This window comes from Crocuta crocuta, unplaced genomic scaffold (genome assembly GCF_008692635.1).
Source record: "Crocuta crocuta isolate KB4526 unplaced genomic scaffold, BGI_CrCroc_1.0 scaffold25, whole genome shotgun sequence".
Taxonomy (NCBI): domain Eukaryota; kingdom Metazoa; phylum Chordata; class Mammalia; order Carnivora; family Hyaenidae; genus Crocuta; species Crocuta crocuta.
Genome location: NW_027532015.1, coordinates 11157933 through 11230021, shown reverse-complemented (window position 1 = coordinate 11230021; position 72089 = coordinate 11157933).

Genomic DNA, 72089 nt, shown 5'->3' with positions numbered 1-72089 from the left:
TTATTAATATAAATTATTTAAGGAGCATTAGTCACACAAATTGATAAAGTGCTATTAGAGTACATTCATATCAGTCAAATTAATTTTATGCCCTTTTCAACCATTTGAAAAAGACATCTTCAATTTCTGTTCTATTTCTAAGGTTTAAAATTAGCATGCATCTTTCATATATTTTAGAATAAATAAAGACTCTCTAAATTGTTGCGAAAACACTGAGGTCATAGTGAGATGATGATCTCAAGGGTATTAAAAGGAAGTAGACAATTCTGTTAAACATTTTTTTTCTGTCTTCTGTGACCTGCTAATTACTTAACACAAAAAGAATGATACACTAACTGAATAAATTAGCTGATAAGCAAAAAAAAATGTGATTGCTAAAAAGGATAGATATAATTCCTCAGTTTATTTTTCAGTCTTTTAAAGTTTTAACTAGTTATGATCCAATTTCAGGTATTTCTCACTTTAGTGAGTTAGAGTATTTAGGATGTCAGAATTTTGATTCTCGAGTGATAACAATTTATGACTATATTCACATTTTCCTACTAAATTTATTTTCATTTGAAATGTATATTAAATTATTGGCATTCGTTTTCTAGACTACATAAGGGGAAAACAATGGTATTTCAAATATATTTATCAATATAAGATATTGAACCATGAACCAAAACATATTGTTGCAAATATGTATAGATATTTAGAAAATATCTAAATAGTGTGAGGGACATCCAGACAATGGAATTTATTCAGCTCTAAGAAACTACCAAGCCATGTAATGGTTATATCCCATATAATTCCAACTGTATGAGATTCTGGAAAAGGCAAAACTTATGGAAAACCAGTACTGGTTACCCTAATGATGGATAAAAGTCATTATACATTTGTCCAAACCCATGCAATGTACAACACTAAGAGTGAATACTAAGGTATAGAAAGAGATATTTTATGTAAGTTCCTTAAAAAAAGTTCTTTAAGGCAACAGGAATAAAAATGCATAGGAATTAAAGTAATACATAAAAACCTTGTTCACAGGTTATAGGATTCCGATGTAAAGAATTAAAAAAACAACAACACATACATTATTAGAATTAGTTGATGCATTTAGCAAAATCACAGGCTACAAAATCAATATACAAAAGCAATTATGGCTTTGTATACCAGCAAAAAAATTAATAGAAAGTTGATATTTTCGATTGTTTAAATTACTTAATTTAAAATGGTATCAAGTACTTCAAATACATATTACAAATCTAAGAAAACATGTGCAAGGTCTCTACAAATAAATCTGCAAAATATTATTGATAGAAAAATGTGAAGAGATATGCTCTATTTATGGATTTGAGAACCTAATAATGTAACGATGTCGATTTTTCTTAAAGTATTCTGTATGTTTACAGTCTTTTAAAAATAAGCTTATTTATTTTTGAGAGAGAGAGAGAAGGCATGAGTGGGGGAGGGCAGAGAGAGAGGGAGACACAGAATCCCAAGAAGGCTCCAGGCTCTGAGCTGTCAGCACAGAGCCCAAAGTGGGGCTGGAACCCATGAACCATGAGATCATGATTTGAGCCAAAGTCAGATGTTTATCCAATGGAACCACCTAGGCGCCCCTTAACTACAGTCTTAATGAGTTTACAATAGGACTTTGTGTGCAGGTGTGTGTGTGTGTGTGTGTTAATACAAAGGTCTACACATAATCAAGCTGATCTTGAAAAGGAACAGAATGGAAAGACTTATTTTTATAGCTATCATAAGTAATTTTAGAACTCTTTTGCCTGCAGTCTTATCTCAAAATGGCACCTCACTGAGGCATTCACATAGAAAATATGCTGCTTTGTGTAACTCAAATTTACATTTGTGACAGAACTTTGATGCTCTGGCCTATTAGAGGGTTAAACGACTTTTTGTAGTTTATCCTAGATGATTTTTTTCCATTCAAATAGCTCTCTAAAATATAACTGTAGTTTCCTTTAGGAAATAAAATAAATTTGTGCCTGATTTTTTCATCAATTTTGAAATTACCTTCACCTAAACTTTCTCAGCTTTATAAATAAATACAAATTTAATATACCTGACATTTAGTTATTAATATAAAGATCAAAATAGTTCAGTATTGGCATAGAGATGGAAAAATATACTAATAGAATTAGAAAAACTAATGCGTATATGGACAGTTTATTTACAACAACATTGGATTGCACAGAAGAAAATAATATTTTCAATAAAACCATCCTGCATTAATTGGATATACCCATTAAAAATATCTTGACCCCTACTTTATCCTCTATTAACATGGATATTTCTAGTCTAAAAAGATAATATTAGGGGCACATGGGTGGCTCAGTCAGTTAAGCGTCTGACTTCTGCTCAGGTCATGATCTCACGGTTCGTGGGTTCGAGCCCCGCGTCTGACTCTGTGCTGACAGCTAGCTCAGAGCCTGGAGCTTGCTTCTGATTCTGTGTCTCCCTCTCTCTCTGACCCTCCCCTGCTCATGATGCCACTCTCTCTCTCTCTCAGAAATAAATAAAACATTTTTTAAAAATTTAAAAAAGATAACATTAAGAGAGCATGATGTTAAGTAATTTATTAAGCAATAATATTTGTAACTTGACAAAGTGCAAGTTTTCAGAATATTTAAAGGACTCCTAAAAATCAACAAGAATGGTGGAGAAATCAACAAACTACCAGTCAAACAAATCATCAACCCAATAATAAAATGGACAAAAGATAGAAAGTGGCAATTTCCAAAGGATTATCGACTCCAAAATATTCCTGGTGGAAGTACAAATTGAAAAACTACTAGGAAAAGTAGATCAGCTGGTGTCTACTAATGTTGGACATTTCTTATCATTTGATGCAGCAATTTGACTATCCAGTTTATACACAACAGAATTTCATGCATATGTGCAGCAAGACATAGTTGCAAAAATATTAATAGTAGAATTATTTTAATAGCCCCAAACTGGCAGCAGAATTTGAATGGATAAACCGTGGTAGTTTCATCCAATATGTACTATACAGTAATGAAAATAATTTAACTGTCTTTATCCACAATAGCATAAATGAAATGACAAGTATTTTTGAGTCAAATCAAATTGGCCATATACAAATTGAGTGCAAAATTGTATTTATATAAATTTATAAAACAGGAAGGACTAATATGAAATTTGAAATCACAGTAAGGGAATCTTTTGGATGTAGGGTCGGCTAATCATTAAAAGAAGGGAGACATGGAGCTGCTAGGATGTTACTGGTCTCTCTCTCTCTTTGTCTCTTTCTCTTACCTTTATTGGGGTACACACTTCATCTAGCTATATACATTTTCTATTTGTAAATTTTTTTCTATGAATGATATTTTTTAAAATTTAGGTCAAATACATTTGAAAATTACTTTTGGTAAATGTGTTAAAATTTAATATGTTCTAGAAATTTTGTAAACCATTAATATATTAATTTGTATTTTCTCTCTAAAATTGTAGTGCATTAGGTACCATCTCTCAAGTTTACTTCTAGAAAATACATATTGCAAAATATTTATTTGTGTGCAAAATTATTTAGCACGGCATATCAAGTTTTTTATGATCTCATTTTTACTAACTTCCTCAAGCTCTGTTTTCCCTGTTACTTGGTTATTCCCTATTTGTAAACCACACTGGATTGCATGCTGTCTTCATTGTTTTAAATGTTTTACTTTATTTATTTATTTATTTATTTATTTATTTATTTATTTATTTATTTATTTATTTTGAGAGAGAGAGAGAGCAGGAAACGGTCAGAGAAAGAGGGAGACACAGAACGTGAAAACAGGCTCCAGACTCTGAGCTAGCTGTCAGCGCATGGCCCGATGCGGATCTGAAACCCACGATCCGCAAGATCATGACCTGAGCCAAAGTCGGATGCTTAACCGACTGAGCCAACCAGGCGCCCTACATGCTGTCCTCACATAAACCCAGCTATGTCTTTCCTCCATACCTTGCATAGAGATGATTCCTCTGAAATATTTTTCTATCTATAACATACGTAAGCCCTAAGTAATTGCAAGGCTCAAATTGATATCTCCTTCAGAAAGACTGTCATAATTCAATTGGTCTGTGCTAAATGCTCTCCTTTTGCTTCTCAGAGTAACCTGAATTTATTCTATCATAACACTTATGATATTGTTTGGAAGCTAGAATATGAACACCATAAAATTATTTCATACTTCTTTGTATTTGAGGCTTCTCTCACAGTTTGCACACAACAACATCAAATTAGTGAATTTATTTATTTTTTTAAAATCAAAGTTATTTTAACCTTTCTTGGAATTTGTGCAGTAGGAAAACAGAGGTCCGTCCAAAGTGCTATGACTTTTCCATTAGGTATACATGGAACTAGAGAGCCTCAGAGCCAGAGTCAAAAGCCAGATACTCAGATACGAACACACCGCTAGTTCATGTTCACCACTTTTATAGAAAGCAACACAGTGGATTTGATCATATGGAGAAATTCACTTTTTTTCTACACTGATGCAGCATTTCTTTGGCAATGGTAGAAAATATCCCCAGCTGCAGATTTCCTTACAGATAAGGAATGGCATATTTTCTATGAGTCTGTGTTTTTGTTGAGTTGTTCGGTCAGCACACCAACGCATGCAAAACAAGCTTAGGTAAAGCAGCGCACCAATGAGAGTTCAGATGGCTGGTTTTCTGCTCTGTGTTTGTGATGCTTTCAGGATTATTAAGAGGATTAATTGATTTAATACACATAAGGAGCTTAGAACAGTGCCTGGCATATAATAAAGACTGGAGAAATGTTAACTATTGTCATCATTTTCTTTCTTGCGCGGTTAGAAATTTGTGTTTTTCTATTATGAGAACAACTTTGAAGTGGCATGAAAGCACACATCGTATGTCTATGCAAGTGGATGTTATATTGAAATGAAGAATAGTTAGGTAATAAATTGAGCTTCAACACTAAAAATTCTCCAATGAAAATTTAACAATGAACCTTATATTAACACCAGTCTCTTCCTATTGCCATTGTATTTATATGCCCAAGAGTATATGTGTGCCTGGCAAACTGGAATGGATACAACTTAGCCTACAGTGCCTCCTCCCTTGCCTCCTCTTACCTTCTCTGCTATGGTTGTAATGAAACTTTATTCCAGTGCACAGTGTTCATTGATTGCTGGTAAATTTGAGTGAGAATAATAAATCCTACAGTTCTAAGGTTGAAATGGCACTATTTTAAAATGAAAGATTAAAAAGTGCCAATATCTCTGAAAACTTGGAAATATGTAGCTTTCATCATAGCCTCAGGCTCATCCTAAAGAGTGCAAATTAGTGGGGAAGTATTATATGCCTGCAAACAAGTTTCTACAAAAACATAGGGAGTCTGATATTATCTGATATTATCTTAAGAACTCTCAATAGGGGCCTTTCTATTCTTCTGTAATGATCCATAGACCCTTTGAACATAGCATACATTAAGAATCTTTAATTCAGAAAAATTGGTTATGAACTGTACAAGCTATAGCAACACAAATTCTACTTAAGCATGATATTGGGGCTTATTGGAGAACTAGCTAATTTTAATTCAGTTTCTGGTAAAATGATATTTACTCTACCAAATAAAATGGATAAGCTTAATGACACATGGACATGTATTATGGATTAGATAAAATATGTTTTTATTAAAAATAGTCTCAGATGATCTATATTCATTAGTACTCTCCTATTACAAAAATTATGTTTTAGACAATCTGTTTCTTTTATACCACACACTGCAATTAATTATCTATGTCTTTTTTCCTCTAGTAGTTAATTTATGTTTCTCTTATTGATAGAATTAATTATATGATTATATGATTCACTTTTAAAGCTGAAAGGTGTGCTATAATTTTATTCATTGGTAAATGTTATTTTTTAATAAAGGTGTTTTAGTTTCCTACGGCTGCTGCAACATAGTGCCAAAAACTAAAAATTACAGAAATACATTACCTTGCAGTTCCGAAGGCTAGAGGAGTCAGTAATCTATAGGGCAGAACCATGTCCCTCTGAGAATCTGGGTAGAATTTTGTTTGCCTCCTTCTGGCTTCTGGTGGTCATGGCCATCCTGAACATTTCTTGGCTTACAGTTGCGTCTTCAAAAGGCATTCTCCCTGTGTGTCTTTTCATGGCTTTTGAAGTCTGTCTCTGTATCCAAAATTCCCCTTTTTGTAAGGACACCAATTAACATTGGATTAGGGTTTACACTAATGAATTTATTTTCACTTGATTAGCTCTGTGTAAAACTTCTTTCCCAATAATATCACATTTTTGGGTACCAGGGGTTTATCTTTTTGGGGGAGACACAATCCAACCCACAACAATGAGTGCCAATGCCATTTGAAGATGTAGATGTTAATAGAGTTGTTTCCATTTAAAAGAAATTGGGGTGAGAAACGTTAATACAGTAAAACCTTGATAAGTGGGCATAATTTGTTCTGGAAACATGCTTTCAATCCAAAGCATGGGTATATCAAAGCAAATTTCCACATAAGAAATAATGGAAACTCAGATGATGCATTCCACAACCCAAAAATATTCATATAAAAATGATTACAATGCTGAAATATAATACAAAATAATAAAGATAATACAAAATAATACAAAGAAAAATAAACAAATTAACCTGCACTTACCTTTAAAAACCTTCATGACTGATGTGAGGGAGACAAGAGAGAGGAGAGTTATTGTGTAGGACGACTTTCATGATTACTGCTATCTATTGGCTCAATGGAATCTTTATCTGCATAGGGGCCATTGTATACACTCACACAGATGTTGACTACAGTACAATATTAATAAACTCTTGTCATCTACTGTATTTAATGCAATTGGCAATAAGTCAGCAGATGAAATGGCTACTATATCTGCAGGCAGCCTGACCTAGAATGAAGCCAAGCATTTCTAAGCTTACTTTTGTATGGAAAAGCAAAGAAATGTCCATTGGTGCTTTGAAATGACAAACAATACACTAATGCCAGTTATGGGCACCTTCCGATATTCTGAAAAATCACTGATTTCTGCCATACACAGTGGTCTAAAACTGAGCATCTGAGCATGAGAGATGATCACCACAATCCCGCAGCAAGAGAGAAGAACCATTGGCACGGTTGTGATCATGTGACATTTGGCATCACGTACTACTTGTATTGCAAGATGTCACTCATTTATCAAGTTAAAATTTACTGGAAATGTTCGTTAACCTTGCACAACACTGGCAGTGCAAGTTACTCACAATCCAAGGTTTTACTGTACAATATGTCAAATATACTTGTTCTAGATTCTAAATGGACAGTAACAAATTCCAAATTTAAGAAAGTTTCCATGTTCTCATGCATTTTTTTAACTGTTAGGAAGAAAAGCAAAACCTACTCTCTCCCATGTAATATAATTCCTCTGCAGACACAGGGGCATGAATAAGCTTGCTAGGTTTTCTTGAATATACATGTTAAATGACATCAAAATGTACATACATCAAGAAAAGATTATAATTCAATTTCCAAAAGAATATCCAAATTTTGGGTGAATGTCAGTGTTTTTGATACAGGAATGCAGGTATTTTATTCTTTGAGATCTGTATGATTTTATCCAAAATATTTATATTTCATTATTTTATTGTAAAAACTACTGTAATATAAAGTATATTACAATTTGTAATATAATCTTACTTAATCTGTTGGCTTAAATTTACATGCATTTCTGTCAAAAGTCATTTGGAACACAACCATCTATTCCCAAGCATTAGCATAGGAAATGAGTGTTAGAAGATACTGAATAAAGTTTTTCAGGACAATAGTTCTGTTGAGGCTTACAACAACCTTAATACATGTCATTTGCATAGATTTGTTGGTATTGCCTACAAAATAAGTCAACTTCACTCTACTTCACAGAAATGGATGGCGTTATCTACAACTTGGGAACTCTCCTATAAAAGCATGTTGTTACTACAGCAAGACTAAGAAAGGGTCAGATGAGTACAAATGTATTATTCTTAAAAGAAAATGCCTATCATAAAATTATACAAATGTTTCTTAGAGACATTTATGTGACTATATATGGATTTCCCTGAATATGACTGATCAGAGAGTCTGAGAAGGCCTGTTTCTAGCTGGCATTAAATTCAATGGAAATAAAAAATAGGATTTTGCCATCTAAAAATTTCCAAATGAGCTGTATTAGTAATAATTTAATTTCTAAATTTGCTCTGATGAGTGCTCATGTGCAATATTTCTTTTTAGTACAGTACCTATTGTGTAAGAAATATACTGATAAACATGGCCATATTTAGGAGAGTTAATCTATGTTAAAAAGGTGGAGTATCCTACCATTTGGGGAATGTCAAAGAAAGAATTGAGGATTGCATACCTAGCAAGATGTATTTGGGTTATCTGATAAGGAATGTCGAGGGGAATAGTAACTATATTTATCATAATAATTCCGGTAGATGTAAAAGCTGAATTATGTTTTTTAATGACACGAATGGATATACAAGTTCAATGGAAGGAAACTATGTGAAGTTTCTTTCTCCATCTCAACCAACTTGGATTAATTGTTAATATTTTAATATTAAATTCCCTCAATTCTAATGTCCAGGCTTCTTCATTTGTTCAACTCCCTCACCCCCAAAATCTCTGCCCTTGTGAATTTGCTCTGATTTGTATTTATGTGGCATGGCCTGTTCCAGGAAAAAACGTTTTCTATGTGAGTAAATGGAAAAAGTAAAGGAACTCCTGATAAGAATGCTTTAGAAGTGATTCAAACATAAGAGGAAACAGGGAAACAGTGTTTCTGAAGGGAATATTATGGTTCTCACCCAGGTTGCATGCTCTTAACCTACATTTTTGGAACTGAAGTCTTCATTTTCTAAAGTTTTCCAGAAAATCCTCACTTACATGAACATTTAGGTGCACAGCTTGATTACCACAGATATTAAAGCATAAGATCCTATCATTTTAATGGATTTATCATCATATATAGGATGAAGCATCACCAGAAATAAATGCATAAATTCTCAATCTGAGGGTGATATCAAAAATGAGTAATAAGAAGCACCTGGGTGGCTCAGTCAGTTAAGCGTCTGACTTCAGCTCAGGTCACGATCTCACAGTTCGTGGGTTTGAGCCCCACGTTGAGCTCTGTGCTGCTAGCTAGCTCAGAGCCTGGAGCTTGTCTTCAGATTCTGTATCTCCTTTTCTCTCTGATCCTACCCTCATCTCTCTCTCTCTCCCTCTCTCTCTCAAAAATAAATTTAAAACATTTAAAAATTTTTAAAAATGAGTAATAAAACAGAACTTAAGCCAAATGGTGGGTTGATTACAATGTTAAGACTATAAGAACCCCAAATTCTGGATACACAAGAAAGAAATATAGCGACAGAAAGTATCATGTTTCCAACACATTATGTTTATTGCATCATTTAATTATCACAAAAAAACTTTTAATGTGGGTTCAATTACCTTTAGGCACAATTACCTTTATAATTTTATGGATACACAAAACTGAAATCTGAAGACTAAGCTAGCATACAGTTTTTAAGTGGCAGAATGTTGGTTCAAAATCAGCTCTATTTTCATAAACTTTAGGGAACTCCATAATTTCTGTCACCATCTTAATGAAAACTGTATGCCAGGGGTGCCTGTGTGTCTTAGCTGGTTAAGCATCTGACACTTGATTTCAGCTCAGGTCATGACCTCATAGTTCAGTTCATAAGATCAAGTCCAGTATTGGGCTCTGCACCGACAGCGCTGTGCCTGCTTGGGAATCTCTCTCTCCCTCTTTCTTTGCCACTCCCCCACTCATTCTCATACTCATTCTCTCTCTCTCTCTCTCTTTCAATAAATAGCAAAAAATTTTTAAAAAATTAAAGCAAAAACAAAACCAAACAAAGCACTGTATGCCAAAAACTGAGTGTCTGTGGATAAAAGACCTAAGTGTATTTCCCTAGAGATATGGACTATAGGTTTTAAAAGATTCTCAAATAGGTCTGTACCAAAAAAAGCTTTTGTGTAATAAATTTCTCAGGCATCAATGAGGAATCTCAGTTGAAACAAATGTTTCTAATTTATGTAAATTAGAGCTTTTCAAATTCCTGCCGATTCCTATGGCTTTACTGAGATGCTGTTTTAGTGATTTTCTTTGAATTTCACTTTGGATATTTATTTTTAACTCTCCGAAAAACTGAAATAACATATAATTGGTGCACAGATGTGTTGCATGCCAAATTTTAATAATTTGCATCAATCAAAACATTAACTTGTAGTGCTGATTAATAAAATTTCTTAAGCTATCACTCATTGAAAATTATTCCAAGATTATAATGCAAGGTATTATCACAATTTACATGTCTGAGTCAGATTCTATGGCTATTATACTACCTCCCACACAAAAAAGGAAAGCTTCTTTAAATAGTTACCTCGTGAGGTAAAATCTCAAAAAATTAACACCACTGCATGTAGCCTCAAAATATAGCTAATCAGCAGTTTACTAGATTGCTAAGTTATTACATTATCCAGTGTATAATACTTTTCTCTTTTACTGAGAGACAGTATTCTAGTTTAATGGAAGAGATGAGGAAATATGGCATCCATAATGTTATGGATTGAATTTGTCCACACGAAACTCATATTTTGAAATCCAACCACCCAGTATCTCAGAATATGACCCTATTTGGAGATACGGACTTCACAGAGATAACTAAGTTAAAATGACCTCATTATGGTGGGCTCTTAATCCAATATAATTGGTGTCCTTACAAAAAGGAGAAATTTGGAGACAGACATGCACCCGGGGAGGATGTCATGTAATACCAAAGAAGAGATCAAGGTGATGCATATCCAAACAGGAGAACATAGGATTGCCAGCAAATCACCAGAAGCTAGGAGAAAGGAATGGAATAGTTCTCCCTCACAGGCAACAGAGGGCTTTTCCTGCTTCCACCTTGATCTCAGACTTGTAGCTTGTAAACTATGATGCAATAAACTCTCCTTGTTTAAACCATTCAGTTTGTGGTATTTTGCGACCACTGCTCTAGCAAACCAATACACAAAACTCTTCCAACAGTCTTTCAATCAGACTTTGTTTGAGGCTCAACTGTATCCTTACATTCTGAGGATTTTGAAGGTTTCATGGCTCGAACTGAATTACTCTTGATTTCTCCAGTGTTAATAGTGCTTTCATGGTACTAATAAATCAATTATAATTTGTCTTTTTTAATGTTTATTTTTGACAGACAGAGCACGAGTGGGGGAAGGGCAGAGAGAGAGAGGGAGACACAGAATCTGAAGCAGGCTCCAGGCTCTGAGCTGTCAGCAGAGAGCCTGATGCGGGGCTTGAACCCATGAACAGTGAGATCATAACCGGAGCCAAAGTTGGATGCTTAACCAACTGAGTCATCCAGGTACCCTTATAAGTTGTCTTTTTGCTTGTCTTTCTCTATTTTCAAATTTTGTGTTTAGTATTCCCTCCCCAATTTTGTAAGCTTTTAGAAAATTTCCTTTCTGACCGTTTTAGTGAGTTCACAGTAAGAGCAGATATAAATTCAAAAGTTCTGTCTTATATCTATAACTGAAATTCTATTAATTAACTTGGGAAATGAAACCATTATAATTTATGCATGCAAAATAAACATCCAATAAAATATTTATATGTATGTTATTTTTTGCTGAAAAGAAGATTCCTCTGACAAAAAAATTAACACTTCTAAGCTGTGGACTTCATGCAAAAACTTTTTGAATCTAATAATGTAGACAGTTATCCTAGTACCCAGTTTCACTCTCAAGTATAACACACATTTATTTTTCTTTTATAACATATTTATATATACACACTCCTGGGTCAAGGGAATCAGTGTGTAGATCTCTCAAATATTATGGTGTCTTTAGTCTTAGCCATAATCTTTAGCTGTTAACATTAACCTTTACCATTTGTGACAACAACTGTTGGAATCAAATCAGAAACGGAAACAGAAAACCTGAAAGTAGTAAATGCATACAGATCAAACATATATTTTTCTTTTTACAAATGCAGTGGTTTTACATTGATAGAATTTGATATTACTGATGATAGTTTGACACTTGTATATGAGAGGCTTGTCTGTAAAATAAATGATAAAAGCATTGTTCATTCATTCATTCATTCATTAATCTTTAGTGATGGACAGAATTACTAAACTTATGATTTTTTATGGGCTGTCCCTCTAATGTTCAACTGCATGCACTTATAAAATGGCTGGCTAACACTGTGTCTATATATTATGGTTGTTGAATAGTTTTCCCCTTCAGTCAGCTTATTTGCTTAATATATGACTTAGTCCTACTACCAAGTTACTAAGATACTAGAACAGACAATCACAAGTTATTATTTTTCAAATGTGTTGCAAACTCTCAAAATAGGGCTCTTTCGCTGCTGAGCTGTACTGTCAGATAGTCTTTCAGATCTATGTAGGGGAGGCTATTTGTTCCTTGGAGACCTTTCCATCTCCCTTCCATCCTTTGATGGAACTAAGGATCCAATAAAACTGTGACTCCCCTTTCAATGGTCCCCTCCCCCATTGTATTAACTTATATAATTTCTGGGCGTCATGCCTTGAAAGTCGACTATTTGTTTTTATTTAAATATCTGAAAACTTCAGTATTTGTGTCAATCTTGGTTCAATCTAGGATAAACCAAAATATTGTTTTCAAAAGATATTTTCATTCTGACTTTTTCTGTGGTTATCAAATTGGATGCAGACTCTGTGTCCCTACTTAGCCACATGTATGTCTTTGGTGAATATCTTTAAATGATTGCTGAGCTTGTAATAAGCATAGTTGTAATGATCCTATTCCAAAAGAATTATGCATAATTAGGTCAGAACAAGGACTAAGTATATGGCATAGGAAAATTACTCAATGGCAGAAGAACCTTCAAGCTAAAGCCAAACCCTTTATTAGTTTTCTTTGTTTATACAATGTGGTCACCATGGCTTTCATGTGAACTCTGTAGAGACTGCTTAAAGCTTAAGAGTTGAGAGCTGCAATGTAAGCTTTCTACCCATGTTTCATATATTTATGCATGCATATATATACATACATATATATACATACATACATATATATATATATCAACCTAACACGCACTATCATCTATCCACTTATTTTTCTGCAATATCCTCTGTTCCAACCATGAACTATAACTATTTCCAATGGGTCATGTTTAACAAGGCTTATGAAGATATCTACAATCTGTGATTTATTTTAAAGGCATTTTCTTTATGTTGTAGAAGTTAGAATTGTATCTTTGCATCATGTCCCTCAGGCATTATGAAGTTTTATAGTTGATATTTATGAATTGGAAATTGGAGGAAAAATAAAATGAAACAATACTTATTTCTCATCCTCACATACCCCAAATTACCAGTCTTGACCTCTCTTTATGACTGATTTTTTCTTGAACATTTAGAATTTTATTTTCTCAGGAATTTCCTTTATATAGGTTATTTTCTTTTTCTGTTGCATAAAGTTGATTCCTTTATCTTCTTTATAACTATTATATAGAGTGGAATTCTATTCACTTACTCAATTAAATGATAATTACTGATTCGCTTTTAAAAATCTTAAACCACATCATGAGCTACTGGCAAACAGTGACAGTTTTAATGATTCACTATGTCTAGTACCTTGAAAAGTGCTACAGGTGGGTAGACAATAAATGAATATTTGTTGAATACTGTTTCTGTATGTATGATTAGTCTATCTGGTTTTCATTGTAAGAGTAACAAAAACCATCCAAATCTTTTCTCATTTTTTAAAACAAAACATTGGTTGGCTAGTCTGCAGATTTCATAAAATGAAAAGAGATAATGCAATGTCTTAACTTCTTAATGCATAGGTACATTTTTGAAGATAAAAAAATATCATCACGTAATTAAAACAAAGCCATCTAGATTCTATTCGATATTCCCCCAAATATAACACTTTGTATAATGTCTCTTCAATAATTTATATTTATTCATAAAGGCATTTATTTGCAACTTTTCCTTTCTTCTATATTTTCTGAAATTCATTCACATGAAGAGATCACATAAAAAATATCATGAAAAGACCTTTATTGCTTAGAAACCTAATACAGGATTACTAAATTTTAAACTTTTCTTTATGTAATAATTATTAGTATTTTATTATTATTTAAAACCTGTCAAATTTCTTAAAATTTACATTTTATCACATAAAAATAAGAAGGGAAAGTAATTAAAACTTATTAAAAATAAAAATGTAGAAAATTTTCCCTCATTCTGAATCTGCATAAATCAAATCTCCTTTTAAGTTTTATGAATTTCCTATCTTGCTTCCCCTATTTTTGCATATTAAAACATCTTGTAGTTTTAGAATGTCTTTTTATTTTTTTATTAAAAAAATTTTTTTAATGTTTTATTTCTGAGAGAGAGAGAGAGACAGCTTGAGCAGGGGAGGGTCAGAGAGAGAGGGAGACACAGAATCCGAAGCAGGCTCCAGGCACTGAGCTAGCTGTCAGCACAGAGCCCGATGCGGGACTCGAACCCATGAACTGTGAGATCATGACCTGAGCCAAAGTCGGACACTTAACCAACTGAGCCACCCAGGCACCCCTATAATGTCTTTTTAAATGATTTTTTATGACACCATATCTTATAATCTTTAAGATGTGTGTGTGTGTGTGTATGTTGGATTTATTTGCTCTTTTCTTCATTTGCCACTGCTTTTATGTGATACTCTGTGTAAGCAAAAATGTACGTAGCTACTATTCCTGTTATTCTATTAAAGCATCTCAAACATTGCCAATAATCAGCTTTATAAAATCCCATATACTTTCAAGAGCTTTAAAAAATATTTTCTGAGAAATCAAAATTTACTTTCATGTAAATTATTAAAAATGTCACTAATATGGGTCAGATAGATAACATTTTTAAACTTAAAATGTGTACATATTTGAAGTATTATGAATAACTGAAGTTATATCATGAATAGTTGTGAAGAATCTGCACGTCAGTCCCAAAATGACTCTGTTTGGAAATCTCATACCTTCAGTAACAATCTATTTTTGGAGTTAAAAACCAGTTTGGTCATAACACAAGTGGGATGACTGAAGGCTTCAGTAATGGGCTATAAAATCTTTCCCATCTAGGTCACTGATTGATTTGAGACTGTCACCAAGGTAGGTAGAAAAACAGTGATTGCTGCCATATAAGGACTGTCAAATCATGTGAAATAAAAATATGGTCTCAATTCTAGCAGACATATTTCCCATTTGCCTATCTCACACAGGCATTCACATGTGCATGGATGGACACATACATGCATGTTTGTGCACATGCACACACGTGCACAGAGACTTCTTGAGTTGCTTTAGAAGAGAATGAAACTATAAAATTATTCTATGGTGATTCTGTTTTCTTGAAACTGTGGGACAGAATAGAAAAAAAAAAAATGTGCTTAATTTGTCCAAGCCGTATCGTCAGGCAGTCTCTGTTCTAGAATTAAAGTGATGCACTTTACCAAGGGAAATCTTAGCTTCGCTTTTTAATCCCTTTGCAGGGTATAGTTGAAGTGAAGTAAGTTTCTTTGTTCTTTTACTCTAGCATTCTCCAATGCTATTAAATATTTGGAAGAGGCAACATTTTATCCAAATGATTCTACCAAATAAAAACAAAAAAAGAATTTAGTTTGATCAGCAAAGAATGTAGAAATTTACTTAAGTAGTAAAGAATGTGGCCGTCTGACTTCGGTATTATGTTACACCTCATGGTTCAGGCATCTTGTTTGCCTTAAATGGTTTCACAAGCAGGAGGGTTGACCCAGAGCAGATTTCGCAGTGGCTGCACAGAGCGCAACCAAACAGCAGATTTAATGAGGTTGGAATTTCACACAATGCCTTATTCAAAGAATCCAGGCGGCAGGGAGAGCAGTTGTGGGGAACTACAGTTGCCCATAACTTTGCATCGAGAGGCAAAACCTTTCTCCACAGTTTATAAAAGATTAAAAATAGATGCCAATTACATTTAGCTTTAAGATTCAGACGTGGGGGAGACTTGCTTTTCCTTTGTTAGAATCAAGGGATTCAGTTCATGAATCAAAAATACAGAAGTCTATTTACTCCTCCAAAGTCAGGAAAGAACAAAATGTTTCCTATGCGGACATGCTGGAAATCTTCCTTTTTTTTTTTTTTTTCTTTTTTTTCTCACTTGGTGTCTTTGTAGCACCTAACACCTTTATTGCCTTGCTTGTCTATTTGTGTGTCTCCTACTTAACTTAGAGCTCCTTAAAGACAGGCATTGGAGCACCTGTAAACACCTAAGAAATGTAGAATGAATGTTGAATGAAAATAAGTACAACTCCTTCATGTACTCTGTATTAAACTGATACATAAAATCTCAGACATTTTCACTCTGTGATTCCCTTAAAGAGCATCAATGTAAAATTTCAATACACAGCTCATGTTTCTAGGAAGCAAATCACGAGTCTTAATTTTGCGAATGTTATATTCAGTTCTATGAAATTTCTCCTCCTTTCTTCCCATTGAAAAATAGTTCCAGATTGGTCATTTTTATAACTCGTTATTTCAGACGTGGGGATAAAACTACAATCACAAAAGCAGACCATCTCAGGATCTAGGTTATTGTGCTGAAAACGAGGACATCCCCCCTTACATCAGAAGTGTGTAGCTCTGAACACTTGTACATAACTGTCATTTCATCTTGAATCACACTCTCTCAAAAGTCATATGAACTAGAGGGGGCTGGAGTAGGAGTGATCATAAACTTTATCATCAATATTTGGACAGTTTGTCTGCCAAAAAAAATAGGAGAGAAGGAAAAATAGGAAGAAGGAGGGGGGGTGGAGGAGGAGAAGGAGAAGAAAAGGAAGAGAAAGAAAGACAAACTAGGCAGGATGCCAAAACAATAGGTAAACCAACTTTCTCTGGGAACCCAAAGGAGAACATCTTGGGTAGAAGAAATTATCCAGTGAACAACTCTGTCCCCATTCCAGTTGATTTCTTGTTTGGTGTTCCAACGTCTGTCGTTTTAATATTTATGTTAAATATTCAGGCATAACTGGAAGTATTGAGTGCCTATTTCACTTTTCATAGAAGATCCTCCCCACCGTTAGGATCACTGAATGAAGCTACTCAATTTGGGATTAGACAATTTGAATGGAGTCAATTTATAACATCTCATATACTTATAGTAATGCTTTCCTAGCATAACATACATTTTTTTCCTTAAATTCTTTTCCTTAATTTAATAACTGTGTCCAAAACAAAAATACAAAAGCTTTCCACTTATTCATCCCAGGGGACAATATAAATTAGTATTGTATTATGTATGCTTTCATTAAGGCACCTTAATCCCATCTTGGAAACATATGTTTTTCCCTGTTTTCTACATATTTCTGTTAAGAAAGGAGGAGCAAAATGAAACATGGCACTCTTCTTTCCTTGTCGAATGTTCTTAAATCAGATATGTGGTAGATTATTGGTGGTAGGATTGATGACAATTTTCATTTAATGGCCTCATCTCTGCTAAACTCCTACTATTTTCAAAGAATGCATTGCTCTTGGGAAAATATATGGTTAGAGTAAAGCAGTGAGCTTCAGTAGGAAATAATAAACTCTTTAAAATGGGTTTCATCACATATTTAATGTAAGCAATTTTTAAAAGTTATTTCAATCCCTATCCCTAAAATGAATCATTAGGAGGAAAAAAAAGAATCTACAAATATTCAACATAATACAGATTACTTAACTCTAATATTTTTAATGTAATTAGGGTGCTATTTTGGATATCACATTTTTCAAATTTTAAAGAATAAAAGTTGCAAATAAAGAATTATTTGGGACGTGATATTCCTTCTTCAATGATGTAGTTAAATCTTACTAAATGCTATCTTGAAACATTTATTAATTACAAGAAATGACCATTTTACTTATTTTTATTACATGTTAAAATTTGTTCTATTTCTATTAAATAAAATTCTAATGTTAATTTTATTTTTTAATGTATTTTTATCTTTATTTTTTTAATGCTAATTTTAGCCTGACTAGTTTTAGTTAGCATATCATTTACTCTATTAAGTACACAGAAAAATTTTGATCATGAAGTCTAATTAAAATAATATACTTATTATCATGTAATTTTTCCCAGAAGCTGAATATTAGACTTGAACACATGCATCAACATATGTTCTAAAATCATATATTTATTATATCCTTTGTTTCTTTAATCTATATTTCTTATTTTTATTACATTAAGTTATTACAAGTAATGAGATACAGCAGAAAATTCACCTAACTTAAATTAATTATATACATTCACAGCATTTTAATTTTAACTATTTTAAACATTTATTTTATAAGATGGATTCTGTAGTTTGTTTTTGTACATATTTTTAAGTTTCTTTAATGTTTATTTATTCTTGAGAGAGAGAGAGAGAGGGACAGAGCATGAGGAGAGGAGGGGCAGAATGAGAGAGGGATGCAGAATCCCAAGCAGGCTCCAAAGTCTGAGCTGTCAGCACAGAGCCGGATGCAGGGCATGAACCTACAAGCCACAAGATCATGATCTGAGCCGAAGTCAGATGCTGAACCAACTGAGCCACCCAGGCGTCCCTATATATTTTTTAAATGCACGTTAACAGACGCGTTTGAGGTGAAAAGATAAAGTGAATCTTTTTTCCCATATGAAATGTCTAGTTTGGCTGATTGGAATGCCTGTGAGAATAAGCATTCTGTAGTTAAAATGTCAAAGACAAGTCCCTAAAATGAGCTAAATTAGGAAACTCTTATGTTTGACAAAACAAACAAAAAAGTTTAGAGCATATGAAAAATAAAAACATTTTAGCAGAAAAATTGCATTGTCAAAAGTGTGACAGTATTTGCGTGTGCAAACAACCAATTCTGAGAATCTTACATTAATCAAAGTGTCTAAAGAAAAAAGAATACTGAGTTTAATTAATGGTGATGTGATATGTCTTAGAAGTAAGGCTTTAAAGTAGGTGGTGAAACCGTCTACAAAGAAAGTTGGCATTGCCTATATCCTACTAAATTTGAGCATTCATATACCCTATAATTCAGAATTTTACTCCTAGCTATGTACCCCAGAGAAAACTTGCACATGAACTGCCAGAGACCTGTGTGGGAATATCATAACAGCTAAAACCTGGAAATAATCCAAACACCCACTGGGGCAGACTGGATGAATAAACCATGTGTTATTCACACATTGGCATATACTATACAGAAGTCAAAGTAAATAAACTATAACAATGTGCTGTAACATGTATGGATCTTAGCAACAAACAAGTTCTTGGTAAAACTTTTTTGAACAGCTTTACAGAAATTGAGAAAACAAATGGCATTAAGGACTGGATCACCAAAAGATAAAACAGCTTGAAAAATAACCTGGGTACAAGTCAGAGGTTTCAAATTTCTGGCTTTCGATATAAGTGGAAGATTTGCAAATTGAATTATCTGTTGGGATAGATATCTAAAAGTCGTATTTGATTTGGGGACTACATTAGGGGATTTTTATCAGAGATGCTATTAAAGAACTGAGTGTCTTTGCTAAATAACAAAGTACTTTAAATTGTAATGTTCTCAATTTTCTAACATTAAATCTTTTTAAGATCATTGTGGCTGAGTATGATCAATGTGGAAAATATGATTCTATTGATAGTCATGTTTACCAGCTATATGTATACTATTTTAGCCTGGAATCACTTTCAAAGCATTTATTTTGCCCAGATTAGAATACTTTATTTTAATGTATTTGCAAACATTCTAGTTCACATGTGATGCAGTTCATATTACAGAGTAGTAGTTTCTTAATGAGTGAAATTTAAATGTACATATAAACCAACGTACCTTCCCCAAAACACAAATATTGAAATCTTTTTTCATTCAAGTAAGTATGTTTATTAAACATTAGATCTATCTGTCATTAAAAGCAAAAATAATTTAGGCTATTTAAGAACTACTGGAACTCCAGCTACTGGGTCTGAAGCTATATTTAGTGTTCAACAGATGAAAATTAGTAATAAAAATCAGAACAGATTTTAGTTAATAAGCATTTATTTGCACTTGCTGAATATAGAGCAATATGCATTTTAGAAAAGCAAACACATATTCAGTTTGCTGAATTCAGTTCCTCCCTGACTCCTTTTCCCAAAATTTCTTAATTTTTACCAAGGTGTAAAATAAAAAGCTACAGTACTATGAATACACCATAGATGTCATTATCTTTTTAGTCTCAGTGGAACTGGCCCCGGGCAAGATTGTGAAAGGAAAGATTGGCATTGACACCACCAAACCTACTTTAGGCAGTTTTTTCCTCCTCTTCAGGGTACTTTTCTTTGCATCCTTAAGGAACGCCTTAGCTCTATATCTTCCCTGACCCCTGCCAATTAAATCTGGTCTTGGCAAAGGGCTCAGCGTCACTTGTTCATCCCTGTCAATTTAAAGACAGGTGTTACTTTACTAGAGTTCTTGACATTTTAAGCCATCTTTCTAATTGTGGAATCAGTGACTTTGTCCCCTGGAAAGCCCTATCAACTACTTAAGTAGACTTGTCCTCTAACGCAAAAGTCAAATCTGCCCTGGCTTTGTTGGGGTGGCAGAGGGTAGAAAATTTATCAAAGGGTCATTTCTAGAAGCAAACATGGCTGATTGAAAGATTAATGCCCAATTAGTGATTCTAAGGTCACCAATTAAACATCTTGGCCACTCAGTCAAGGATGGCAGTTACTGTATACAGAGCTTGTCATTGTTTGCAAATCTGTCTCTTAGCTTTAAGACCAGTGGAACAATTGTTCAAACTGAGCCCTGTCAACGTTAATTGTTTCACACTAATGTAGCTCGTAGGCTGCTATCATTTCCCAGGTATTGATATAGATTCAACCTCACTTCACTATCTCCTGGCAACCTTTCTTCTGCCCACATTTGATAGGATTATTTGTCTTATTTCACTTTGTTACAGAGCAACTTTTTTAGCATTCAAAAGTTTTCTGTGTCCATCATGTGATCAGAACTACACCTGAGAGCCTGTCTGGCTTGTTGGCATTGGCTACACCAATTCTTTAACTAAAATCCTTTCCTAATTTTGTTAGATTATAAAGGCAAGATTTATATCATGGGTACCACATCATGGGTACCACTATTATTAGTAGTGAAGATTTAGCAGCAGATTATCCTAAAAATAAAAGAAATGGGAGTATATACCTTTTGATTGCTATCAGAGTATTAATTACAAAGTGTGTCTGGAGAAGAAGAAAAGTCCTTTGGTTGCCACCATAACCCATTCTATACATAAATAGGGATGGAGTCTACAGGTTGTAAAGGGTAATCACGAAGCACATTTAGTATGCAAAAAAAAAAAAAAAATCCACAAATAGGGATGCTAACTAAGCTTAGGAGGGATAGATAGAAAAATGTATTTTTTATAATTTCATATTTGTATTATTGATAAAAGAAAAATGTGTGCAAGATAACTAATATATGGGTTTTCCTATATAGAAGTAAAGATCAACTGCTATCATGTGTAACTACCTGTTTCCCACCGACCACCCCCATCTCTATCTCTTCTTTCATTAGGGATTGCAAACTAAAGTACTACTTTGGGGGAATCTTTTCTAAGATGTGAAGATTTGTACTTCCTACTTTGTTTAATTCTTTTAGTAGGCACATGCAAATATAACTATTGACTCACAGCATGAAGTTTAATTACTATAACTACTTATTTCCTTTCTTGATTTATATTGTGAAGTTGGTTTTGAACTTGTGACCTAAAAGCAGAAAATTTTATATTGCATTACTAGTATGCTAAGCCATGCGAGTCTCTGTTTATAATTATTTTTGAAATTATATTAGAATATATGAAAATCTGTTTCCTTGAAATTATTTATTTTAATATACTCTCAAAAATTAAATTAAGTATTGAATGTTCTAGCACATAATCTCCAGATGCACTCAATATAAAGTTAATAAAGGAGGCACATAATTAAATATCCGTTCATTAAGGAGATTACATAGGGCAACAGCAATGTAAAGGATTGTATTAAATAAGGTTACATTAGTAAAAAATAAATAAAAAAATAAAACCTAGTGCAATTATCATTATAAGCACTGGACAGGCAACAAACTTCTTTAACATGTCTGCAGAAATTCACTTAAAGGTTGCTATGCTGATGATGATTATACTCCGCTATTCACCGCCGACCTCCTCCCTTTGGTCAGACTCCAAGATGAAGATTCATGACTGAAGTGTTTGAACTTGTCAGTTTTGAGAGTAAGAAACTTTTTTGTTTTTCCTGAGCCCAGCTTAACTGGATGCAGTAATTATAAACCTGGGCATAATTTAGTGCTTTTTAAATTACGGTAAGTTTTGACTTCCATATTTGTGCAACTTCTGTTTCACCACATCTGTAATCAATATTACTTTTGAGAGTTGCCACCATGTACAAGGGCCAAATGCCAAGTTAGGAATGTGCAAGCTCCCTTCTTATTTAAAGTCCATACATAGAGTAGGCTTGAAGGCATTCTTCTTCTCTCTAGGAAACTGCATGTCTGAAAAACTCACCTTGCAATTTATAGGCATGGGTATGAACCATTGTTCCTGTGTCACAACCTTCTCCCTATACATTTCCCACATCTTTCTTTTAAGGGGTTTTGTAAACATTTGTGGAATACTTAGCATGTGATAGAGCTGATCTCTTCATGGAGAAGATGTAAGATTAGATACATCTGGGTACTTGAATTCAGATTCAGAACACTAACAGTTAAAGGAATATTTAATAATTTAGGTAATACATAAATATGGAGCTTTGGAGAAAAAAACAAAGGTATACCTGGAGAACATCTTCCTGAAGGAAACTATTATGGCACTACAGAGATAATATACTCAAATGTATTGAAACTAAATAGATTAAAAAATGCATTTAATCAAATAGCTTTTCCTTCATTGTATGCATCCATACTTAGATATTATGTTCTGAACCCTCATTGGAATAATTGCATTATTATGGTAATTATTTTAATTTTCAAATTGTGCAAATACAAATACACAACTTTTTGAAAGTCAGGTATATAGAGCTATCATCACAAAGTACCAATAACTGGGTGGCTTAAACAGAAATGTATTGTCTCACAGTTCTACTGAATAGGGGTCCAAAGTCAAGGTGTTGGCAGTGTTGATTTCTCTTCAGGGCTGTGGAGGAAGGATCTGTTCTCTCCTTGACACTTAGATGGCTGGTTTTCCACATATCCCTTCATGGCATCTTCTCTTCAGATATGTCTTTATGTACAAATTTCTCCTTTTTATAAGAACATCTCTGTAAAAATTTTATCTCCAAATAAGGTCACACTCTGAGATACGGGGAATTAGGAATTCAAATTATGAATTTTAAGGAGACATAATTCAACTCATAACTAGTTTGTTGAGGTAGACATTACATAGAGAAAACTGGACTGTTTTTAGGTCAATGAAAAAATAATCAACCGTAGTCAAGATGTAGAATAGTTTCATCACTCCAAAATATTTCCCCAACTCTTGGGGTGCCTGGGTGGCTCAGTCAGCTGGGCATCCAACTTCAGCTTACGTCATGATCTCATGGTTTGCAAGTTAGGGCCTGGCTCTGGACTGTGTGTTGACAGCTCAGAGTCTGAATCCTGCTTCAGAATCTGTGTTTCTGTTTCTCTCTGCCCCTCCCCTGCTCATGCTCTGCCTCTCTCTCTCTCTGTCTCTCTCTCTGTCTCCCTTTCCCTCTCTCAAAAATAAGCATTGAAAAATATATTTGCCTGACTCTTGATAGTCAACTCTTCCCATAATGTCAGTACATCACAACGATTGGCTTGATTTCTCTCATATACTTTGGTCTATGTAAGAGTATTATGAAAATGAAATTAGGTAACTATTAGTATCTGGCTTATTTCACTAAACATAATGTTTTTGAGATTCATCCATATAGTTTCATGAATCAATAGATCACCCGTTTATATTGCTAAGCAGTATCCCGGTATATGGATGTACCACACTTTGTTTACCCATTCATTAATTAGTGAACCTGTGGATAGTTTCCAGTTTTTTTGGCTATTCAAAATAAAGCTTTATAAATATTTGTGTATAGGTCTTTATATGAGAATGTCTATTTTTATTAACCTTTTTGAACAAGATCTCTGAATCATATAGTAAGTATACATTTAATTTCATTAAAAAAATCACCATACTGTTTTCCAAAATGGTGATACCATTTGGCATATTCACCAATAAATATAAATGTAGTAATTGTTTTGCATCCTCAACAGCAATTTATATCTCATGTGTTTTATTTACTTGATAACTTTAGCCACTTTAGTAGGTTTGTTATAAGATACTATGGCTTTAATTTAAATTTCCCAGTGATAAAAAATGTGGAACATTCTTTCATGTGCTTATTTGTGAATTGTATTTCTTCTTTTGCGAAGTATCTTTGCAAATCTTTCACTGAATTTTTATTGTGCTGTTTGTTTTCTTCTTATTGAGCTGTGAGGTTTCTTTATTCCTTTCTGTCCTCAATCATTTACCACATCTAACGTTGGTGAACGTATTTCCAAGTTATTGGCTAATTTTCATTTCCTTTACAGTGCTTTTCAAAGAGAATATTTTAATTTTGATGAATTCAAATTTATTAAAATTTGTCTTTATGGTTTGTGTTTTTGTATCCTGTCTGAAAGAATTGCCATTTTCTTCTACATTTTTACTGGAAATTTGATAATTTAGGTTTTATATTATGATTTTGAATCAATTTTAATTGTACAGGGTGTGGAACAAAGCAATAATGAGAAATAATATTCATTTATTTTTAAATTTAGTTTTGATTATGGATACCCAAATGTTTCAGTAACATTCATTGAAAGTGTTATATTTTTCTGTTAAATTACCTTGGAAACTTTTTTGAAAATAAAGCAATCATATATTTACATGTCTCTTTCTAGAAACACAATTATGTTTTATTGCTATATATGCTTATTGTTAAACAAGCAACACATTGTTTTAATTAGTGTGATTGTAAAATAATTTTGGGGGCGCCTGGGTGGCTCAGTCAGTTCTAGGCTTCTTCTGTGTCTTCCTCTCTCTCTGCCCCTCCCCTACTTGTGGTCTGTCTCTCTCTCTCTCTCTCTGTGTTTCAAAAATAAATGAACATTAAAAAATTAAAAAAATAATTCTTAAAATAAGATACAATGTGTTCTCCATCTTTCTTTAATTGAGATATAAATTCACACACCATGAAAATCACAATTGTAAACTGTTGTAATTCAATTCACATGTTAGTGCAATTATCACCATTATCTAATTCCAGAAAACTTTCATTACTCCAGAATGAAATTACTTAGCAGTTACTTCCCATTCCTTCTCCTCCAGTCTTTGGTCTGAGAGCTGGGTCAATGGGACCACTAATTTGAGGACTCAGAGGGTGAGGTTCCTAACCCCACAGGATGAGAGGATGGGACCGCTACATTATTATGCCCAGAGGACAGAACATCTAGTCACAGAGAATATTCTCAGGCCTTGAAACCTAATGGAATTTGTTTTGATGGATTTCAGAGTTGCTTGTGATTCCTATTTTCCTTCCAGTTTTTCACCTTTTGGAATGTCAATACTATGCTTGTCTCACCATTATATTTTTGAACATGATAACTTGTTTTCTGGGCTTCACAGATCCACAGATGAAGAGGGATTCTGTTTAAGGATGGGCCATACATGAGGTCTCACCCTTCCCTGATTTCAGTGACTTAGAACATGAGGCTTGGCATTTTTTGAACTGATTATATTTAGAAAAGATTTTGGATTTAAAATTGATACTGGAATAGAGTAACACTTCGGGGGATATTGGGATGGGATGAAGGTATTTTGTATGTGGGACACACATGAATATTGGGGGAAGAGTGTGGGCTATTATAAGTTGAACTGTGTCCCCCAAAAAGCTTTGCTGAAGTACTAACATGAAGAACCTGTGAATGTAACCTTAGTTGGAAATATGATCTTTGCAGGTGTAATCAAGTTAAGATGAAGATATATTTAATTAGGATGGGCCCTAATCCAATGATTAGTGTCCTTATAAGACAAGGGAAATTTGGACACAGTCACACAGAAGAGAAGTCCACATGAAGATGGAGGTAAATGTAGAAGAGATGTGAATACAAGCCAAAGAACACCAATGTTGCTGACAACCTTCAGAATCTAGAAGAGGGAAGGAGGATCCTTTTCTAGAGCTTTCAGAGAGAATATGACCCTACCTCCACTTTTATTTTAGGCTTAATGCCTTCCAGAATTTCAAGAGAATAGATTTCTGTTGTTTTAAGTCATTCATTTCATGGAAATTTGCTATAGTAACATCTGGAAACTAATACAGACAGTTAATTATACTTTAAGGTGATTAAAAATAAAAGAACAATTCATTTTTATTCTTATGTTTGTCATTTGTAGTAGCCTTTATTCATTCTTGTAAATACACATTTACATTTGATATTATATTTCTTGTCCTTGAATAACTTACTTAAATATTTCTTACATTGTAAGTCTACTAGCACTGAGTTCCCTCTCCTTTTCTTTAATGTTTTTTTAAATTTATTTTGAGAGAGAGAGCGAGAGGGAGAGAGAGAGAAGTGCATGAGGAGAGGAGGAGCAGAGAGAGAATCCAAAGCAGATTCCATGCTGTCAGTGCAGAGACTGACATAGCGCTTGATCTGATGTACTATGAGATCATGACCTGAGCTGATCATGACCTGATGCTCAACCTTCTCAGCCACCCAGCTGCCCCTACTCTTTGTCTGTTTGTTTGTTTTCTTCTTTGATTTTTTTTCTTTTTTTAGTATTTAAGAAGTATTGCCCCATTTTTTTCTGGATCGTCTCATTTATGATGAAAATTCTGCTATGTTTTATATTTTTTGGTTGTCTTCAAGATTTTATCTTCTATTAAAACTTTGTTGTTATGCCTAAGGAACTTTCTTTTGTCTTTTTTTCCCCTTCTATCTTTCTTGTTTTCTTTTTCTTTTGTATTTATCTTGCATGTAGTTCTATGAGGTTTTGGGTCTGCAGTCTGTGGGCATTTATTAACACGGGAAAGTGAGCACTATCTCTTCAAATATTTTTTTCTCTTCCATTTTCTTCTCTTTTCCTTTAGAGACTTTAATTTATACATAAGTCAATGGTTTGATATTATCATACAGCTCTTAAATATTCTGTTCTTTTTTTACTGATTTTTTTCTTTTGTGTTTCATATTGTATAATTTTATTAGCTTATCTTCAAGTCTATTCACTATTTTCTCAGATGTAATTAGTCTACTGAGGATTCATCAAATAAATTGTTAATCTTTTGATGATTACATTATAAACTGTTAAAATTTTTAGAGAAATTCTTACCCTTGACAGCGTATTTTTTAAGTTTATGTATTTATTTTGAGAGAGAGAACACACATAAGAAGGGCAGAGAGAGAAAGAGAGAGAGAGAGAATACCAAGCAGGCTCTGCACTATTAACATGGAGCCCTATGTAGAGCTCAGACTTACAAACTGTGAGATCATGACCTGAGCTGAAATCAAGAGTCAGAGGCTTAGCTGACTGAGCCACTCAGGTGACCCTTGATAACATATTTTTATATCTAGCATTTCCATACAACATCTTCTATAGTTTCTATAACTATCCTATAATTGAAAATATATGCAGGTTTTATGTATTTTTTATTAAATCCTTTAACATGCTAATCATTGTTATTTTAAGGAATCAGTCTAATAGATACCATATTTGAGTTTTTTATGAGCCTGGTATTTTAATTGCTTTATTTCATGATGAAGATTTGTGGGGTTTTTTTTAATTTTCATTTTTTGTATATCCCATAATTTTGTTGTTTGCTAAAAACATCAAGTGCAGAAAGACAATAGAAACTAAGGTCAAAGTATTTATCCTTAGTAACGGACCCCCGAGTTCTTCTGTCAAGGCTTAATGTGGGAAGTTGGCAATCTAAGATGTGCTTGAGATAGTTTGGGATTTGTTAGAGAAATGTTTATCTTTGGTGTATTAAAGGCTCCAAATCTTCCTGTGACTGGGCTTCTCTTTGTGCTTGTATCCCAGTTTCAGCCTTAAGAAGTTTCTGCACCTTTGTGCCACAGATCAGGTCTTTCTCCACACTCTTAGGGAGCAGTTAGAGTTTACTGACTTTTCCCCAGTGATAGTAGACCCCTGCTGTGCACTGGGGAAGGATAACATATACAGGAATTCTTCCTAGCCATCCATAAATTATAATTGGATTTACTTCCCCCTCCCTCAGGAGTTGCATATCTTTACTTGGGCCCTAAAACAAGAAAGGTTTTACCCTTCCCCTACTGGTTTGAAGATCTTGCTTTATATGTCAAAGGATCCCCAAAGCAGGGAATGTTTTGTAACTAGACCCCATGCTTTCTTTATACCCATGCTTGTAATAGGGACTCCTTCTGGTCTCTAGCCCTACTTCAGTTCTTTCTCATCAACACACAGAAGCCTGTTGAAAGGAATTTGAGTGTCCATGCAAAATATTTTCAGGTCTCCTAATTATTCTAAACTAATGTACTAGTCCACACTCAGCATTTAAGATCTAGCTATAATTTTAGATTATCTAATTATTTAATACCATGAATGTCAAATGTTTTAAAATTAACATATCTCATTCATTTTTAGAGAGGCTTGTCAGTCTTTGGAATTCAGTTATTGTGGTGGCCTTGTAACCTCAACTTTCTAAGAGTTTTAAAATATAGTTTTGTAAATTATGTGTTTCATTATAAAGATTTTCTCTTGTGTCTTTCTATTTCCTGAGTTAGAAAAGTCCAATAATATATAAATTATTTGATATTTACTATAATCTGAAGTATAAACAATAAAAATTCACATCAAATATTAACCAACCAGTTAAAAAGCCATTTCTTTGAATTTGAAAGAGTATTTTATTTATAAGATCCGGATATTCAAACAAGGAAAAACTTCAATTGGAAAGAGATAAGAAGCAGTAGAAATAAGCTACAACTTTCAGCCAATTATCTTAGCTTAGGTCTTAAAGAATTAAAAATTCAGTAAAATTATGATTTATGCATCCAATCTCATAATTGCTATTAATCACATCCTATTCCATTTTCCTATGTGCTGCCAGAATGAAGTTTCTCAAATAAAAATGAAATTTTGTCATCTACTTGCTTCTAATCTTCAGTCACTATTCATTACTCTTAGAACAAAGAGTATCCTCTTGTCATGTTTTTTAAGGCCTTAAGCAGGCACAGGGCCTTCACATCTTTCTGATGTTATAGCTTTCCATTATTCTCATTACATTTCATGCTCCTATCATCTTGACTTTATTTTAGTTCCTAGAATGTACCTCGTTCCTTCTTCTCTTTGAACTTTCACAAATGCATTAAACTAAATTTATCCATCTCCTGCAGCCATCACACCACCCTAACAAGCTAACTCTTTTTATACCGTTATGACTCAGTGCAGAAGTTACTTTTTCCAAGTAGGTTTCCTCAACCCCTAAAAGATTAGGTCTTCTGTCCTATAGTTTCATAGCACCATTCAATTAATCAATTATGACACTTTTTATTATTGTTATTGCTGTTGCCTGTTTGTTTATCCATGTTACTCATGATATAAACAATGGAATGTCAGAGATTCTGTCTTTCCAGTATACTCTTGAGTTTTCAGACCCTGGACAAGTCCTAGAACCATAGTATGCATTGGCTGAATGTGAATGAGAGGATGTTCTTCCTATTTGCTGATACAAGTGTCTTTTTTTTTAAACCATAACATATTGAACAATTTTACTTTACTCCTATTTTCCAGATGAAATTCTATTCCTCCAAGATCCATTATTAGTTTTTCTCTCAGAATTTACTCGTTTTTTCCTTACTCTAAGACTTGGTGAGTAATGTTAGTGGGTAGAATGTGCATAAAGGAAACCTAGGACTCTAAAAGGGATGACATCAGAATCGTTGAATCTCTTTTAAACTTTTTTTCATAGCACAGTGAATGGAGTGACTCATTTCTATCAAATTGTGCTATAGAAATAAAAATGAACAAGTTGACTTTATATTTGAACAAAGAGATGGCTTTGTTTCAAAAAGCTTACTCACCATTTCACATTTGCTAGGGTGTATGTGTATATGTGCTTAACTTCCAATGAAGTTGAGTAATTCTATCCAAATTTGTTCTTTGACCATGGAGTATGCCTGTTGATAAGAAGACCAATTTGTGGTACTGCTCATCATGTTGAAATCCAGTATTGGCTTATTCATTTTTTAAATGAGAGGGTCAGATTTCAGTAAAAAGTCACATATATATATGTATCAGAAGAAAACAATAAGATTGACCATAAACAACTGAAAAATTACTGTTTGAAGTATTTATAGATTTTTGACATACTTAAATATGATCCATTTCCTAAAACTACATATAAAAATATATAAAATATATGTTTTAAGATTATATAATGTAGAAAAAAAGGTACCGATACTGCAAAGTGACTCAAGGAAATGTGATTATGCACAACACTTAGGTGTTTGTTTGTTGGCTACAATATCCACAAAGGTAGGTTAAGGGTTTGCTACACTCCTTTAGGCATCTCACTACCAGTGAAAGGAGATCTCAGATTTATTTTTATCACACAGTCATTTACTAATCACATATTAACAAAATCCTGCTAGTCACCATACAGCTTGCTCTTTAATCTTGGTACAGTCCAATTCTTTGCCTTTGCATGTGCTCTGACAGCACCTTGCATAAAAGACTCAGTTGAGTCAGATGTGGCAAGGTCTTAGAAATAGGTTTAGATTATCATTCTATCAGCATTAGGCAACCAGAAATCTTCCAACCTAATGTTTGGACTTAGGACTGTTAACAATAAAACTTTAGCTCCCATCCCTTTGAGTAAAAGTTCTAGGCCTGCATGGATTCGTAATTTACACCCTGTTTATATAAATTTTGGTAGAACTTTCAAATTACAGTATTTAACCCACATACCTCAACTATCTTTAATTTCATGAGACCCCATTTCTATTATTCAATATGTTAATTAATGGACTAGTTTACCAATAAAATTGTTTTCGATATACTGATATTTCTATATTAAGGATTCTCTGTTTAGGAAACTGACTATAATTAGAACTATCCACACTTTCTTCATCAGAGGAGAAAATAGCATGCTAACTTGATGAAATTTGTTTGATTTGTGAACTGATTTGTACAATCTCTTGAGATAAATTCATAAGGGAGTGGGGAGAACTTCCTTTTTTCATTTTTATTTAATGTGTATGTTTTGTAAAGTATGATTCTATTTTACATTTTACATTCACTTTTATAATTACCTTTGATGAAGGAAGTCCCTTTTTAATTGTAGGCATTTTCATTGTCAAGAGATTGTGTGTAATCCTTCAGGGACTAACCAACTAAGATTTATAGTGCTCTGCTTTGAGAGTGAAGCAATTAAGTTTATTTTTGTTTTACAGTCAAATGAGCAAAGAAAGCTTCATTTTAGAGAATTTGATACTAACCATATCAATTAAGTATGTCATCAGAGTTATTGTATTTATAATATCAAAATTTTATATGTTAATATACATAATATATGATCGTATTTGAATATTTAGGTTTCCTTTTTAATATATAAAGTTTATATATTATATATATAAGACTTTGTGTGCATGACTCAGGGAGGGACAGATCAAGAGGAAGATAGAGAATCCCAAGCAGGCTCTGTACTCAGGGTGGAGCCTGATGCAGAGCTCAATCTCATGAATCGTGAGATCATGACCTGGGCTGAAATCAAGAGTCAGGTACTTAACTGAATGAGTCACACAGATGCCTCTACAGTTCCTTTAAAAGGATTAATTCATTAGCCGAGCAAATATTTACTGAATTCCCACAATGAACTAGGTGAATACAGATCCTGGGCAAGAAATAATAAATCTTCAAAGAGCTGAGAGAGATTCAGAAAGATGGAGAAAAGGAAAGAGAAAGAGAGAGAGAGAGAGAGATTTGATGGGAGTGGAGAGAGGACAAAGAGAGTATTTGTAAAAGCACTAAACAAGTTCAAGCCTATAGAAAAGGGAGCTGAAAAGAGAATACTTTTTTTCAAGTATCTTTGGAATAAAGAATTGACATCATCAAATTCCCCCAGTTGTTCATAGAAAAGTCTCAAATGCTGTCCTGATTACTGGATTATAAACAGCATATAGTAATTCAAATTAGTTACAAACACTCCTCTTCAAGAATGAGTTTGTTCTGTGTGATACTACTTCAATAACAAGTTCTGGATTTTTTTTTTCCATAATTTCTGGATGGCTAGCTAGATGTAACCAAGTGACTAAGTTCCAGCCAATGATATGTATTTGAAAATGCAAGCCCTTTGGGAAGGCAGGTTTCTTAAAATTGATAACTCAGGTGGAAAGTACTTCTTTCTAACCATTTCACTTCTCTTTCTCTTTCAGGCTTGGCTCTACAGTGTAAAGACTCATGATGCAGTAGCCCTTATGGTGATAATAAGGTATAACCACAAGTTAAAATGGTGAAGGACAGAAACAGAGGTAACCAAACTCTCTGAAAACTGTTGATGCCCATGTCAGCTTGACTGCTCACCTTCTGACTTTTTTCCTTGAGAAAAAAATAAGGGTTCTTTTTGTTTTTAGCCTACTACAATTATGAGCACTAATCGGACTAGAAAAATAAAGAGCTTTCTAAAACTTCACTAAGGTCTGTATTGTTGTATCTTTTCTGCGCTAATAGAAAATGTTTCCATGCAATTTTCAACTTTATTTTTGGGTAGTAACTTCAGAATCTCAACGAGTTTCACCCTAACTGTGTATGACCTCAACTGAACTTGATTATATCTTCAAAGATGCTAGTATTTCCTAATAAGGTCATGTTCATAGGTACCAGAGGTTAGAACTTCAACATATCATTTTGGGAGAAAGCATTTAACCCACTAGACTACACTACTCCAGACTACTCCATGTCATTTCTGGATTTGCCTTTGGTTTAGACTTAGAGTAACATGAATCACTGCTAACTGTCATCAGGGGTGTGCTGAAATTAATGATTATGGAGACATTACTGTATGATAATATATTAAGCTCTTTCCAATAATTGTTCTTTAGTTGTTTAATGCTTGTAAAACCAACAGAGCTTTCTGTAAAGAACTGTAAATAAGTCTGAAGCAAATAATATGAAAGTATAGAAATGGGGGTGCCTGGGTGGCTCAGTCAGTTAAGCATCTGACTTCGGCTCAGGTCATGATCTCACAGTTCATAGGTTCGAACCCCAAGTCGGGCTCTGTGCTGACAGCCAGCTCAGAGCCTGGAGACTGTTTCGGATTCTGTGTCTCCCTCTCTCTCTGACCCTCCCCTGCTCATGCTATCTCTCTCTCTCAGAAATAAATAAAACATTTTTTTAAAAGAATAGAAATGGATCAAGTGGCTTGTTATTTGTTTTTCAATAGTAACAAGAAGACAAACCTTGAAATAAAAATGGAGAATAACTGAAAATGTAAAGATTAGATGAGACTAAGAATTACATCCATCTATCACTATGTATGGACTTTATTTGGGTCCTGACCTAATAAACAAACTATAAAGGAAATTACTATACAATTGAGGAAATATAAATATTAATTTATATTTGGTGATATTAAAGTAATTATTGTTAGTTTGGTTTACATGTGATAACAGTTAAAGATTATTATTATTTTTAGAGACAAAGAATGAATGAGCAGGGGAGAGCGGTGGAGGGAGAGGGAGAAAGAGAATCTTAAGCAGTCTCCACACTCCATGCAGAGTTTGATGTAGGGCTCTGTCCCTCGACCCTGAGATCATGACATGAGCCAAAATTAAGAGTCAGATGCTCAACTGACTGAGCCACCCAGTGCCCCTAAAGATTATTTTTATAAAAAGTTTTCCTATCTCTTAGAAATACCTACTGAAATGTCTCCAGATTTCATGCTCTGATGATCGGAATTTACTTCAGAGTAATCTTCCTGGAGGAGCCACAGTAGCAGAAGATTGACCAGGGATTGATCATTGTAGACACTGAATGATGACTACATAGAGTTTCATCCTACAATATTTTTATAGCTCAGGTATATTTGAACTTTTCATAATGAATAGGGGCAGCAGGTAGAAAATAACCTTTGGCATAGAGATATGGAAAATTTATTTCTTTATAACAAACTATTTTATTAATCTGAAAACAAGGAATAAAAAATAAGCTTATAAGTTGTCTAAACATTTACAACTTAAAATGTTTTAACATAAAAACAATTTTTAACATACCATTCCTGATATCACCTTAAGTCTGCCTAACAATACAGAGAATCAGGAGGTGGTGTCATACTGATATTTTCAAAAGAAGCAAAAGATAAGTTAATGCTTCTTTTCAATATTAGAATCAAGTTTCAAATATGCTTCCTTAGGATTTCTAAATGGACCATACTCCTAACATCCGCTTTGGGATTTTATCCATTCTACTCCAAGTCAACAGTATTTTCAATGTTTGCAAGTGTGTTTATATGACATAACCTGTCAGAATGCAAAGACTAGCACATGTTTACATGAAGTGCTCACTTGCCTGCTGATATCTGAATATTCTTTTGACACAGTTANCGCCCGGTGTCCGCGCGGCTCTTTCAGGGTCCCCAGCCGCCCGGGAGCTACAATGGCAGCAGGTGTGCTGCCGGTCTGAAGTCCTGCCGCCAGGAGCAGCACAAAGAAACAGTTTGTGTGCTCAGCCCCGCCCCAGGACCAGTTGGCGCGAGGGGATCCGGTGTGCAGGTATTTGGCAAGTACGGTCTTTCTATGCACAGAGCGGAGGTCCCCCCCCGTCCCCCCTGAGCGGAGGTTTTTCTGTTTCGGACTCTCTCCTTTTCCCCTCTCACTCCCCGTAGAGGGTAGAGGGGGATCGTCTCCCACCCTGGAGTCTCCGATCCCGGCCCGATTTTATCTTCCCCGGTTCGCACTCACGTTAGAAGGCTCTCTCAGTGGATTCTGCGTCCTTTGTCTCCCAATCTCTCAGGTTTTGTAAGGTTTCCAATGGCTTCAGATCTTTTCTGTGTGATGTATGGGCGCGAGTGCAAGTACGGAGCTCCTTACTTCTCCGCCATCTTGCCTTCTCTTCAGTTAAATATTTCTTATGAAATATTTAAAAATTTGGGGAAAAAAGGAAAATAAGCTGATTTTAAATCATATGAAAGAATAATTTGGGTGATGGAAAGAAGCGAGAAAGTATTATTCAGAAGGAATTTGAAAAAATAATGAATATAAGAATGACAGGGAAGAGAATAGTTCAGAATAAGTCAAGGTTGTGAGGGTTAGAGGATGCCAGGTTCAGGTTCAATGGTTCAGGTTCACAGCCTAGGTATGGAGTGGTCAAATTAGCCAAAGACTTTAGCTCCCCAGCTTCTGCCACTCTCCTGAGTAGCAAAAAGTACACAGATATAAAGAGTAAAAGTATTTTTCTTAGGTTATCAGAAGCATTACTTTATTTTCTTATGGAGAAATAAGTAGAAATACATATTAAAGAAGAATTTATGTGTGATATCTTGCCATCTGGAGAATTCCTACAGAGAATTCTGTAACCTTTTTTCCCCTCAAATCTTATCTATTTTCTCATAAAAATTGTTGATCTTTCAAGCCCACGAAAGGGAATATAAATGAGGTTTGTTGTGCACTAAACTCACTAAGAATTAATTTCAAGGCCATTGGCTTTGGAGAAACAAATTGTACCTCTTCAAATAATTTTAAAAAATCTTCAAACATGAAAATAAAAGAATAAACCTCCCTTTGCCTTGACAAGTAATATGAATTCAAAAGCACTTAAAAACAGTAGATCTTAAAGGAAATATTCGAATGAATGTTTGTGACATTAGAGATGGAAACAAGAGGGGTTCTGAAGCCTCATATTCTTTATATATTCTTTATAGACATCAAAGAAGAGAAATGGTCATGAGTTACAGTGCATGAAAGATTTACAAGAACTTTGTCAATTACTCCCTTGTCTTGAAAGAGATTCTTGGAAAGGCCACACATTTTGTAACCGTAAACAGTCCTTTTATATAAAAGTGCTAAAATGCCTTGATAAACCACTGAAGACTTTTCATTCTGTCTTGCTAAAGAAAAAAGAGAAAGAAAGAAAAAAAGAATGAAAAAAAATTTTAAAGCTTAATAAATGTAAGTCAGTAAATTACATTATGGGTGAAAGAAGACAACTGAGAAACAGTGTCATGTAATAAATGGTTAAAATGTACAGGATTTAGAATAAGATTACCTGGCTTCATATTCCACCATAATTATTATCCTTATGTATCTTTAAGACTTGACAATTTCTTCTTTGACATGGAGTTGAAATGTATCATAATGAGATTTAGATGTGATAAAATATCAAACATGCTTAGGATGTTGCCTGCCAATCATGAACTGTTTAATAAATGCTACTGTTTATCATCATTGTCTGTTATTCATATTGTCAGTACTAGCTGGTACTAATGTAGTGATAAAATACATAAAATTTATGACGGTAGCATTGTCTTATGACCAACTTGGAATACATTTTGGATTTCAGCAGGATTCACAAAATTTGTATATTAGCTGAAGTGGTTATCGAAATGATCTCTGACATATCTCTAATTATCTTTTACTATACCACCATCCCCACGTAGCATGTTACTTCTTGTGAGAATAAGAATGTATTGCTCAGCCTTTCTGGTTTAGGATTAAGGTGCATAAGAACACAGAGTTTAATAAGCTTACCATATTTCCAAGGTGTAACTTGGAAAGTGCAGGAGTGGATCTGGACCAGGGATCTCTGATTTTCAGTGATGAATGAAACACACATACGTATAGTCACAATCTCTGACTATGCCTTTTTTCTTAAGGATCACAAATCCCAGGGGTCCACAGATACCTTATTGTGAATGGCCAGGGAAAGACCATAGCAGGTTGATGAACTTCTGTTTTTGAAATACTGGAAGGCTCTGCGTGCTCTTACCAAATAGAATCCCATGCTAGTACTTTTCACTTTTATTCCCTTCCCCTCTATTCCACAGTTACATTTCCCCTTAAGGATATAAAAACTATTGAGAAATACTGAGACTTCTTCAACAGTAAATAATTCGGTACCACTGGTACAGAACAACCCTGGAAGAGATAAACTATGAACTGAGAGCAGTCCAGGTGAGTTTTTCCAGAGATTCTCCTGTTAATTCAACATTTGTGCTAATTACAGAAAGTAGTGTGAAACCTCCTAGGTGCTGTAAAACCTATGCTATTTTTCCATATACCAATATATATACAGTAAAAATATACCATATATATTTTTCATCAGCTCTTAAATGGCTAACCCAAGCAATCCTTACAGGATTCAGAAGGAACCTCAAGAGGCTCACAAGAAATTTACTGGTGTTTCTACGGATGTCCAGTGTGTTTGAAAGTTTATCTGGGATATTTGCAAACAGTTGTCAGAATTCTCTCAGGATACTTAAAACTCATATTTGCATAGATTACTCCTTTGCAAATTGAAGGGTTGGAGTGGGTCCCTGTGACCTTTTGCAGTATCCAGAGCTCCAGCTAGATGGGCAATACAAGAGAGAGGAGACTTCACTTGTCTGAGGAGCCAATGGATTTTCCTCTCATCATGTATATTGTTCTCTTTGAAGAAGATACTGAAAGATTACACATAAGACAAAGGTGTTAACTTGGAAAATTCTGTGATTTTTACCAAGGAAAAAAAACAAGAGACATCACTGAAATTAAGAAATAAAGTTAAAATATCAGGTAATCTTTGAAAGAAGCCACATTTTCAATGTACATTGACAAAGAATGTCTCAATTTATCCTAGTAATAATGTGTTTAATTTTTTCTTCATATAAAATGCCTAGTTTCTTAAAACAATTTTATTAAGTTCATCACTCTTTAATTTTACTTTTAAAGTGAATATTGTTTATCATGTTTGAAATTAATTTGTCCATTGAATCTTAAATATTGAAATTTCAGAAAGTGTCATTTATAAAGTATAAAATGTTATTTATAAATTATACACAGGTAAATATGGAATAAGAATAGACATGATTTTACTCCAAATTTACAGGGCATTTTAAATCTGAAACAAAATGTAATCAATAAAGCTTGTAATGAAAACTGTAAAACTCTAAGTATCATGGAACTGCAATGTTTTCTATTGAGGCTATAAACCTTCATATTCAAGGATCACGTGTGATATATCTATGATGCCATTTATTTTTTAATGTTTTTTATTTATTTCTGAGAGAGAGAGAGAGAGAGAGAAGGGGAGGGCCAGAGAGAGAGAGTCACACAGAATCTGAAACAGGCTCCAGGCTCTGTGCAGCACAGAGCCTGACACAGGGCTCAAACCCATGAACCGTGAGATCATCACCTGAGCTGAAGTCAGACACTTAACCAACTGAGCCACCCAGGCGCCCCTATGATGCCATTTAAAAGCATGAAATATAGGACTGCTTTTTATCCAGAGGCATTATGGACAATGCTTGATCTTGCATAAAAATTCCATTATATTAAATCCTATTAATGATATATAAAAATCTTGCAATATAATTTTCTATCATATTAGTGATACATCAAAGCACATTATAGTTTTTTGTCATTAATATTGTGTTTATGCCTTTAGCTAGAGTTAGAAAGGGAATTATTAATAACTTGTAACAAGAACTTTTTAATTGTCACATTATTCTACGTGTCTCCTTAGTTACTAACAGGGTTGCCTTCAATGTGAAGAAAAAAAGAAGAAATTCATGTAAGTTTCTATGACATAATATGCATGACTAACTCATCTGAATGTCCAAATAAAAGCTGTAAAATCAAGATAAACAACACAACTTAGAAACCTCTGACCTCATAGTTAATGGCTGAGTGTACCAATAGGATTAAGCAATATTTTACTTTTGCTTTCTAAACCAGACTTCTTTTTTTAATAATTAGAAACATAATGTTTACAGTTTTTCCCCTTTCTCCACCATTTTCTAGGTTTTTTCCCCCTCTGTTGATTTCCTGCTCTATTCCTAATTTTTAAATGTCCTATTGCATTGGTTCTTAGTTGAAGTTTTAAAATACTGACCTTTTCCTTACAATACTGTATAAACTGTATTGATTTTGTATGTCTTTTAATTATCCTCTTTTAAAAAAAAAAACTTCTAATGTTTTTCATATTTCTGAGAGAAAGAGACAGCGTGAGCAGGGGAGGTTCAGAGATAGAGGGAGACACAGAATCTGAAACAGGCTCCAGGCTCTGAGCTAGCTATCAGCCTAGAGCCTGACGCGGAGCTCAAGCCCATGAACCGTGAGATCATGACCTGAGCCGAAGTCCACAACTAAACTGACTGAGCCACCCATGCCCCCCCTTAAATATCCTTTTTAATCCTATCATCCTAACTAATTCCACTCATCTTAGTGGTTGTGACTTGCCTTCTGATAATATAATAAGGCCTTTCTGACTGTAGCTTACGGCATTCTAAGGACTTCCGGAGAAGTGCTAGGGGGCGTACTGATAATTTTATTCTCAGAAATAAATGAGGCCACATGTTTCATGGCTGACTGACGTATTTAAGGGTGGCACTTGTGATCATACGAGGTTCTGGCTAGTAAATAGCATTTTTTGTTTATTTTCTAATTAGAAATATATTAAGTGCTCAATAAGATTAAAAATCATACTAGTACTCAAGAAATTTTTAAAAAATGAAATATGTGTATAGGTTCCCCCATGTCATGATTCCTCATTTCCAGGTGATTTCTTTTCGTATTCATTTATTTCAAAACAATGTAGAATTTGATGTAGGACTATTACACTATTTACCAGATTAAAAACTATCCAGATTAAAGAAAATGAACTTATCATTTAATATTTAGTTATTTTATTATTGCATGTGTTTATTGATATATGAGTATGTGAAAAACATGTTCTAATTTTGTTGAGGATATAAATATACAATAAGTATATAAAATCTCTGCATAGTAGGGAGACTAGGAGAGCAAATTCTTCAGTCACTGTGGGTTCCCTGTCTATACCTACTAGCCCTGAAGATTTTTCTTTAACCTCATCTTAAATGAGGGTAGCATCAATGTCTACTATATAGAATTTTTATAAGGACTGAATGAGTTAATGTATATTAGTCTTTTAGAATAATGCCTGGCTATATAACATATGCTCAATTAATATTTGCTGCTTTTATAAGTATGAATATATTTAATAGAAAACATACATAAACTCACTTATTTTAGTTGTACCCTGACCACTTAACGAAAGTTTGAGTTGACATAGAGATTAAGAGGCCATGTTAGAAATTAGAGAGAAGTAAAAAAAAAGAGCACAGAGCCCTCCGAATGAGGGAAAGAGAGTAATTTAGTGAGTCTACAGTGAGCTGATTGTAATTCGAAACCCCAGTTTAGTTATGCTTCCTGAGAGCAAATGCAAAAGTGAAACTTGAGGCCTTGTATTGTTTTCTTCCCTTCTGCAATTCAATTCAGGCTTTTTCTCTGTTGTGGCTTTGACAAAATGATACTGAGTGATTTTTCCACTTTATTTTGTTCTTGACCCTCATGCAGCCATTTGCATAGGATCTTAGTTTTTATTTATGTCATTTTACATTGTATTCTGTTAATCTTGGGAAACAGAAGAGATAGCTGTCTATGTCACAGAAGCCCATCATTAATAACCTTGAAATGTTATGAGCAGAGACACTGTCAAACCAGCCCTTTAAAAGTGAAAGATGTAATAGTAAGCAGTCACTCAATAGCATATTTATTGGGTTTTTAAAAATTGTTAATATTCTGTTTACAACCTTATTATTAAATAAGAATCTTAGAATCTTATTTGATTAAAGTAATATTATTTAGTATTTATTCTTTATTTTTCAATGGGGTTTAAAACAACTAGTCAGCTTATCATATAAGGATCAACTTAATGACATTACATATTATGAAATGGCATTTTATAGAAAATGGACAGTCAAGAGGTTCACTGTAGAATAGTTTCTAAGCAGAGTCCATGTGGGTGGGCGTGAAGGAAGCATATAATTCAAAGTGTAGAGAAGCAGGTGGGAGTGAAGTGTATCATATTACTTTGTAAGCAAAACAGAACAAGCCCTTCAGTCACTCTGTTTCTCTTCTGCCAGAAGCTAATATTACTGGATTTTTTGACCTCCCTTGTATTTCTAACTATCAACTTTAATGCAGCCATATAAGCAAATAGACACTCATGTACTCCAGCCTTTATGACATCTGGAGGTTCTGGTAAATATTAACACAATAAGCAGATAAAGAATGGTATCCATGCTATTTTATCACTAACTGCCTGTGTGTGTGTGTGTGTGTGTGTGTGTGTGTGTGTGTGTGTGTGTGAACAGAGAGGACATCAATTGTTATAATGTGTTATTTGCTAATATATTTATAAAAGAGTATTAGAATGAGTCATTATTATCTGGAAACCAGATTCTCCCCAGAGGCTTCCTCACTTTGGGTAAGTTGGTTCCTGGTATGTTAACCATTTCAGGGCGCTGATGAGTCATGCCTATAAATAACTCACCACTGAATCCTAGTCAAACTTTCAAACCTGTAGAGAACTCTAGAGGAGAAAGAAAAGGTACTGTAATTTACATATTTTGGAATGCTTCTGTTTAAAAAACTCTCACAACCTAGGTTCAGGACTTTAATGGCCATGAGTCACAGGATCTCTGAAGATGAGGCCATTTGTTTTAAGCCACAGCAAACTTGAGCAATCTCTGCTTGAAAATGAAAATGTCTGCATTTACTGCCTGGCCTTGTATGGACAGTGCTATTAGAATCCATGTCTTTGCTCCCCAGAACATGAATGGACTGGAAGAGGTGGTAACATCACAACAGTTTAGTGATACCTGATATTGATAATGTTTACATGCTATGTTCTAAAATGATACAAATGCCTTAGAAGTTTAAAAAAAGCCTCTTAGGGTGCCTGGATGGCTCAGTTGGTTAAGAGTCTGACTTCAGCTTTGGTCATGATCTCACAATTTGTGAGTTCAAGCCCCGCATCCAGCTTGTGCTGACAGCTCTAAGCCTGGAGCCTGCTTTGGATTCTGTGTCTCCCTCTCTCTCTGCCCCTCCCCCACTTACTTTCTGTGTCTCTCTGTCTCAAAAATAAACATTAATTTTTAAAAAGAAAAATCCTCTTAGCTTTTACCCCTCTAATTATTTTATACTTATGCTTAAATATATGGAAAATTTCTCCATGCCTGGCTATAGACCAGACACTTTCTATATGACATTTAAGTACATACAAATCCTCTGGTTCATCCAGTTTCTGATACTCCATTCTGTCCATAACAAAATGAAGCTGATGAGTGTTCTTGGAAAATTTTAATGGGTAGAACATATGTTTTTCTTCTTCAAAATACAAGCCCACAAGCTATCTTTGTAGATGACAGGTCAACAAAATTTCCTAATGGTCAGAGGCTACCATAAGGCATTTCAGCTCAGAGATGAAGGGTCTATTATGTAAAAGTTCTCTTTTGTTCCTGGGGCATCACCTCCACCCACAGACATAATTGCTGAGCATTTCCATCTTGATTATGTCATTTTATCTTTCCTCCTGTGTTCTCTGGAAATGAGGAAGGAGACAGCTGTCTCCAAAACATTTGCATCATAATAATCAAATAGTTGGAAAACTTCCACTGAAATAACATCAATATCACTATAATATCATTTGCTATCTGCTATGCATGTGTGTAATAGATATATGGATTGGATTTGACTTATTCCAGAGCCATTAAGTTCATTCAGGAAATATAATACATCATACATAAGAAGCCTGAACTGAGTGAATGGATTGGGAATCTGAATTTTAATAGACACTGGTTGCTCACTTAGGAGGCAGGTGCTGAGATGAAAATATTTTCAACCAGATCAATGCCTTCTGAATCGTTTTGAAAGCGTTATACATTAGCTTTTTTATAGCTATATAAAGGTATGGATTATATGTGTGTGTTCAATATAGATGGACATATGTGTACAATGTATACGTATATATCTGTGTATCATGTTACACATATCATGTACAATGGTAGCTTGAATTTTAAAACAATTATAGCAACAAAGAACACTTGAAATATCTCTAAATGTGTATTGTACATTTATCTTTCATCATTATATCATATTGGTTAAGAGCACAGGCTTTGGAATTGGGTTCAAGCATTACTTCAGGAAGTATAGCCTCAACTGGTTCTAGAGACCAGCAAGTGCACGAACCTGAGGCAAACAAACCCAGTGTAAAATTACATTCAGGACTAGAGGAAAGTGGTGAACTAAATACTTAACACTTCATCAAAACAGAGATGCTTCCTGTAAATCATCTACACTTCAGGTGACTTGCCATTGAATTGATGGACTACAGCTTTGATATTCCAATTTTTTTTTCAGGAAAAGTCAGATATGTTGCTTGTACCTGAAGTATATAGAATTGTAAATTAAGCATTTATTCAATAATATAATTACAAATTCAGCTCTTAACCCTGAGCTTTTTCTTCAAATTTTATGCATGCAGAATAAAGGCATTAATGTTTAACTCATGGCATTTTCTTGAGAATTCTGTAAATCAGCTAAAATAGTTTTTGGCATCTAGTAAGTGCTCGTTAAAGTTAGCAATTATTATCCTAACTATACTGGATCCTTTATTCAACAAGCACTTTTGCCTCTTATTTTTCCAGGTATCATGAAAATTTCTAGATGAAAAGGAGAAATTCTGGAACTATTTTCTTTTCTTTGGTACTGAGTTGTTGCATATCAACTAGTACCCCGATTTGTGTTCATCTTAAATTTCTTATAGAGTAACCTCTTTCAGGATTTTGCAAAATGCAGTTTCACACAGATGTGCTGGTAAATGTTCAATAGTTTGATGTCCAAAGAGAGAAGTAAGCGAGCAAGAGAGAGTGTGTGTGAGAGAAATTGAGAAGTTTGATTCGAAGAAGTTGCCAGTTTCTGTGGTGTAAATACCCTTCCCCTGGTTGATTTCAAGTTACAAGTACAAGGTCACTGAACACAGAGTTGAGAAGAATTGCTAAAATTTACTTTTAGATGGCTACAATATACCCATGATTATAAAGCTTGAAATTGATGCTGTGTGGCAATTCGAAAGAGCAATTTTAATGTTCATGATAAGGCTTGAACTCCAACAGAAGTGTCTTTGTGTGAAAAGGCAAACACAACTTTAATAGAACACACAACAACATCAAGTATATATTAAAACTACCTCATATGAAAACTAAAAATAAATGAAAAAAATAATTTGTTTTGGACTAGAAGGAGAAATACAAAATTAATGTAAAAATAACACAGTTTATTTTTTTTTAACAGACATGGATATAGCTCTACCTATGTGCTTGTCATGATCCTAACTGATAAATGCTAACTGATTTGAATAATAACTCAGTTGGAAAAGGAACCCATTAAAATGAATAGCCTTGGAATATAATCATAGTTTGATAAAAATAGCCATGTTCTACAAAAGACTAGAAATGATTTTGCTGTTGGCAGCTAAAGACCAGATCTGTAAAATGGGGGCTGTAGTCTTCCCAAGAAGAATAAGAACCTGTGGTTTATATTTTCATTCATACCTTGAGTCGTTTACTATGTGCTAGGTGCTGAGCATTCATATGATGGTGAACACAAGGAATGGGAGAGATCCCGGTTTCGCTGGGGCTCTTAGTCTAACTGGGAGGTTCTATTCCCTGCAAGTTAGGGTTAGTAATGTTAGTAGCAGTGCCTAAAAAATCCCCCCAAACTCACTTGCTTTCAAGTAAGTTTATATCTTATTCATACAAATTCTAATGTGGATGTTCCTCTTCAGCAAATGGTCTATGCCATTCTTTTAGGAATCCAGGCAAATTCCACCTCCTGGCTCCTATCCTTTGATCCTACAAGTTCTTTCCCTCAGCAGATGGACAAAGAGAGACATTGGTGAGTGTGCACATGTCACATCCACTCACATTCTAATGGCCATATCCAGTAGCAAATGAGACTGAGGAAAGTAGCCCACCAGTGAACTCGGAGGAAAGAAAAATGAGTTTAATGAAATCATAGTTCCTGGCACAAACTAATTTGTCAGTTAATGCTTATGATAATCTTATATGTAGAGTAAAGGCTTGCAGCCATTTTGGAGATGAGGAAACAGCAGCTAAAAAAATTAAGTAACTTGCCCAAGTTAACCCACTTAGTTTATGTCAAAGCTGGGGTTTGATACCAGATCATGATTTATTTAATACATGGGAATCATTATGAGGAGGTTTCTTGCTCTTGTTCTTTCAGTTCTTTTGTCTTGCTTTATTCTTTAACTTTTGGAAAAAACAATTTTGGTGCCTTGAATCAACAATTTTTCAAACAAAACAAACTCTCCAACATTGAGATTTAGCCCCATTATCAGAAAACTAACAAGAACAAATGACATAAGAATATTTGCTTACTCTTTATTTTCCAATAGGGGGATTTTATGCAGGTAGTAGAAAAATTTTGGATAACATCTCAGAAATAGGCTTCATACAAAACATGCTCTTCTAAATAGAATATTGTTTGCGATTAGTATTGATACGAGATAAAATGCTGTCAAGGATGAAGTAATAAACTTTAGTGAAAATAACAGAATGATTGCTTTATTGTATTCAGAGAGGTATTCGAAATACCATTCTGCCATCTTTGGAAACTAATCAAATATAGGTTGAGAAGGAGGGTAAGTTATTACAGATTTTTAAGCTCGTATTTCAAATTCTACTCAGCCCATGCCAATCTGAAATTCACTAATTTTATTTAAGTCTATGTAGTGAAACTCCATTTGTCTTTGAGTTGTCATTCAGTACTCTATGACAGATTCCTAAAGAATATCTTCCCAGAGCATGTAGAACTTGATGAAATATCCTTAGAGCATGTTAAGTAGTTAATAAAAATTGTCAAGAATATCATGAAAAGATTTATTTTATTTATCTATTTAGTTTTATCAGCAAATGTGAATTTACGAACAGGCATATTCACATACACCAGGTGGTGATACATATTGAAGGAATTTTACACTGTAATAATCAGATACTTGCATTAAGCTCTTAGACTTACTGGAAATGTATTTTCTTTGTACTTTGGTAGGATGGCAATAGGCACTTTAGATCTCAGATCAATAGATAGAAACATTTACTTTACATAGAGAAAAGCAAAGAGATTTTATATTGTCTTGAAATTCATTTTGCTGTGTCATGTGAACTCATTTTGAAGTCTCTTTCTTGTCAGCAATAATATTTCATTTCAAACTGAGACAGAATGTGTTTTTCTTTTGAGAAAGCATCTTAAATAGAGGAGAACTTCAAAACAGCACCTTAGACTTATTTTTATCACTAGAAGCTTTAATTTTTGAGGGAAAAAAAGAGGGTTTGAAGAATGGAGACTTAAACTTCCATGCAATGAAATTCCATACCTGAAATTTCCTACGAAAACAGCTAGCTGACCAAAGATGGTAGCATTGTCTAGAAATTAGCACTGGGAAGAAAATAAGCAAGATTCAAACATTTGTAGTTTATACATCTCTCTATTTAAAGGACTTCCGACCCCATAGCTCTGTGCTGTTGTCAGGAAAGAAATGGAAAATCCAGTTACAATTGTCTAGTAGGTCTATCATTATTTAGGATGAAAACACAGTTTAGTCATTCACTAACTCAGAATTCTCTCTTTTTTAGCAACTTAATGCAGTATCATGAAACAACTGCCCCAGACGGTTTATAACAAGACTCTGTGCCAAAAATACATCAGTTGTAAGGAAAACAGGAAACAGTAAAGAGAAAGTCAGCTTTAACCAGTTTTCTGAGTCACCTCTTCCTGTGGATTCATCGCTCACAAAATTCCATGTATTCAGGAGAGTTTAAAGTATGAATTAGAGGAAAAGGTCAGAGCCTAATAGGGCTGTTAATTGGTCTAAGTCACCAGCTCTTCTAAGGGCTAGTTCTAGGCCAAAGGATAAAGTGGCAAATACCTCTTCCACACCATCTTTTCTCTCCTTGCTATGCTCAAATCTAGGTAACCAGGGTCCTCATGCTTTATCTGGCTTCCCAGGACCTAATTCTTTATTTACCAAAACCAATGCAGTTAGCTTACATGATGATTTAGTCAATTAATATGATAAATTCGTGCCAAATGCACATACAACTTGAGGTTTTTTGAGAGACTCTTTGGAGTTAGACCAACTATTTTAGAATTTCTTCAAGGAGAAAGATGGTCAAGTGGGAATAGTAACCAAAAACAAGAATCAGAATTTGTTCAGCATTTACAATGTTCAGGCAGTGAACTCTGTCTTAGATCCTCTCATTAAAGCTTGCCAACAACAATACCATTAGGTAATTTATATATATATATTAAAATTGCATATGTAAAAATATATATTTTTTTTTGTACAGGAGAAGACTGAAATTTAAATATTAAATAATATGCCAGAAGATCCCTAGCTGATAGTTGCTGGAGAAAGGAGTCAAGTGCGGACTGGTCTGAATTCAAAGTCTGTAATTATGTTGATCTGCATGGTTATTCTGCATGGGAATTTGCTTGCATATAAGAGATTGTGTCAGAAGTTCCTGAGAGTGCTCTCAAAATTCACATACATGAATGAAAATCTCCTGCTTATGTCATCAATGTGACAGTCATGTATGTCACAGAAATTTCCCAAACAGTTCACATACACACTCTGATAGAGGACACACATTCGTGGGGTTATTGGTATGGGAAGACATGGGAGAATACCAGTGTCATTTGATGCAGACTTTTTTTCTTTCACAAGTAATGGAGTGACTGGATTACAAGTCCTCTAATTCAAGTACTGGGCATGCCTCTCTCCAGCAGGTACAGGTCTCTTGCAGTAAGGGAAGGAAAATGTGGGGGGTTTCTCTGGATAAATTTCAGTTGTAGCAAGGGAGAAGCCCTGCGGGGCCCATTTGGGACAGATTTCTGAATGAGGATGAAAAACTGCTCCAGAGTGATTTGAACCTGTCTTTCACTTTCCAGCTCCAATGTTGCCATTAGTAACATCTGCCAGGGGCACCTGGGTGGCTCAGTTGGTTGAGTATCTGACTTTGGCTCAGGTCATGATCTCACAGTTGGTGAGTTCAGGCCCTGTGTCAAGCTCTGGGCTGACAGCTCAAAGTCTGGAAGCCTGCTTCAGACTTGTGTCTCCTCTCTCTGCCCCTTACCCACTCTCTCTCAAAAAAAAAAAAAGGCCCAACCCCCCAAAAAACAAAACCTCCCAAAAAAACAAAACCAAAAACCTAAATAAATAAACATTTGAAAACATTTAAATAACACCTGCCAGCCCCATTGTCCTTTAAAATGGGTCCTGAGGTGGGAAATCTGGTTCTCCATCTTGCCTTACTCTTGCTGCTCTTCTCCCCTTTCTCCTCTGTCCCCACCCCTCCCTTCTCCTCCTCTTCCTTCTCCTCCACTCTCCCCCTTCATCTTCATCTTTGCTTCATCTTCTTTGTCTTCTCTTTACATCTGAGGTGTGACCTGTGGCCCTGGGGTTGTATTCTAGAAAGTTTTGTGAAAGCAGTAATGACAATAGATGTGAGGCCCTCCAGTCTGGAAACAGTCTTTGAGAAGTTTCCCTTGCTCAAAACTCCAGCTTACTTCCCGGGGTATCCAACAAAAATTGCCTTCACTTTTCTTATTTTTTAGATGGGTTATAATTGCAGTTTTGTAATTGTAGTTGTCTTTCTGAATCAAATGAGCTCTGCTGCTGGCCCCCTTTGATGCTTGACCAGTTTGCTTTATAGGTTCATTGGATACCTTGGTGAAAAACAGCACCAAGAGCAGTAGAAGTACAATGGATTCTCTGTCCCAGGCTAGTTATGGAGTAGCAGAAAGCTTTAGTGCCAATGGATTTTAGGCTCCAAAGAAGGCCTCTCTGCCCTGTTATCTCCTTAGGGACACCCCCAGTCTCATGGGGTGTCTTCATATCCTCCTAAGTGCCTTGTGAGCATAGACATGCACTTCAATTAGACCTTCTGACAAAGCTCCAAATGAGGGTGCAAAACAGATACCATTCAACATGCTGAAGAATATTCGATTATAAGGTCACAGCTCATATATATATGTTGCATCCAACCACAACAATAATGGAATCATAACAGTCTTAAACATTCAGCCACCTTTTACACCCCACTCTTTTCCCAATTGATTCATTTCATTTTGCTTATTCAGGCAGGAGGGGCCGGGTTGGTGAGAATGTGACAGACATGGAAACACCTACTTCCCTCCAGACTGCCCAATGTGAGTCTAGGTGTAAAGGTCTAAGTTGGGTTTGCTACTGCTCTGCACTTGGGGGAGAAGCAAATGTTTCCAAACACCTGAGAGAGGGCACTAGACATTTAGACAACTGGGAAAAGATTTGGGGGCCAAAAAATTAGAATACTTCATTACATGACCACCCAGGATCCGCTGACAGAATGTTTACTACAGAGTGGATAAAAGAGGACTTTAGGCCATGTGTCTTTCTGCCCATTTCCCTGCATTATGTATTTCCATAGAAAATTGTCAGTAAAGATAGGAAAACTCTTAACTGGCTGTAAAAAGTTACCAAGATCCAGTGACTTAAAAGAAATTAATTAAATTATACATTATTATATAAAGTTACATGTCATATACACTTGATTTTCAGACTGAGATTGTTAGGGGACTCTGCTGTTGGTGATAATGACATCACTCAAAAGACGTATTCAAAGCACTTGTAAAAGTGCATACGTAGGAATGATGAGCTTAAATTACATGTAAGTTAGCATCAGATAAGCTTTCTGGGGTCTGGAAATAACTTGAATACTATCCAGGAATTTCTGCCAGTATGTTTGTTTGCTGCTAAAAAATTTGCCATTAGACAATATAATCCAGATTTATCACTTAAAAATTTTGATATAATGTATTTTCATCGTTCAGAATAAAAATTATATTTAAATAATTATTTCACATATATCACATCTGTGTAAAGGAGTATTAACTTTTTAACATTTATATGTAAGATGTGAATAAATATACAAATGCAATAAGTATAATTTATGAAAGCCAACACATTTTTATGCTTAAAATGCAGAAGTAGATTATAGAGAAGAAATATGAATGAAAATTTGAGTTACATAGAAGATAATCATTAAAATTCCAAAATGACTCTGTTCTCAGAAATTTAGTTTAATTATTTAAGAAATAGGTCACCATTCTATTTCTTATTGTGATATTATTCCTCATAATGGACTGAATGATTTTCTTTTAGTCTTCATATTATTTTATGTGGCTGGCTTTTATTGACTATTCATAAAGTGCAGTTAATAACTTCAGATATTACAGATTCCTAGTTAACTAAATATGTACAATATAAATTGACTAGAAATATAAATATACCCTTCCAATTTTATTTTACATTACCACCTTCATGGTATTACGAATATATTTTTCCTAATGAGTCAATGAAGCAGAATGTTACAGTGATGTGAAGAACACATTACAAACTTTTTCTTTATCTTGATTTGGGATGAAATATCTGCATAGAAAAAGGAAGTTATTTCCAGGTTTCTTACTGGCATTCAGAGTACTCATCTATGCTAGCTTCATTTTCTTATCTTTTCATCACATGGTATTAATTAGCTAGCTTCTCTGAAATATGGGCCACCTTTTATTTACACTGGAATTGTCAACATCTATTACAGTGCCTGGAAGAGAGCAAATATGCAGTAATAACTCTGTTTTCTTCTTAAGCCTCAATTTGGTGTCTCTGTCATAGACATAACAATTATATTACATTGTCATGAAAGGAGATATAAATAAAATAATATATTAATTTAAGAATTTTCACTTATAAAACAAAGCAAATCTTACTGGATTTCATTATGTAGATTCTTTTTATCCTTTAGGATTCAGCTAAAAATATTTATTCTCTCTGAAGTTGTTCTGATTACCTAATTTTACCTTATTCCTTCCTTTTCCACACTCCAATTTTCTTTTTAAAAGTAACTAAATTTTAATGTCATTTCAGAAACAAGACAGAGCTTAGTCCAATTTACACATTAAGTGGAGGAAGAGGCCAAGGCCCTAAGAAACACAGTGGGAAGAAATGGAATCTCTTGACTCTCGGGTAACTGCTCTTTCTATGGTTGTACATGATGAGGAACTGATTGACAAGTTATGTTAAAAACATCTCAATTTATTTATCTATAAAATCTGTGGACATTAAAAGAGACTGTCTAGAGAATGTTGTGTTTCAGGACTAATCACATATGTATGCCATATTGATTCTGTAACACAACTGTTCATTCCTAAATATGTTACAAATAAATTATACACCAGGGGAAACTGCCTTCAGAAAAATGCATCTATATTAGCAGATGGCATTCTTCCATTTCATAAAGGAAAATGAAGCCATCAGGCATGACCAGCCTTAACCCTACTCCCTCAAGAAAATAAATATCAATACTTTTTCCTATGATGCTAAGGTAAGGGGAAGAAATCCTTATGTTTGTTCCAGACAGATTTTTGATTCTCAGTGTTTAACCAAATCTTTTTCTGTCTTCTCTGGTACTTTGCTCCAGAAAGTAGTCTCACTTTCTATTAAATTTTCACCTTTTCCCTCTCTATTACCACATTTCCCATAAACATATCTACTACTGTCTTCTAAATAAGACTTCTCGACCCGTGTTTACCATTTGCTAGCATCACGTTTTCCTCTTCTTTTCTCTTGAAAAGGTGTCTCTATTTACTTTTCTCTTTCCCAACTTAATGTTTACTATTTAATCCATTGCTTTTAGGCATCTATCTAAGTTTTATAAGATGTGACCATCGATTTTATGTGTCAACCTGATTGGATCACAGGTGTCCAAATATTTGGCTAAATATTCTTTCTGGGTTTGTCTGTATGTAACATGTGTCCAGATGGAATTAGCATTTGGATTCGTGAACTCAGTAAAGTGGTTTACCCTCCCCAGTGTGAGTGGGCATTATCCAGTCCCTTGAGGACCTGAATAGAGCAACAATGTGTAGGAAAGAATTCATCCTTTCTTGCCTGATTGTTTAAACTGAGACATCTGTCTCCTAATGTTCTTGAGGTTTCTGGTTATCAGTCCTTCATATCTGGACTGGAATCTACATCATTGGCTCTTCCAGTTCTTAAGCCTTTGAACTAGGACTTAATTACACAATAGGCCCTCCTGGGTCTCTAGCTTGCAGACAGCAGATGGTTGACTTCTCAGCCTCCATAAATATGTGAGCCAATTTCTTATAATAAATATCTTTATCTATATGTATACACGCATATGTACAATCTCCTATTGTTTCTGTTTCTCTAGAGAACCCTGATAGGCAGTGTCTGTAATTTATATGCAAGTGTAGAACTTTAAAGTTCAAGCTTCAGTGATTTCATGTTAAATCTGCCTTTGCCTGCAAGCTAATTTCTCTTTAAGGTCATCAAATACTTGTTGGTGCTAAGAGAGAGGGCACACTTGAAAACTCGTTTGGATGAATTTGTAATTATATATTCAAAATACCAATCTCACAGAGCTCCAAAGGTGTTGCTGCTTTATCATCTAGTGTCCAGTACTAATGCAGCTTGACAGACACCTGATTCTCATTCCATGGAAAGTAACCTTTTTTCCTGCTCACCCAAAACTTTCCTAGAGTTTGTCTGAGATCAGAGAAAATGATCTCAGCATGGGTTCATTTATATACATAATGCTTGATAGTTGGTGGCTTCTTACCATCCAGATACTCAGAAGTATATTTAACTCTTGGAATTTTTTTTCTATTTCTTATGGATTATTTTTTATTGAAATTTGGAAATAATATGAGGTATTTTATAAATATATAAATGTGTATACAAAATAATTTATATAGATTTATTAAAATGTAAGAAAAACTAACAGAACAATTAACTATGGTTGCCTTCAGGGAGATTTGTATGAATGAGGGAAAAGGGACAAATTTACTTTCAGTCTTTTTTAAAGTAACTCGTCATATAATTGAAATAGAGTGTACTGAACATACCTAAACTACATTTTGGTTAAGATTTGACACGTGTGTACAACCATGAAGCCATCATCACAAACAAGATAATGAACATATCCATTACTCCTAGAACTTTCCTTCTGCCTTTTTATGTCTCCCTCTTTTTTCTCTCCATTCTTTTCCTTTCCAAGGTTATCACTGGAATAACCTGATCTGTCTCCAACTATTCGTTTGTATTTTCTAGAATTGTATGCAAATGGAATCATATTCTTTTCTACCTGGCTTCTTCCATATCATTTAATTATTTTGAAATTAACTGTGTTATATCAATAGTTAATAGTTCATTAGTTACTCTGTTAAAATGTTGATGAGTATTGCCTGTAATATATGTATAGATCAATTTAGAAAGAATTGCCATCTTAACAATATTGAGACTTCTGGCTAATGCCTATATTTAGACCTTCTTTAAATTCTTAAATTTTTTTATATTTATTTTATTTTTTAAAGACAAAGAGAGATAAAGCATAAGCAGGGGAGGAGCAGAGAGAGAAGGAGACACAGAATCAGAAGCAGGCTCCAGGCTCTGAGCTGTCAGCATAGAGTCTGACGCAGGGGTCGAATTTACGAATGGTAAGATCATGACCTGAGCCAAAGTCAGATGCTTAACTGACTAAGCCACCCAGGCACCATGACCTTATTTAACTTCTAATGGCAATGAGGGGCTCCTGAATGGCTGAGTTGGCTGAGTGTCCAACTCTTGATTTTGTCTCAGGTCATGAGCTCATGGTTCCTGGAGTCAAGCCCCCTCTGACTCCAGCTATCAGCATGGAGCCTGCTTGGGATTGTCCCTCCCCCTCTCTCTTGGCCTCTCCCCTACTCATGTGCACTCTCTCTCAAAATAAATAAACTTAAAACAATTCTAATGGCAATGATTTTGTTTTTAGTATAAAGGTCCCATATATCTTTTGCCAGACTTATCCCTAATTATTTCATGTTTTATGTTATTCATGTAATATTATTTTATATTTCAATTTCTGATTACTCTTTAATAGTAAATAGAAGTTTAATTTATTTATCTTTATTGATCTTACATCTTAAAATTTGCTAAATTCCATTATTATTTGTGCTAACTTTTAGGTTCCATTTTTTTCCCATATATATGAACATAGCCTTCAAATAAAGACAATTCCGTTAATACCTGGATGAATTCTACTTCTCTTTTCTACCTATCGCACTGGCTACAACCTCCAATACAATGTTGAAAAGAAATGGTGAAATCAGACTTGCTTTTCTGATTTTAAAGTAAAAGCATTTAGTTATTCACAATTATGTTTCTCATAAAACCTTTTTATCAGGATGAGATCTCCATTCTATCTCTAATTTCCAGAAAGTATTAACATTTTGTTACATGCTTTTTCTGTTTCTATTGAGATGATCATTTTTGAAAATACAATTTGTTACTATGGAAAACTATTGATTACTTTTTGAATGTTAAGCAAACTGTACTTTTCTCTACTTGATTATAATGTATTATCATCTTTATTATTGTTGGGCACAATTTGCTAACATTTAGTTTAAAATTTTTACCTCAATGTTCATGAGCAGTGTTGATTGACAGTTTCCTTTTATAGATTTGTCTTCTTTTAGTAACAGAATGGTGCTGGCTTTGCAGAATGCATTGGAAAGTATTTTCTTCTCTTACCATTTCTGGAAGAGTTTGTTTAGAAAGGCTAGTATTTCATCTTTTAATGTTGATTAAATTCTCCAGTAAAACCAATTGGCCCTGGATTTTTCTTTCTGGAATATGTTTAATAACATATTCAATTATATTACTAATATTAATTATTTAAAATATTTCTTTTTGAGATTGCTTTGGTGTTTGTTTCTTTTAAGAGATGTATCCATATATTCCACGTTGTCATATACATTGACATAAAATTCTTGATAATAATCGTCTATTAACTTCTTAATAACTGCAGAGTCTGTAATTATATTATTTGTCTAATTCTTGCTGCTGATAATATGAGTCCTCTCTTTCTTTTTTTCCTGATCCCTCTTTGGAAATTATAAATGTATTGATCTTCTCAAGGAATCAATTTGGTTTCATTTTTTCCCATTGTTTATCTATTTTCCATATCATTGATTTTTGTTCTATTTGTCTTCTTTCTTAGTACTTTGAGTTTAACTTCTTTTTATCATTCTGTGTGATCATGCTGAAATAATTGATTTGGTACCTTTCTCATTTTTAATAAGGCTGTAGTGCTATAAATTGTCCTTCTAAGTACTGCTTTTGATATATTATGTTTTCATTTACATTCCATTCAAATTTCTTATAATTCTATTTTTGATTACCTTTTTAATCCATGGATTATTTAGAAGTGTGTTATTTAGTTTCCAATATTTGTACATTCCAGTGATCTTTCCCATATTCATTTCTAATTAATTACACTTAGTCAGAGAACATATCTTGTATTATTTGAACCCTCTCAAATTTATCGAAACTTATTTTATAGTGCAAAATACAGTGTAAATCCCTCTTAGTCATACAGGTTAATCTCACTCGATATGAAAATGGGCATGGATACCTGGTGTTCATTGTCTATCATAAGTGTCTATTATGTACTAGTCTACATGCTGTTGGGAACCCCACATGCTCTCATGGAACTTACATTGTATTCAGGGAAGGCTACTAAAATAAAACCATAAACCACTAAGTGAACAAATGAATTGTAGATTGTAATATGTACTATCATACCCATAAACAGGATGTGATGATATAGCAAATTGGCTGAACGGTACTGTTTTACTAAAGATAAGCAGACTGTCTACAGAAGGACAACTGAGTTCTAAGAGTGGAAGAAATCAGTCACTCAAAGAGCTGAGAAAAATAAATAAATAACATCAGAGGGAATACTAGAAAGAAGTTGGTGTTGGAGCATCAAAAGTGTGAATTAAAGGGCGCCTGGGTGGCTCAGTTGGTTAAGTATCTGACTTTGGCTTAGGTCATGATCTCGCAGTTCATGAGTTCAAGCCTTGCATTGGGGTCTGTGCTGACAGCTCAGAGCCTGGAACCTGCTTCAGATTCTGCGTGTGTGTCTCTTTCTCTCTCTCTCTTGCTCTGCCCCTCCCCTGCTTGCACTCTGTCTCTCTCTTTCTCTCAAAAATAGATAAATATTAATTTTTTAAAAAATTTTTAAAAATTGTGGATTAGAAAAGTAGCTGTTCCAGCTACAGAAGGAATATAATATGGCATGTGTTTATAGAAGCCAGTAGAAGTCATCTGATCAGTTATAGCAATCTTTTCCCAAGTAAATTAGAGAGTGAGAGAAGAATCTTGAGCAGGGAGAGTGACATAGACTTACTTACCTTAAAAAAGAAAAGAAAAATAATAAACTGCCTGTTGCTTGGAGGTTTGGAGCCTACGGTGAAGGAGAGATAATAGATATTTGGCTGATCAGAATAAAGTCGACACAAAGGTGCCAGCTGGGAGAACGCAGTTTTCCAGGAAGACTAAGGCTGCCAGAAATGAATTAGAGAAAGTGGGTAGACAGTAAATATATTTTCAGGGGTGCAGAGCCAACTAGATTTGTTGATGGATTGGATATGTTGGGTGAAAGAAAAGGCAAATGAATCTCGTAACCATTATGCTAAGTGAAAGAAGTCAAACACAAAGGACTATATATCTGTATGGTCTATTCATATGAATTTATAGATAAGGCAAAACACCAGCAATAGAAAGCCAAACACTAATTATCTAGAGCAAGAGGTCAGAGAAGGGGGTGAAGACTAAATTGTCAGAAGAATGTTTAGGGTGATCAGACTTTTCTATATTTTGATTTTGTGAAGGTTACATGGGTATAGAAAATTACTGAATTCCATATAACTATACACATATACTAAGGGAATTTTATTGTCTGTAAATTATACTACAATACAACTATTACAAATAGTCTAGTATAAATTGGGACATATTGCTCCTGGCATTACAGATAAGGGCATTCTTTTAAGATACAAAAAGCAAGTACAATTTTAGTATAGCACAAATGCTCCTAAACACATTTTCTAAGAATCTAAAATGTTATAAGAAAGGACTAACCATAAAAGAACATGAGAATTACCAAAAGAAATTTAAATGGTCAAAACTTATAAAAGTAGGCTTCTGGTTTCAGCTATTATGTGTCAAGTGATTGGAAGTCATTTTTTCTTTTCCTTAGGACATGAACAGGCAGGACAAGAAAAACTAAAAAATCAATGGATTTTCTTGGACCCATCAGAGAATTTGGGTCACAGAGCAAACCACTACCTTGAAATCTGGGCATGCACTTAGAGAAATACAGTATCTGATATTGGCTGTCCTGGAGCAGAAGTCATCAGACTCTAGAAACACAGTAGAAGGACTTCAATAGTATGTTTGACAAACTTCTGCAGGCTCAGTGTGGATTATTGTGAGAATAAAAAGCTCCTGAGTTCACAGGAAATAATACAAAGTACATTCTTTTTTCTTTTTCTTTTTCATGTTTGTTTTTGAGAGAGACAGAGACAGAGTGCTAGTGGGGGAGAGGCAGAGAGAGGGAGACACAGAATCTGAAACAGGCTCCAGGCTCTGAGGTGTCAGCAGAGAGCCTCATGAAGGGCTCGAACTTGGGAATGGCAAGATCCCATGACCTAGATTGAAGTCCGAAGCTTCACCAACTGAGGCACCCAGGCACCCCTAAAACAAAGTACATTCTTAGAGCATAAAACAATTGAAAACTAGAAATCATTAAAAAGAAGTAGTTTAAAAATGCCCAAATATTTGGAAATTAAATACATTTCTTTTTATTATTATTAATTTTTAGCATTTATTCATTTTTGAGAGACAGAGAGAGACAGTACAAGTGGGGGAGGGACAGAGCGAGAGAGAGAGGGAGACACATAATCCGAAGCAGGGTCCAGGCTCTGAGCTCTAAGCATAGAGCTCATGCTTTATGTCCCCACATGTCGCAGAGTGGGGCTCCAACCCACTAACCATGAGATCATGACCTGAGCTGAGGTTGGAAACTTAACCAACTGAGCCACCCAGGCGCCTCACATTTCTTAACTACATATAGATAAAAGAGGAAGCTCTGAAGGATTCAAAAAATATTTTGAACTAAATAAAAATAAAACTACAGCTTATCAAAATTTATGGGATGCATCAGAAACAGTGCTTAAAGAAAAATTTATAACATTAAAAATTAAATATATATAGGAAAATATATACAATATAATATAATGTCTTAAAAAGTAAGACAAAGAAAATGAGAGCAAAGGTAATAATACATTTTAAGCAAAAATCAATGTTATGGAAATTAATGATAAAACATATCTTTGAAACCAAAATTTAGTCTTTGGAAAAAATCACTAAAATTGCTCAAATTCCAGCCATGTAAACTAAGAAGAAAAAAAGAAGACAACACAGGGATGAAAGAAGGGTCTTTACTACCGATCATAGACTTTAAGAGATAATAAGACAATACATGATGCCCATATTCTGAACCCTTAGATGATAAGGACTCATTCACTGAAAGGACAAAATACAAAAATTCACTCAAGGAAAACTAGATAACTTTTAAACAAAACTGAATTAGTTGCAAAAAATAAAAAATAAACTTACAAAAACTAAAATACCAGGCCCACATGGTTTCAACAGTTTACACCAAAGGTGTTAAAAAAAAACAGTAATGTCTACTTTACACCATGTCTTTCATAAAACAGTGGAGGAGGAACTAGTTCCCAATTTTTTAAGAGACCAGAATTATACTACTACCAAACCTACATATTACAAAAAAGAAAACTGCAGACTCATAGGGTTTGAATACCAGACACAAGAATCCTTAACAACATAGCAAATTCAATTCAGCAACATATAAAAATATAATACATCATCATTAAATGCAACACATTGGAATGCTAGGCTGGTCCAATATTTGCATATCATTATAATTCCTCATATTAACAAAATAAATATCATTAGATCCAAAGATGCTATAAATTAGATGTTTTATAAAGTAAAACAAGTATTCATGATAAAAACTCTCAAAAAAAGTAAGCACAGAAGGGAAATTCTGATCAAGGCTTTATAGGAGAAATAGCACACTACTGAGAGACTGAACACTTTCTATCTAAAATCAGAAACCAGGTGAATATGTCTTCTGTCACCTCCTCCAACATTTTACTGGACATCTTAACTACTGCACTAATACGAGAAAAAAAGACATATCATTAGGAAGAAATTAAACAGTATTTATTTGTAAATGATATGATTGTCTATGTAGAGAATGGCAAAGAATATACAAAAAAAAAAAAAAATCCTGTAACTGAGTATAGTTAAGTCTCAAAGTAAAGTCAATTGCTTTCCTATATACTAGCAATGAGCAATAAGTCATTGAAATAAAAGAAGTACTATTGGTAATAGCATTCAAACCATATTCAGTATTCTGCATGTAGATAACTATAAACACTGATAAAAGAAAAAAATCTAAACAAATTAAGAAATATGTATTCATGGACTAAAAGACTTAATATGTTTATAATATTAACTCTTCCTAATTTGATCTATACATTCAATTCAGTACCAACCCATCATTTTTTTATAGATATTGACAGAGTGATTCTAAAATGTATTTGGAAATGCAAAAGATGTAGCATAGCTCACACAATACTAAAGAAAAACAAAGTTGAAGGAATCACAATATCTGATTTCAAGAATTACTATAAAAGTACACTAATCATGACAATTGAATGAAATTAACACAAGAATAGACATAAATTAATTGGATGAAATTAAGTACCCAGAATAGATCCACACAAATATAGTAAACTGATTTTTGCAGAGGCTCAAAGATAATTTAATGTTGAAAGAAATTTTTCCAAAATATGTTCTTACAACAGAGGAGTGTCCATATCAAAAAAAAAGTCAGTGATTTTATACTTTTAACAAAATTAGCTTAAAATGGATAGTGAACCTAAATATAAAGCTCAAAAATTCAAAACTTCTACATGGAAACAAAGGAGGAAACCTTTGTGACTTTGGGTTTGATGGTGAATTTTTAGATGTAATACCAAAAGCATAATCCATGAAAGAAAAATATGATAGCATCAACTTCAATAAAATTTATAAACAAACAAACAAAACTTCTGCTTTGGAAAAGACACTATTAAGTGAAGAGGTAAACAAGCCAAAGGCTTGAATATTTAAAAATATAGAGACCATTTAATAAAACTTATCTGATAAGACTCTTGTATCAATGAACTCTTAACACTCGACATCATGAAACAACCTTATTTAAAAATGAACTACGTTGCTAAATACCTCTTTTAGTATTTAGTAGATGAAAAAATGGCAAGGTAAGTATATGGAAAGGTGCTCAACATTACATTAACGTTAAGGAAATGTAAATTAAAACAATATAGAGATAATACCACACAGCTATTTGAATGTCTAAAATCCAAACAACTGATCATACTCAGTGCTGGTAAAAATATGATGCTACAGAACTTTCATTCCGTGCTGCTGGGGAGGCAAATCATAGACCCACTTTGAAAGACTGTTTTCAGTCTCTACAAAGCCAGGCCTAAATTAAAATATGGCACAGCAGTTATCTTGCAGGTATTTGCCCAACTGATTTAAAAACATATTTTCATGTAAAAACTTGCATGCAAATGTTTCCATCATCTTTACTCATAATCATCCAAAACTGGAATTAACCGAGATGCTCTTTAATTGATGATTGAATGAACGAACTGTGGTACATCAATACTACGGAATGCTGCTGAACAATCAAAAAGAATTATTATCCTACACAGTAACATGAATGAATTTTAAAGGCATATGTCTAACTATAGAATCCAGTCTGAAGGGCTATATCCTGTGTAATCCCATCTACATGATTTTGAAAGTCGCAGAACTCTAAGAGATAGAGAACAGATTAAAAGTTGCTATTGATTTTGGAAAGAGGAAACATTAGCTTGGTGATGCACAGGGATTTTGGGGGATGGTGAAACTATTCTGTAACAGTAAATACATGACACTATTTGTTTCTCAAAATCCTATCACCTTATAGCATGAGTAAACTTTAGAGTTTGTAAATGAAAAATAAATCTACTAGGAGGGTTGGGGATATCTGGATGAATTTTAGGCAGTAGCAGAATATCCAACTGTTTTAGAAACATATGACCCAACCACACTGAAGGTGGTGGGGAGAAGGGTGCTGACCTCAGTAACTTTAAAAAGAACTGGAAACTGTAATTCTAATGACAAATGGAACTATACATAGCACAGTAGTCTAGTTGGTAAAGTCACTTCTCATGGGACTACGAGTTAGCAAATTTGAAATGGCTGTACACAGATACTGGAATTGACCAAATGAATGGATGGTAGATGTTGGGAGTCAGACATGTATATGATGACTATATGCAATATATATGTATATAACTGAATATATACATGTGTATATGCATATGGACAAAAATGTAGTTTTGTAGATACAGAAAGGAGAGAATGAATATTAGGCAAGTGCCAAAATATAGTTATATCATAACTCTTCTAGTTTTACAGTAAAGATGGATCATTAGTCTATAGTATTTCTTTATTTCTTTGCTGAGATTGATGTTCATAGTCTTACTTAATAGCTGTAGTGATAGACTTTGTGTTGTTATATGCTGAGCTCAGTTTGACAGATTCGGCAATGAAGTTATTTTGCACAGGCTGGTAATTAGGTCTAGTGACAGGCAATACAACAAAATGGATCTTTAACCAAATAATGCAATGCACAGTGTGTTAATTTCAAATGATTTCTTTTGAATGTTAATTTGTTTTTGATTACATTATTATTACAGATTTGGGGTGCTGAAGTTTGTTAAGGATAATTTTGAGTAGTTTTAGGATCACAGCAAAACCGAAATGAAGATACAGAGATTTCCCACATATACTTTGCCCCACAAATGTGCAGGCTTCTGCATTAACAATATCTCCTGCCAGAGTGTACATTGCTATAGTTAATGAACCTATATTTTCACATCATAAGTACCCAAAGTCTACAGTTTACCTTAGGGTTTACTCGTGGTGATGCACATTCTATAGGCTTGGACAAATGTGTAGTAATATGTATCCCTAACTATAGTATCACACAGAGTATTTTCACTGTCCGTAAACACAGTACTCCACCTATTCATTCGTGTCGGGTTTTATTTTCTTTTGTTTGGCTGACTCTGCAGAGACTAACCTCAACCTTAATATGGTGATCTCCGGGGAGCTTTTCTTCTACCAAATTGAAAACAAATTTACTTGCATCATTTTCAATTTCTTCTGGATGTGGTCAAAACCTGAGGAATCATGTAGCTCACACCTAAGAAAAAGAAGTATAAAGTAAGAAAAAGAACAAACAGCCTCTGATTGAAACTAATCAGATTCCATCTCTAAATCTGTGGTCTGGCTCGTTGGACTCCTGGTTTCTGGATTTCTTCCATTTGCAAACATCTATGTTGCTTCTCTGAAATGTTTATTTTAACTTTTATGTGGTGTTTCATCATGACCCTAAGTCATTCCTAATTTGTATATCTTTAAAGATCAAAAAAAAAAAAAGTTTGTAGATTGATCTGAAAGTTTAGGTCTTAGACCTAACTCTGGGACTAGAATATGGAAATTTTAGGAGTTCCAATTTTCTGACTTTATATTAGACTTTCTTGAATCTCAATGGTCTATCTAAACAATAGTCTAAAATGGTAACATCTCTTTGATTTTGTAAACTAAACTGAAATCACAATATAGAAATTGACCTAGAATTTAATTGGTCTTTAAGAAGTGAATGGGGAGGCGAATCAAGTGTTTTACTTGCTCCTCTTCATTTGTTAAACTCTATAGAATATTTTTATCTGATCTTACTCTGCTTCTAAAATATGCTGCAATGATTTTTATGCAGCATAAATTACATGCTTTTTTGTATTTCATATGCCTGAAATGTTTCACTACTTTGAGTTATCCTATTGCAATATCTATCTTAAATGTGTCTCCTAATAGACTAGAACTATATCTCCTTACTTGATTATAGTCATTAAATTGAGAAATATTTATTGTGTTTAAAGGAACTATTCTAGATGTTAGGAATAAAACAATGAGCAAGAAAGACATAATTCTTGCCTCACAGATCTCATCAATTGGAAAGACAGATCCTATCAGTTGCTATGACAGACAATTTCAAGATGTGGGGACCCATATTTGCACAGTACCTTCAAAATCATTACCAAAAATAGAGGTTAGATAAAACTGATATGCTACAATCAAATGATAGCCTAGATCATAAACTGCCTTTAAAAATCACATTGTAAAGGTCAAGCCAAACCGAATTTATTAGACAGAATTGAAAGTTCTAGGTAAAATTGAATGTAAATGTATATTATTTTGTAATTAAAATTTGTTCAATATTAGAGATTAAAATATTTCCATCAAATCCCAAGTGATCCTCAAAACACTCTAGTTTTCCTTAGTAATCCGTATCTTGTCATCAATGTATACATGTATATAGATGATCTCTTGTATCTATCTGTATTTTAGCCTTTACAGTCTCTTGGAAGTAATATGTTTCATTTTATTATTACCTTTTGTGTGACATAGTGATTGAATTTACTTTTCCTAGATTTATGTGTGTGAAACAGTAAATGCATGTATTTAGCATAAATTTATCAAGGAAATGACTCCCTTTGCACTGCTAACTTTTGTATTTGGCCCATAGTCATTTTAAGAAGGCTACACATTGTTTAGAATTTATTAATATATACAATCAAAATACCTTAAGCACCAATTAGATGCTATAATAGATAATGTGGGATCAGCAATAATAATAATAAATAGAATTGTTATTTCATAGAAGACTGATCTTCATTTTGATGGGGGTGGGGCTCTAAGTCAGACCTCATACAAATAATAAAATAAGTAGCTATATAATTGTGACAAGTGATATGAAGGACAAGTAAAAATGCTACCAAAGTGAAAATAGAGATGTGAAAATCAATAAGATAATTTCAATCGAAATTATCTCTAAGTAAAGAAAATTGAATATAAGACAAGAAAGGTGAGCAGATGTTGAGAAGCAGTGATTTGGGTGTTGATAGTAGGAGGAGCATTGGATAGAATGGAACAAGTGGAGATAAGTATTAGGCCTTGAACCTTAGTGCTATGAAGACACTGAAAGAACTCAATATTCTTGCAGTGAAAGAGCAAATGAACAGAAAAATGTCTGCAACAATAGGTCAGATCAATCTGGACTTTACAGGTTATGCTTAGTATATTAATTTACTTTAAGGACACTGCATTTTAAAAAAGTACCATTACATTCCTTGATTATGTCTTTTGTCCTTTCCCTTTCTCTCTTTTTAAAAAGTAATCTCGGGGCAACTGGGTGGCTCAGTCAGTTAAATGTCCCACTTTGGCTCAGGTCACTATCTAACTGTTCGTGGGTTTGAGCCCCACATCAGGCTCTGTGCTGAATGCTTGCTCAGAGTGTGGGGCCTGCTTTAGATTCTGTGTCTCCTTCTCTCTCTGCCTCTACCCACTCATGCTCTGTGTCACTCTATCTCTCAAAAATAAATAAATGTAAAAACAATTCTTTTAAATAAAGTAATATCTATGCCCAGTATGGGACTTGATCTCACCACCCCAAGATCAAGAGTCATATGCTCTATTGACTGAGCTGACTAGGTGCCACAATTATGTTTTTTAAATGTTATTTTTACTGCTGTTTTAGTAGAGTATTGGAGAGAGACAGGAATAGAACCTGACATCAATTAGAAGGTTTTTAAAATAGTTCAAGTAACTTGTAATAAGAGAAAAGAAGGGGACATTTTAATAGAAATTCACTTAAGTGGGGATGGATTATGGTGGGTTATGAGAGGGTGGTTTCTAGAACACTTCCCAGATTTCAGCCTTAAACACTGGATGTATTGCAGAGTCCACTGTTCATGTGAGGAAGAGTGGGAGAGAAATGCGCTTGGGGGATGATGCTGAGAGTTTCGTTTCACACGTGCCATATTTGTGATATTTATCAGACACCCAAATGATAATCTCAGATAGACAGATGTGCATTTCAGAGCTTAGAAGAGACATCTGTGAAGAAAATGTGTGAGTCATTTGCATAGTCATGGTGTTTGAAGTTATGGGAGTGGACAGTACCACAAGGAGAGAGTATAGATGGAAAAGGGAAGTGGCTTCATATAGAATCCCAGGAATGGAAACGAGTAATTTTCTGAAGCATCCAACTTAAGGGAAAGATAGCAAAAAAGATGTAAATACACAGTCCAGAGAGTTGGGTAAGAATAACCAAGACAGTTATGTGTCTCAGAATGGAAGTAGAGTGTTTTCAAGATAGAATGATAAACTGAGATACAAACGCACATGCTACTGAGAGATTCAGATATTTGAAATTAAATAATCTCCATAGCCCCCATTGACATTCACAATTTTATTTCCATACTATGCCTCCTCAAACTAGTACGATTTCTAAAACAAAACCAAAAAAAAAGCAAACATTCTTGATCATTTTCATTTTTTGTTGTTTAAGGAAGGTTACTCATGTTTCCAAATAATTTGTTTAGACCTTTAGGTTTCGATTAAAATACATTCACGTTTCCTAAGAAATATATCTTTTTCACCCTATTATAAAAGTATTTATATTTTAATATTTTTATTTGTTAACTGTTAAATTCTTGAGAATCCAATTACTAGGCATGATTTACCAGAATCCTCCTACAAGGTACTGTTTGTTTGCTTTCAAAAATATGATGACATCTGGCCCTCACTTTCAAGTGATAATTTATATCAACCTACATTAATATCTTATTATTCTTTATACTTCTTTAGACCATATATTGCTTTGGGGCCTCATTTTTCCTATTAATTTTTTCCACTTCTCTTCCAATTGACTTTTGTCTTTCAGTAATTTGTCAGAATCTTTATTCTGCTTATATCCACACTTATCCTCTGCAAATACACACAGAAAATGTGTTTATTTTGTCTGTTTTGTAACTATTATTCCAAAGCTTTCAGGAGATAACAGACACAGACTTATATGCTCAATCTTTCTTGAATTACTAAGTTATCCATTAGATTTGCAACATCAGCTTTCAGAGTGCTTAAATACTGATACTGATGGGAAATTTTGAGTCCTAAGCAAGTGAGACACTGAAGATGAAGGAGGAGTATAAACAATGAAGTGGGTATTGATCAGGAAGGAAGTTATGTGATGCAGAGCCTAGCTAACAGTATTAATATTTTTCCTTTGAAGTTTTCAGTCCCCTCATTTCTTAGGAAATCTTAGTTGCTTACAGATTTGGAGATTCCATAGGTATGTGCGCTTCCAATGTAATGTAAATGCAGAAGAGTGTTGTTGGTAATTTCCCAAATAGCTTGATTAATGATGATGATATATTTAAACACAAAACTCCCTCTTTCTTGCTGTTTTGAAGGATATGGTTTGTAACAACCTCAAGGTCCATAGCCTACCTAAAAAAATGGTATTTTCAAGCTGAACATCCTCTGCATATAATTTAGATTATTTTCTAAGGAAAAGTGCCCCAATATAATATTAATTTGCCATTTATAAGTCAAAGTACAAAATATTCCTGAGATCACTTATCACCAGCGAGACTTTGCATTACACAGAGAAATCTTCCACAAACTTTGAGATTCTCTTATGCACTTTTCCTCTAAATCATTTATAAAAATGCTAAATAAGTCATATGTTGGCACGGCTCCCTAAGGACCATTGCTGTTTACACTTCTTTATTTAGAAAAGTGCCTACTTATTCCCAACCTTTTCTCTTGTCTCTAAGCTAGTTTTGTATCCATGACAAAACTGTTCCCTAGATCCAATGTTTTTTAAATTTTAATACATTTTAGTACATAATTTTATCAATGAATTTTTTTAAAAAGTCCCAGTAGTTATTATTTTTCTTGCCATGGTTTTGCGCTTTTTCCATGTCCTTTTAAAAAGCTTTTGTGACAGGGTACTTGGGTGGCTCAGTCGGTTGAGCATCCGACTTTGGCTCAGGTCATGATCTCACAGTTCGTGGGTTCGAGCCCCTTGTCGGGCTCTGTGCTGACGGCTAGCTCAGAGCCTGGAGCCTGCTTCAGATTCTGTGTCTCCCTCTCTTTCTGACCCTCTCCTGCTCACACTTTGTGTCTCTCTTTCTCAAAATAAACAAACATTTAAAAATAAATAAAATAATATAAAAATAAAAAGCTTCTGTGATTTACATTTTATAGCTCATTTATATTTTCATGGGACCCATTAACTATTATACTAATATATTTTATTTGCTCTTTTTACTAGATAATCTACTAGTTTTCTTATAATGCCATTGGACTCTATTCTTCAATTTACTTCAGAACATCTTATTCCAGAGGAATAAGAAACCCATCCAATTAGTCATCGATAATAACTGTTTTTTTTCTTATTTCTCAGATATTTACCTACAGCTCAGACTTACTAGACACATCCAAAGTTGTTACAACATTATTTCACAGACTATTCCGTATTTTTCCTAGGTCCCATGCAAGGTATTTTCTCTTTTATCTATCCTAAGAGCAGAAAATCTTCATTAAGAATTGATGGAGACTGAAACTTAGATTATTTGGTATATCCTCAGCCCCTTATTCATTATTTAACCCACTTGAGGATGGTTGTCAGATAATTTCAGCAGGAATGTAGTAAGTCTCACAATATCAAGCACATGAATAAATTTTGTAACATAGTGTATATTATAAATCTACAGAGTAAGCAAAAAAATAGTTGCACGTAATCCATTTCACACAATGTCCTTGATTCTCAAAAACAAAGCTTAACTATTTTTATCATTCAGCTAAAAGAAACAGATTTGGGTGTTGGATATACTCCTTTTCTCAAAGCTACAGCTGATAGAGGCAGGTTAATATAAAGTTCCTGGTCCAATTTACATTGTTTCCAATGAACACTCATTTAGTGCATTTGTGCTAGATTGAAGTATGTATATATATTTCTTATTACTGATTGCCTCTTTGTATGATACTCTGACTGAGGGATTATACAACATGGCTCATATAAGGTAAATTATTCCAGATTCTGGTGCCTTTAACCCCTCTCCCAAGCTGCACAAACTGCTCCATCACCTACCCCTTCTACTTTGTGACACTCAAATTTTTTTTTTAATGTTTTTATTTATTTCTAGGAGAGAGAGAGAGACAGCGTGAGCAGGGAGGGTTCAGAGAGAGAGAGAATCACAGACTCTGAAACAGGCTCCAGGCTCTGAGCTGGCAGTCAGCACAGAGCCCGACACGGGGCTCGAACCCACGAATGCGAGATCATGACCCAAGCAAAAGTCGGACGCTTAACCGACTAAGCCACCCAGGAGCCCCGTGTGACACTCAAATTTTATGGGAATGGTAATCTTTATATGAAAATGAAATGTAATGAGAATATCTAGCCATTTAAAAATTAATAGATTTGGTTCATTTAAAGTAATAAATGCAGTAGTGAGACATTAACTGAAGAGCCTAGGTCTTCAGAGGATGAACAAAGGGGTTGGGACAGACTCACTTTCCATCCACTCTGGAATATGGTGTTCCTCAAATGACTAATCAAACCAGCACTAGCTACCAACATGGAATAGCACTTTAGGCTTACAGATCTTATAAATAATGAAAACCCTTCTTAGATTCTGGTTGTAGTCTGACTTCTACTATTGAGAGGCAGGTAAAGGTTACATATGTTTTTGAGTCTAAGTATTTTAAGGATATTTTGGGATCCTGAGATATGACATTGAGCCAGAAACTGAATGTGTGGTTTTTGACACAGGACTTGAAGGATGCCTAAAATTTCAACCAGGTAGAAATGGAAGATGAGTGTGGACATCTGAGGTATAGAAAGAAATGTGTGTAGAGAAACAAAAAAAAAAAAAAAAAAAAAAAAAAAAAAAGACAAGAAATGTTAGGAAGAAAATAGGTAGTTCTGTTTGGCTGCAATGTAGACTATATATGGGGCATTAATGAGAAGTAAGGATGAAAACATCGCTGCCATTTACAAAGTGCATGGTGAAGATTGGTGTGTGTGTGTGTGTGTGTGTGTGTGCGCGTGTATGTGTGTCAGTGGTGGCAATAGGAAGCCATTAAAGATTTCAAGAAAAGGTGGGCCTTGGAAGTCCAAATCTGATTACTCTGTGTTATGATGGTCAGACCACAGAGAGTCTGGTGGAAGGTTGTTCATGAGGTCAAATATGAAATATATAAAAGGATAATGTTTTGGAGAAAAAAATGTCAATTGAATGTTTTATTTCCTGTAGATTTCTTTACCTCGTAGGTTTCCACCTATTGAATATATGCCATGTATTGATTCAGAGGACAGACAGGTACCATCTAGTTAGAACAAAGAAGTCATTGCTCAACTTTGGATTTCAAATTATAAATATCTTTTTGGATACAATTTAGAGTTATTGGTACATTTGTTCATCTTCTATGAGGACTGATTGGGCAGTTAGCAGCCATAAAGAATTTGGGTATGTGTACTCATCAGATTTCCCAAGGATCTGTGTCTAGAAGACATACTTTAGCAATTGCAGCCTATGTATCTTTTAAAGAAGGCTGTGATATTTCTTTTGTTTTCCTATTCCAAATCTGACATTTTCTTTCAAAGGAAGTTTGTATTGGCTCACTCTCACCTTGTTATTTGGAAACAAGAGCTTCTGAGAACTACATTCCCCAGAGAGTGATAGATCAATGTGGGAGCTCACATTTGTTTGAATGTATGTCAGGTAATCATAGTACAGCCCCTGACTATTGACTGAGCAAAGAGAAAGTGAAAAATTCTGATATTTTCCATGGGAATCACAAATTCTAAGGATGTTTGTGCAATAAAATGAAAATATGAGTTTTTTGTTTATTTTCAAAAACAACTTGTTAATCTGTGACCTATAAAAAAGAACTGTGGTTTAGATGATCTTTATACCTGAAAGGTTTTATTTAGTATTGCACTGCTTTATTTCTGTATTGTAATTTTCCCATGGGTAGCTAAAATTACTATTTAATATTGTTCATTTCTTTGCTGCCAACTTCTCTAAATATGCATTACTTAAATATTTTGATATATACCAACGCTACTGCTTTCATGTTTATATATATCTCAAAATGGAAACCTAAAAGATGACTAATAATAGACCATAAAAACAGAGCAAAGTTAATAAAACATGAGATTTTGTACTCGATCTGATTCCCAAGGCCCAGTTGTAAAAGCCCAATTATCAGTCAGTTGGTTTCCCCATGATAGGAGATAATTATTAATAATATTTAGCTAAGACTTGAAAAATGCTTTGTAACTTTTAAAATGCAGTATAACTTTCATATGCAGTATAACATCCTCATGATAGCCCTTTGCAGTGTTCTTTGTTCATTTCATATTCCCCTTAGTTCATTGAGCCCCAGTGGGACTAAGTTACTTTTCCATGACAATTAGAAACAAAGAGCTGGAACATGCTTTCTTCTCTGTGTAACTATGTCTGGGCTGTTTCCTTAATACCTCTGTGTTGCCGGGACGCCTGGGTGGCTTAGTCGGTTAAGCGTCCAACTTTCGCTTGGGTCATGATCTCGAGGTTCGTGGGTTCGAGCCCCGCATTGGGCTCTGTGCTGACTGCCAGCTCAGAGCCTGGAGCCTGTTTCAGTCTGTGACTCCCTCTCTCTCTGACCCTCCCCTGCTCACGCCGTCTCTCTCTCTCTCTCTCCCTCTCCTAGAAATAAATAAAACATTAAAAAAAAAAATACCTCTATGTTGCCTCTCTCCACCCCTGGCCCGACTAGCATCACTTTTTCCAGAACTTTCTCCAATCAGCTGTATCACAATTGCGTCTCTGCGCATAAATGCCCTGATAGGTGGGTATTAGTAAAGAGGAAATACCTCACAGCACATTTTTTGAAGCGAGTCAGTAACATCATCTTTGTGGATAGCCTCCTGCCTGCGTATGTGTTGCATGAGTGAAAGCATCTCTTTAGCTTTTATGCAAAATGAAAGGATCATTATGAACACCAGTTTAAATTAGAGTAGGCAGAGTAAATCTGTAAAAGGCAAAAAAATTAATCACCTGTGGCAACTGTCATTTGAAGTTATCCTTCCCTCATTCCACTCCAGCTCATCCACATAAAAACAAAGAGAGATCATATTGTTTACTGGTATCAAACTGCAAAATTTGGCTTGCCTTAGGCACTGCTCTAGCCCAGAATCCACGCCGCCACGAATATCAATTTGGAATGCAGCTTCAGCTCTAGTGGAAAAGCTGTCACAGGCAAGTCTAAAATACTGAGAGTGCTGAGCTACTGACATTGCTAAAGATGATCATGAAGACATTTATCCAGCCTCTCCTGCCTCCCCTTCGCCCAGCCCTTCAGAAGCTTATGTCAAATGTGACAGGCTAGGTGATGAATGGGTAGAAAGTTGACAGGTGACGACAGGCGCCTGAGTAAGTGAAATCCTCTATCGTTAATTCTTGTGATTTTACCTTTCTGACACAATGAACTGATATTAGAATGTGTGACTAAATAAACCACATTGAGAAAAGTCATTCACTGAAAAATAGAGTCCAGAACAGAAAGCCATGCTCTCAGTTCGGTTAGGTTTCCTGATTACTGGACTTTTGGAATACACTACATAATCAAGAATATGTTATTTAGAGTTAAGTGGGATGATTAGCTATGTTGTTTCTCCCAGGAATATATATCCAGCATACTTAGCTCAAAGTCATGAGTCAGAAAAATCCCATTTCTCATAAATCTCTTCTAGACTAGACTAAAAAAGAAATCAGCTCATTGGAATTTTGATTAATGAGAAAAGAAGAAAGGTTTCAGGGTGAGTGCTTTGTTCTATTGATGTCCATGAAATGTTGGTGACTGCCTGACACATCCCAGTCCAAAGCAATTGAAAATCATTTTAACTTTGCTTTGTTTTGAGAGGCTTAGGGGTTATTGAATTGAGAGAAATTGGACTGAAACAAGT